Source organism: Diceros bicornis, unplaced genomic scaffold (genome assembly GCF_020826845.1).
Source record: "Diceros bicornis minor isolate mBicDic1 unplaced genomic scaffold, mDicBic1.mat.cur scaffold_546_ctg1, whole genome shotgun sequence".
In the NCBI taxonomy this organism is placed as follows: Eukaryota; Metazoa; Chordata; class Mammalia; order Perissodactyla; family Rhinocerotidae; genus Diceros; species Diceros bicornis.
In genome coordinates this window covers 29-72,117 of record NW_026691414.1, presented here as the reverse complement: position 1 = coordinate 72,117, position 72,089 = coordinate 29, and the positions used below count along the sequence as shown (strand labels likewise).

Sequence of the window (72,089 nt, the reverse complement as noted above, 5' to 3'; positions counted from 1 at the left end):
AGGGCCCAAGTGGAGAAGGAGTCGCTCGTCCCCGTCCACCCCTGCCCACCTCTGGGCTCTGAGCACGTTCGCCACACCATGGTCAAGGGCTCCACGCGTGGCGTGAACTGTTTCTTTGCAGACTCATTTTCCAAGCGCGGCCTTCGACGGGATTCGCTGGTGACGGGATGTTTGCCTCGCCACCTCCCACCTTCCCAGCCAAACCAGGGATCGGGGTGGCAGCGGGGTTCCCGGAAGTTCACAAAAGTGGAAACACGCCGCTCCTCTCTCAAAGGCAAGACGGAGGTGAGAAGAACCCCCTCCTCCCTCGGTCACTGACACCTAGGGAGCTTTCGAGGTTAGCGCCTTCAAAGATCTGTTTTCTTCACCAGGTACAGTTCTATACCCGTTTGGAATGTAAAAATTATATGCGTCTTCAGGAAGGGGAAAAAGTCACCGAAATGTCACCTCGAGAGGCCCATTTCAAGCCACTGTGGCAAGTATTCTTCCGCGTGTTAGGAAGTGAGCTCTTCCTTGAGCAGCCCTGGTTCTGAGGAGGAGCCTCACGACGCATCCACAAATGGCAACGTGTGAGGCCCTCGAGCCCGGAGCGACGTCTGGGCCTCTCGGCCCTTCCTCCTGGCTCTAAAAGGCAACCCCGCTTCCAGAGCGAGGAGCTGCCCTAAAACCTGAGAACCGGCATCACCCCCGGGCCCTCCCTGCCAAAAACAAAGAAAGAAATGGGGACAGGAGAAGTATCAAGAGGAAAGAAGAGAGGCCAGCTTCATCTCTGTCCCCTAGAAATGCCACCATAAAACCCACGCCAGCTACACACACCATCTTTTAGGGCCTCCCAGCCCCCTCGACCCGCCCCCACCACCCCCAACCCCACAAATGGATTCAGGCTCAGTGGACCTTCAAGACAGCTGCTTGAGGCTTCCTGTGCTCCCCTGGTCACCTGGCTCCCATGGGACACCTGGCTTCTGTTCTCTACTGTTTTCATCTGTGAGGCCTCCAAGCCCAGGACACCAGAGGCAGGCCTGGGCTGATTACTGACCCTTCCACTCCAGAGAAAGGAAGAGGTAAATATTCACTTCACTTCTCTGGGCCTCAGCTTCTGCATCTGTAAGATGGGCTCTCGCCGCAAACAGGCCCATGGAGTCTACCCTGTGGCATCTTCTCGGCCCTTGGACATCGTCTCTGCTACGGGAACTTCCCTCCCCGATGCCCCTGCGTACTTCTATCTGCAGCCGTGAACGCTCCTCTGAGCGCAGACACCTGTCTCCTCCGAACATTCGGTATTTCTACTCTGCTGGCTGAGGGGCCCTGAAACCTAACTCTCACAGAGACCCACTCTGATTTCCCGTCCAAAGGCACTCCTCTGCCATTCCCCCCATCTCGCTGAAGGACACCACCCCTCACCTGGGGCTCCCGTCCCCATGCCGACGCCTCTCTTTTCTCACACCCACAGGCATCAGCACGTCTCACGGTCTCTGCCTGCAGGACAGGTCCCGGATCCCACCCCATCTCTCCGTCTCCACCTCCACCGCTGCCCGGGGGCAGCCTTCACCATCCTCAGCCTCGAGTCCCTGCCATGCTCTCCCACAGGTTTCCCTCTGTTCTCCTCTTCCCCATGGCAGCTTCTGTCCTCTGAAAGGGAAACCAAACTCTTTACGGTGGATTCGACTCCCTCCACCTTCTGACCCCTGATGGCCTTGACCCCCTTCTCTCTGGCTTCACTCACTGCACTCGGGCCACTCTGGCTCCTGGTCGCTTCTCACACTCACCGTGCTCATGCCGCCTTCAGAGCCATGGCCCGTTCTGCCCCCCCTGCCTACAGAGCTCTCCTCCAGGGCTCCTCAGTGCTCAGGTGACCACTCCCACCGAGAGTGTGTGTCTAGGCAAGTGTGCCCCCCATTCCCACACCCATCACCCCTTACCCTGCCTTGTTTATTCTTCTCCAGAACATTCGTTATCACCTAATATGCCATGTCTTCTACTCAGTTTGATTCTTTAGCACCTGCCTGTCCTTCCTAAAATGTCAGCAACACAAGGGCAGGCTCTCGCATTCTAGTCTTCATTGCTCTGTTGCCAAGGCAAGCACAGGTTTTTGGTTTGTTGCTTTCTCTCGACTTAAGAGGAGAAATCCTTTCTGTGCCGCTGATGCTGTCTCTGCCATTTGTCTCATGTGACCCCTCCTATTTGCTCCAACTGCCACTTGCTGCTTTCCTGCCACTAGAGTCATCCGCAGCTGGTGCTCGTTGCCTAACTGGGGGACATTATCTGTGAGTGAAACTAGGAATGATCGAGACCCTCACTTCGTCACATGGGAGAGAAACCCCTGAGACTTCCCTCAGCTTTCCAGTGTGGAGCGTTAGCTGGTGAGTAGAGGGGGCCGAGGGCAGCAACGAGGAGGTTCCCCCCAGATGTCAAAGGTGATTTCCTCTTCATCAGTAAACTCTCCCTCGGCCTTCGTGTAGTGCAAGGACAAACCTCCACGTAGTTTATCATTTGTTTCTTGAAAATTGTTTAGCCGTTGCCACATTAGAATCAAGTCACAAAAGAAGGCAAACCTCTCTCTAACCAGGCAATCTAACTTGATCCCCAAAGAGATCGATCAGCTTTTTCTTTTTCTAACCACTACACACTTAGTCCAAGAAAGCTCCTTCGACTTGTGAGTCGCGACTGTTGGGAATACTACTCTGAAACAAGACTGCTGTCGATTGCTAAAAGTCTTGACTGCTACATGGCGCACATTTACAACTTTCAATGCAACACTGAGACAGACACCGTTAATAATTCACTGAAGTTTAATATATACATAATATTTACACAATATCGTCTAGAGAAAGGTAGTTTGATGAAGGTTCAATTTAAGGAAAAGATCAGGCTCTTCTTCACTACTAACGAGGGATAATCCAAACAGTCCGTGAAGTGAAACAAAGTCCCACTTTTCTTGGTGTGCTCTAGGAATTCCAAAAGTCTGTCGATTTGGAGGAACTGACCGCGAAGGAGCCGTCTGCGGTGTCCAGCAGGCGAAGGTAGAGGATCTCCAGCCCAGCGAAGGGGCTCCCCTGCATCCACTGGCCTCAGGAACGCTCCGATGGAGGTCCAGCTGGCTGGAGGCAGCCAGGCGGCTTGGGAGGCCTGCGTGGAGGGGGAGAGAACAGCCCCGCTTTAAGACCCAGGCCCACCGCCGGGGAAGGGACCAGCAGGGCTTGGCTCTCGGCCTCCGGGCAGCTTTGGCAAAGCTCCTCGTGACGTGCTGGATCTCACGACCGCTTCTATGGACGCGAGCGCTTTTAGCATCTCGGCCATCTCTCCTTCTTCTTTCGACCGTTTGGCTCTCTCTGCCTTCAGTTCTCGAACCAGGCCAGTTAATTCCTCCATCAGCACTGAGTTGGTCCTCGTCACCTTTCGGGAAGCGTCTGTGAGGCCGGGTATATTTAGCGACTCTCTCTCTAGCCTGGCGTTCTCTGAAGACGAGTCGATCCCCATATACTCCTCTTGAGCAGCGCTGAGCTTGTCAATGAGCTGGCATTTCTCCTCAATCGCTGCAGCCACTGCTTCTGCCAGCCGCTTTTCACGTCTCACGTAACGTCGACTTCTAACAGACTGAACAAGTCTGAAGAGAAATAAGAGACCCACCAGTAAACCGACGACAGGTGGGCGCATCACTGTCTCCCACTGGAGGCTGTGGCAAGTGAGGCGTGGACTCAGGCCATCGGGCAGCAGCGCCACCACCACCTCGCCCAGCTTGCCGAGGATCGGCCCAAAGCCCAGCTCCACAGAGGACGGCAGCCCCTCCATGGCACTGACCCACCACAGGGCTCTGCCCACTCACCGTGGCAACACCAGCCACAACAAATGTCGGCTCCCGACATTCCGCCTGGAACCCGACCGGCAACTGACAGTCTGGAAAGGTCACTTACATGGTGGGGCTGGGGGGAGATCTGGAAATAAACTATGCGTAGCTCCATGACGGTTCAGTGTTCCTTCTGATTTCCCTCTTTCTTTTCGCTTTTTAGTCAAATCAAATGAAAATAGAGTGAAACGTGTCAACATTAGCTGCATGACTTGACAAATCTTCGACACTTCACGAACCCCTAGAGTGTCCAAACCCCCTCCCCTATATGAATCATTCCCATGACTACAGAAAACAGCCCTCTGCAACGTTTCAATTGAGACCCAACCACCCTCGACATGCGCAGCCTCTGTTTTCATTTCTGTTGACATCCTTCAGTTGGGTCGTGGCAGAACTTCATGAAAAGGAAGTAAATCACGGCCTACGGTTCGATGTCTGTCTGTTTTGCTCAAAGCAATGTTTTTTGAGATCTATATATTTTTATTTGAATAAGCAGTACGCCCTCCTTTGAAGGCTGAGTATTTTGACCTCATGTAAATATATCCCAAAATGTCCAGCCCTTCACATAATAATGTACTTCTGCGTTAGTTCAAGCGTGGTATGTTATGAACAGAGATGCTGTGAAAATTCACGTATACGTCTGCCTTATAAGCACGTAGTTTCATTTACCTTGGGGGAAGAATACCCGGGAGCAGAAATGCTGGGTAGATACACGCTAAATGCCCTTTTATTTTGAAACCGTTTTCTTGAGGCACAATTTAGTGTCATCAATTCACACACCGAAATACGCCAATTCACTGATTTTTCTCTGTACAAGTGCAGAGTTGTGTAACTATCACAGTGCCGTTGTAGGAGAAGTCCATCACTCACCCTTGACTCTCTTGGCTGCATTCGACACAGTCGGTCCCTTCTCCTTGAAATGCTTCCATCACTTCGTTGCCGGTTCGGTCCATTCTACTCTTTCGAGGATTGTCTTGTCGTCGGCTGGCGTGTTTCTCTGACCTCAGTAGCCTTTCCTTCTCTGTCTCCATCGCTGACGTCTGTGTTTCTCCCAAACCTCTCAGCATCAGTGTTGACCCAGGACGTAGATCCTGGACCGCTTTTGAGCCCTTGCTGACCTCAGCCAGTCTCCGGACTTCAATGACATCTGTGCTGTCGTGACTTCCACGTTTATTTATCCTTTCCACACCTTGCCATCCAGTCCGGACTCACACCCACCCAGCTGCCTCCGTGACGTCCCCATGTGGACATCGAACGAGCCCACACCATACTCCAATTCTCCCCTGAACCCGCTCTCCCTCTTTTCCACGTGGGCAACTCCACCCCGACGGGGGTTCAGGCCCCAGCTTTGTGGTCTTTCTTGACCTCTCCCCTCTCTCCTCTTCACCTCCACCCCATCGGCAAAGCCTTCATTCCCAGCATCAGAGTAATGCCCTCATCCGGCCATTCCTTGCCTCCCGCTACCCTACCTGTTCAGAGTCGCCTTCACCTTTTGACAACATGAGCGTGGCTGCTCCTAACCAAGCTCCTTCTCCTGCCCTCAGCCGTGCAGTCGGTTCTCCACCCAGCTCCAGAGGATCCAGTCAGGTCCGTCCTCAGCTCACGCCCCCAGCAGCTTTCCACTCATCAGAGTGCAAGTCAAACACACCCATGCCCCAGGAGCCCTACGGGATCTGACCCCCGCTTACCTCCCCGGTCGAACTGCACAGCTGGGCCCTCACGCGCTCTGCCCCAGCCTCGCAGGCCTCCTTCCTGCTCCACGAGTGCGCCAAGATGCTCCTGCCCCAGGGCTTGACGTTTCCTCTTCTCTCCGCCTTGAATCCCTGTCCTGTGAGACCCACGTGCTGGTCTCCCTCCTTCCCTTCAGGTCTCTGCTCAAGCGTCTCCCTGTCAGTGTCACCGCTTAGTCTCCAATACCTATCACAGGACCTATCCAGTCCCTATCATGACACGTGCAGTGTGAAGGCAGAGAAAAGCATGACTGAGTTACGTGAGCACCAAAAGTCTACTTTAGTGGATTGTACTAAGCCTGCGACTTTTTCCAGATCTGCATGTGGACATACACGTCATCGTAGCGCAGTCCCTCCTTAGTCTTCAGATTTCCAATTAATTTCTTCAAGGTCGTCTCGGGAAATATTCCTCGGCTTGAGAAGACGTAACAGTAAAGAGCAGAAGAGCAGCTAAAGATATATACGAGTACTTAAATGTATCTCCCAGTCATGCAACTTCTCGTAACGGATGCTGTGGGAGGGGAGCCCATGAGAAGGGTAATCGCCTGACCTCGTGCGTCTGCCCTGTGGTTGTGAGGAATGGTGTGTGTCCACGGATGTGCGTGTGACCTGTGCGGGAAGTCACGGTTCTGGAAGGCTTATCAGTATCTGCTTCTGCTCCCTCCAGGCCCAGCCTCACGGGGAGCTCACAGTCAAGTTCAGTCCTTGGGAATTTTCTGGAAGCCTCTTTCTTTCCCCGGCACAGAACTGGGGGATAAGAGCCCCATGGCTCTTCCTCATGCTCAAGGCAGAGCCGGGGATGTGGGGTCCACTCCAGCACATTCCCCTGCACCCACGAAACTCCGATCATAAAAGAAGAACCACCGAGATCGAGCCAGCTCCTCCCTTTCCAGGACACTGCAGATCACCTCTCTGGGATTTGGAGCAGGACCCAAGGCTGGCTCTGGTCTCACAGGCCTGTGCTCCTTCCCTTGACTCGGCTGTACACTCCCAGCCATGCATTTGTTCCGAGGCTGTGGCATCTCTCCGTAGCGTTGGCTCTCCCTGGCTGTCACAGGAAGGGAGCTCAGCCAGGGCTTGCCTCTCCCTTTGTCGTCGGAGGCAAACCACAGGACATGTCCACTGTGGGTCGCATGAATTCCCCTTCCCTGCGTATCCCCTTGGAAGAACAGGCAGAAATTCTCAGATCCACATTCCCCATAGAGGACGCCTGGAGGCTGAGCTCCCTGCATCATGTCGCCGGGTCGGAAATTCCTTCACAGAAGGGAACAGCTTGACGGTGGCCTCCCAGGGCCATTGGCCCTCCTGGCCAAAGTCTCCCCAGAGCAGAAGGGGGGGTAGAGTCCACGGAAAGTTCTGCCCATACAAGGTGGTAGCAGTATTGTGTATGTGAAACTAAATCTGCAGATTTTAGGTTTCGTCTGGAGTGCAAAGAAAACAGACGATCACGGGATCAGATGTGAAAAGTCGTTTAGCCGACTGGTTTGCGAACAGCGGCACCAAGCGTTCTCGCGGATGGGGACAGCGGGGACGCAGCAACAAACTGGGGAGAGTGGGGCGGTGGCGGTTCTTCGCTGCTTACAGCCCACAAAACCCTCCACTCCCCGGGGGACGGTAGGATCAAGAGTGCCGTGAACACCCAGGGGACTGGATCTGGCTCTACCTTCCTGACCAGGGATCCCAGGCCTGAAGAGACAGCCCGAGGCAGAACAGAGCCCCATCACAGGTTGTGGAAGACTTAATCACCGTGCTAACGAATGGGCTTGAAAATGATTCTCAACTCTCTTCTATACTAACGGTGAACACCTCGAATTTAAAGTTACAAACACATCATTGATATCAGCATCAAAAATGACACACACAGGTGTAAATCTAAACACTTACGCACAAGATCGATGTGAGGAGGTCTACAACACGCTGACAGAAGAAATCACAGAAGACCAACAGCAATGCAGACTTCCTCCATGTTTCTTCATAGGTTGACTCGGTATTGTTCAGCAGATGTCAGCTCTTCCCAACAGGATCTACAGAGTCAAGACAATCCTAGTGAAGATCCCAGCGGCAGACTCAACACGCCTCCCCAGTATTGAAGCAGAACATAGTGAGAGGAAGGTACGGTACTACCATCTTCGGGACTGCCTCTAAAGCTACACTACTCGATAAAGGGTGTGTGTGGTGGTGGTGGGCCTCCTGGAAACAGTCAGTGAGGAGGGGGCACGTGATGGGGTAATTAGGAGGCGGGGAGGGCGGGGTGGCGGTGGCGGTGGCGGGGGGGGCGGGGGGGGGCGGCAGGGGGCGGCTTGTCCAGAGGGAGTGGCATCTGGACGAGGCCTTGAAGGACAGGGAGGACTTGAAGGTTGGAGGCAGGTGGGAAGAGAGGCCCCTGCAGCCTGAGGGAGGCGACAGCAGGAAGCACGGCACGGAGGAGGGGAGGGCACTGCTGTGTGAGTGTGGGGTGACAGAGCACCAGGAGCTGGCACTGCGGGCAGCCAGGCCCTTCCCTTCCTCCTGTAAATCTGACCTGTGAGCCGCCAAAGCCGCAGTCCCCGTTCCAGACAGTGGACATTCAGTCCAGCGCAGGACCGCAGCCTGCCTCCCGGGGCTGGACTTCTAGGTGGGGACAACAGGCGGGGCCCCATCCTCAGGGACCATCTGGGCACACATTTAATAAGAGGTGCCCACGGAAGTGGGGTGCACCGTGGCATGGCACAGGAGCCGCACTGAGCGGGGGCCCTTTGGGGGGGTTCCCCTAGAGCTGCAGGTGGTCAGGAGGGCCCAAGTGGAGAAGGAGTCGCTCGTCCCCGTCCACCCCTGCCCACCTCTGGGCTCTGAGCACGTTCGCCACACCATGGTCAAGGGCTCCACGCGTGGCGTGAACTGTTTCTTTGCAGACTCATTTTCCAAGCGCGGCCTTCGACGGGATTCGCTGGTGACGGGATGTTTGCCTCGCCACCTCCCACCTTCCCAGCCAAACCAGGGATCGGGGTGGCAGCGGGGTTCCCGGAAGTTCACAAAAGTGGAAACACGCCGCTCCTCTCTCAAAGGCAAGACGGAGGTGAGAAGAACCCCCTCCTCCCTCGGTCACTGACACCTAGGGAGCTTTCGAGGTTAGCGCCTTCAAAGATCTGTTTTCTTCACCAGGTACAGTTCTATACCCGTTTGGAATGTAAAAATTATATGCGTCTTCAGGAAGGGGAAAAAGTCACCGAAATGTCACCTCGAGAGGCCCATTTCAAGCCACTGTGGCAAGTATTCTTCCGCGTGTTAGGAAGTGAGCTCTTCCTTGAGCAGCCCTGGTTCTGAGGAGGAGCCTCACGACGCATCCACAAATGGCAACGTGTGAGGCCCTCGAGCCCGGAGCGACGTCTGGGCCTCTCGGCCCTTCCTCCTGGCTCTAAAAGGCAACCCCGCTTCCAGAGCGAGGAGCTGCCCTAAAACCTGAGAACTGGCATCACCCCCGGGCCCTCCCTGCCAAAAACAAAGAAAGAAATGGGGACAGGAGAAGTATCAAGAGGAAAGAAGAGAGGCCAGCTTCATCTCTGTCCCCTAGAAATGCCACCATAAAACCCACGCCAGCTACACACACCATCTTTTAGGGCCTCCCAGCCCCCTCGACCCGCCCCCACCACCCCCAACCCCACAAATGGATTCAGGCTCAGTGGACCTTCAAGACAGCTGCTTGAGGCTTCCTGTGCTCCCCTGGTCACCTGGCTCCCATGGGACACCTGGCTTCTGTTCTCTACTGTTTTCATCTGTGAGGCCTCCAAGCCCAGGACACCAGAGGCAGGCCTGGGCTGATTACTGACCCTTCCACTCCAGAGAAAGGAAGAGGTAAATATTCACTTCACTTCTCTGGGCCTCAGCTTCTGCATCTGTAAGATGGGCTCTCGCCGCAAACAGGCCCATGGAGTCTACCCTGTGGCATCTTCTCGGCCCTTGGACATCGTCTCTGCTACGGGAACTTCCCTCCCCGATGCCCCTGCGTACTTCTATCTGCAGCCGTGAACGCTCCTCTGAGCGCAGACACCTGTCTCCTCCGAACATTCGGTATTTCTACTCTGCTGGCTGAGGGGCCCTGAAACCTAACTCTCACAGAGACCCACTCTGATTTCCCGTCCAAAGGCACTCCTCTGCCATTCCCCCCATCTCGCTGAAGGACACCACCCCTCACCTGGGGCTCCCGTCCCCATGCCGACGCCTCTCTTTTCTCACACCCACAGGCATCAGCACGTCTCACGGTCTCTGCCTGCAGGACAGGTCCCGGATCCCACCCCATCTCTCCGTCTCCACCTCCACCGCTGCCCGGGGGCAGCCTTCACCATCCTCAGCCTCGAGTCCCTGCCATGCTCTCCCACAGGTTTCCCTCTGTTCTCCTCTTCCCCATGGCAGCTTCTGTCCTCTGAAAGGGAAACCAAACTCTTTACGGTGGATTCGACTCCCTCCACCTTCTGACCCCTGATGGCCTTGACCCCCTTCTCTCTGGCTTCACTCACTGCACTCGGGCCACTCTGGCTCCTGGTCGCTTCTCACACTCACCGTGCTCATGCCGCCTTCAGAGCCATGGCCCGTTCTGCCCCCCCTGCCTACAGAGCTCTCCTCCAGGGCTCCTCAGTGCTCAGGTGACCACTCCCACCGAGAGTGTGTGTCTAGGCAAGTGTGCCCCCCATTCCCACACCCATCACCCCTTACCCTGCCTTGTTTATTCTTCTCCAGAACATTCGTTATCACCTAATATGCCATGTCTTCTACTCAATTTGATTCTTTAGCACCTGCCTGTCCTTCCTAAAATGTCAGCAACACAAGGGCAGGCTCTCGCATTCTAGTCTTCATTGCTCTGTTGCCAAGGCAAGCACAGGTTTTTGGTTTGTTGCTTTCTCTCGACTTAAGAGGAGAAATCCTTTCTGTGCCGCTGATGCTGTCTCTGCCATTTGTCTCATGTGACCCCTCCTATTTGCTCCAACTGCCACTTGCTGCTTTCCTGCCACTAGAGTCATCCGCAGCTGGTGCTCGTTGCCTAACTGGGGGACATTATCTGTGAGTGAAACTAGGAATGATCGAGACCCTCACTTCGTCACATGGGAGAGAAACCCCTGAGACTTCCCTCAGCTTTCCAGTGTGGAGCGTTAGCTGGTGAGTAGAGGGGGCCGAGGGCAGCAACGAGGAGGTTCCCCCCAGATGTCAAAGGTGATTTCCTCTTCATCAGTAAACTCTCCCTCGGCCTTCGTGTAGTGCAAGGACAAACCTCCACGTAGTTTATCATTTGTTTCTTGAAAATTGTTTAGCCGTTGCCACATTAGAATCAAGTCACAAAAGAAGGCAAACCTCTCTCTAACCAGGCAATCTAACTTGATCCCCAAAGAGATCGATCAGCTTTTTCTTTTTCTAACCACTACATACTTAGTCCAAGAAAGCTCCTTCGACTTGTGAGTCGCGACTGTTGGGAATACTACTCTGAAACAAGACTGCTGTCGATTGCTAAAAGTCTTGACTGCTACATGGCGCACATTTACAACTTTCAATGCAACACTGAGACAGACACCGTTAATAATTCACTGAAGTTTAATATATACATAATATTTACACAATATCGTCTAGAGAAAGGTAGTTTGATGAAGGTTCAATTTAAGGAAAAGATCAGGCTCTTCTTCACTACTAACGAGGGATAATCCAAACAGTCCGTGAAGTGAAACAAAGTCCCACTTTTCTTGGTGTGTTCTAGGAATTCCAAAAGTCTGTCGATTTGGAGGAACTGACCGCGAAGGAGCCGTCTGCGGTGTCCAGCAGGCGAAGGTAGAGGATCTCCAGCCCAGCGAAGGGGCTCCCCTGCATCCACTGGCCTCAGGAACGCTCCGATGGAGGTCCAGCTGGCTGGAGGCAGCCAGGCGGCTTGGGAGGCCTGCGTGGAGGGGGAGAGAACAGCCCTGCTTTAAGACCCAGGCCCACCGCCGGGGAAGGGACCAGCAGGGCTTGGCTCTCGGCCTCCGGGCAGCTTTGGCAAAGCTCCTCGTGACGTGCTGGATCTCACGACCGCTTCTATGGACGCGAGCGCTTTTAGCATCTCGGCCATCTCTCCTTCTTCTTTCGACCGTTTGGCTCTCTCTGCCTTCAGTTCTCGAACCAGGCCAGTTAATTCCTCCATCAGCACTGAGTTGGTCCTCGTCACCTTTCGGGAAGCGTCTGTGAGGCCGGGTATATTTAGCGACTCTCTCTCTAGCCTGGCGTTCTCTGAAGACGAGTCGATCCCCATATACTCCTCTTGAGCAGCGCTGAGCTTGTCAATGAGCTGGCATTTCTCCTCAATCGCTGCAGCCACTGCTTCTGCCAGCCGCTTTTCACGTCTCACGTAACGTCGACTTCTAACAGACTGAACAAGTCTGAAGAGAAATAAGAGACCCACCAGTAAACCGACGACAGGTGGGCGCATCACTGTCTCCCACTGGAGGCTGTGGCAAGTGAGGCGTGGACTCAGGCCATCGGGCAGCAGCGCCACCACCACCTCGCCCAGCTTGCCGAGGATCGGCCCAAAGCCCAGCTCCACAGAGGACGGCAGCCCCTCCATGGCACTGACCCACCACAGGGCTCTGCCCACTCACCGTGGCAACACCAGCCACAACAAATGTCGGCTCCCGACATTCCGCCTGGAACCCGACCGGCAACTGACAGTCTGGAAAGGTCACTTACATGGTGGGGCTGGGGGGAGATCTGGAAATAAACTATGCGTAGCTCCATGACGGTTCAGTGTTCCTTCTGATTTCCCTCTTTCTTTTCGCTTTTTAGTCAAATCAAATGAAAATAGAGTGAAACGTGTCAACATTAGCTGCATGACTTGACAAATCTTCGACACTTCACGAACCCCTAGAGTGTCCAAACCCCCTCCCCTATATGAATCATTCCCATGACTACAGAAAACGGCCCTCTGCAACGTTTCAATTGAGACCCAACCACCCTCGACATGCGCAGCCTCTGTTTTCATTTCTGTTGACATCCTTCAGTTGGGTCGTGGCAGAACTTCATGAAAAGGAAGTAAATCACGGCCTACGGTTCGATGTCTGTCTGTTTTGCTCAAAGCAATGTTTTTTGAGATCTATATATTTTTCTTTGAATAAGCAGTACGCCCTCCTTTGAAGGCTGAGTATTTTGACCTCATGTAAATATATCCCAAAATGTCCAGCCCTTCACATAATAATGTACTTCTGCGTTAGTTCAAGCGTGGTATGTTATGAACAGAGATGCTGTGAAAATTCACGTATACGTCTGCCTTATAAGCACGTAGTTTCATTTACCTTGGGGGAAGAATACCCGGGAGCAGAAATGCTGGGTAGATACACGCTAAATGCCCTTTTATTTTGAAACCGTTTTCTTGAGGCACAATTTAGTGTCATCAATTCACACACCGAAATACGCCAATTCACTGATTTTTCTCTGTACAAGTGCAGAGTTGTGTAACTATCACAGTGCCGTTGTAGGAAAAGTCCATCACTCACCCTTGACTCTCTTGGCTGCATTCGACACAGTCGGTCCCTTCTCCTTGAAATGCTTCCATCACTTCGTTGCCGGTTCGGTCCATTCTACTCTTTCGAGGATTGTCTTGTCGTCGGCTGGCGTGTTTCTCTGACCTCAGTAGCCTTTCCTTCTCTGTCTCCATCGCTGACGTCTGTGTTTCTCCCAAACCTCTCAGCATCAGTGTTGACCCAGGACGTAGATCCTGGACCGCTTTTGAGCCCTTGCTGACCTCAGCCAGTCTCCGGACTTCAATGACATCTGTGCTGTCGTGACTTCCACGTTTATTTATCCTTTCCACACCTTGCCATCCAGTCCGGACTCACACCCACCCAGCTGCCTCCGTGACGTCCCCATGTGGACATCGAACGAGCCCACACCATACTCCAATTCTCCCCTGAACCCGCTCTCCCTCTTTTCCACGTGGGCAACTCCACCCCGACGGGGGTTCAGGCCCCAGCTTTGTGGTCTTTCTTGACCTCTCCCCTCTCTCCTCTTCACCTCCACCCCATCGGCAAAGCCTTCATTCCCAGCATCAGAGTAATGCCCTCATCCGGCCATTCCTTGCCTCCCGCTACCCTACCTGTTCAGAGTCGCCTTCACCTTTTGACAACATGAGCGTGGCTGCTCCTAACCAAGCTCGTTCTCCTGCCCTCAGCCGTGCAGTCGGTTCTCCACCCAGCTCCAGAGGATCCAGTCAGGTCCGTCCTCAGCTCACGCCCCCAGCAGCTTTCCACTCATCAGAGTGCAAGTCAAACACACCCATGCCCCAGGAGCCCTACGGGATCTGACCCCCGCTTACCTCCCCGGTCGAACTGCACAGCTGGGCCCTCACGCGCTCTGCCCCAGCCTCGCAGGCCTCCTTCCTGCTCCACGAGTGCGCCAAGATGCTCCTGCCCCAGGGCTTGACGTTTCCTCTTCTCTCCGCCTTGAATCCCTGTCCTGTGAGACCCACGTGCTGGTCTCCCTCCTTCCCTTCAGGTCTCTGCTCAAGCGTCTCCCTGTCAGTGTCACCGCTTAGTCTCCAATACCTATCACAGGACCTATCCAGTCCCTATCATGACACGTGCAGTGTGAAGGCAGAGAAAAGCATGACTGAGTTACGTGAGCACCAAAAGTCTACTTTAGTGGATTGTACTAAGCCTGCGACTTTTTCCAGATCTGCATGTGGACATACACGTCATCGTAGCGCAGTCCCTCCTTAGTCTTCAGATTTCCAATTAATTTCTTCAAGGTCGTCTCGGGAAATATTCCTCGGCTTGAGAAGACGTAACAGTAAAGAGCAGAAGAGCAGCTAAAGATATATACGAGTACTTAAATGTATCTCCCAGTCATGCAACTTCTCGTAACGGATGCTGTGGGAGGGGAGCCCATGAGAAGGGTAATCGCCTGACCTCGTGCGTCTGCCCTGTGGTTGTGAGGAATGGTGTGTGTCCACGGATGTGCGTGTGACCTGTGCGGGAAGTCACGGTTCTGGAAGGCTTATCAGTATCTGCTTCTGCTCCCTCCAGGCCCAGCCTCACGGGGAGCTCACAGTCAAGTTCAGTCCGTGGGAATTTTCTGGAAGCCTCTTTCTTTCCCCGGCACAGAACTGGGGGATAAGAGCCCCATGGCTCTTCCTCATGCTCAAGGCAGAGCCGGGGATGTGGGGTCCACTCCAGCACATTCCCCTGCACCCACAAAACTCCGATCATAAAAGAAGAACCACCGAGATCGAGCCAGCTCCTCCCTTTCCAGGACACTGCAGATCACCTCTCTGGGATTTGGAGCAGGACCCAAGGCTGGCTCTGGTCTCACAGGCCTGTGCTCCTTCCCTTGACTCGGCTGTACACTCCCAGCCATGCATTTGTTCCGAGGCTGTGGCATCTCTCCGTAGCGTTGGCTCTCCCTGGCTGTCACAGGAAGGGAGCTCAGCCAGGGCTTGCCTCTCCCTTTGTCGTCGGAGGCAAACCACAGGACATGTCCACCGTGGGTCGCATGAATTCCCCTTCCCTGCGTATCCCCTTGGAAGAACAGGCAGAAATTCTCAGATCCACATTCCCCATAGAGGACGCCTGGAGGCTGAGCTCCCTGCATCATGTCGCCGGGTCGGAAATTCCTTCACAGAAGGGAACAGCTTGACGGTGGCCTCCCAGGGCCATTGGCCCTCCTGGCCAAAGTCTCCCCAGAGCAGAAGGGGGGGTAGAGTCCACGGAAAGTTCTGCCCATACAAGGTGGTAGCAGTATTGTGTATGTGAAACTAAATCTGCAGATTTTAGGTTTCGTCTGGAGTGCAAAGAAAACAGACGATCACGGGATCAGATGTGAAAAGTCGTTTAGCCGACTGGTTTGCGAACAGCGGCACCAAGCGTTCTCGCGGATGGGGACAGCGGGGACGCAGCAACAAACTGGGGAGAGTGGGGCGGTGGCGGTTCTTCGCTGCTTACAGCCCACAAAACCCTCCACTCCCCGGGGGACGGTAGGATCAAGAGTGCCGTGAACACCCAGGGGACTGGATCTGGCTCTACCTTCCTGACCAGGGATCCCAGGCCTGAAGAGACAGCCCGAGGCAGAACAGAGCCTCATCACAGGTTGTGGAAGACTTAATCACCGTGCTAATGAATGGGCTTGAAAATGATTCTCAACTCTCTTCTATACTAACGGTGAACACCTCGAATTTAAAGTTACAAACACATCATTGATATCAGCATCAAAAATGACACACACAGGTGTAAATCTAAACACTTACGCACAAGATCGATGTGAGGAGGTCTACAACACGCTGACAGAAGAAATCACAGAAGACCAACAGCAATGCAGACTTCCTCCATGTTTCTTCATAGGTTGACTCGGTATTGTTCAGCAGATGTCAGCTCTTCCCAACAGGATCTACAGAGTCAAGACAATCCTAGTGAAGATCCCAGCGGCAGACTCAACACGCCTCCCCAGTATTGAAGCAGAACATAGTGAGAGGAAGGTACGGTACTACCATCTTCGGGACTGCCTCTAAAGCTACACTACTCGATAAAGGGTGTGTGTGGTGGTGGTGGGCCTCCTGGAAACAGTCAGTGAGGAGGGGGCACGTGATGGGGTAATTAGGAGGCGGGGAGGGCGGGGTGGCGGTGGCGGTGGCGGGGGGGCGGGGGGGGGCGGCAGGGGGCGGCTTGTCCAGAGGGAGTGGCATCTGGACGAGGCCTTGAAGGACAGGGAGGACTTGAAGGTTGGAGGCAGGTGGGAAGAGAGGCCCCTGCAGCCTGAGGGAGGCGACAGCAGGAAGCACGGCACGGAGGAGGGGAGGGCACTGCTGTGTGAGTGTGGGGTGACAGAGCACCAGGAGCTGGCACTGCGGGCAGCCAGGCCCTTCCCTTCCTCCTGTAAATCTGACCTGTGAGCCGCCAAAGCCGCAGTCCCCGTTCCAGACAGTGGACATTCAGTCCAGCGCAGGACCGCAGCCTGCCTCCCGGGGCTGGACTTCTAGGTGGGGACAACAGGCGGGGCCCCATCCTCAGGGACCATCTGGGCACACATTTAATAAGAGGTGCCCACGGAAGTGGGGTGCACCGTGGCATGGCACAGGAGCCGCACTGAGCGGGGGCCCTTTGGGGGGGTTCCCCTAGAGCTGCAGGTGGTCAGGAGGGCCCAAGTGGAGAAGGAGTCGCTCGTCCCCGTCCACCCCTGCCCACCTCTGGGCTCTGAGCACGTTCGCCACACCATGGTCAAGGGCTCCACGCGTGGCGTGAACTGTTTCTTTGCAGACTCATTTTCCAAGCGCGGCCTTCGACGGGATTCGCTGGTGACGGGATGTTTGCCTCGCCACCTCCCACCTTCCCAGCCAAACCAGGGATCGGGGTGGCAGCGGGGTTCCCGGAAGTTCACAAAAGTGGAAACACGCCGCTCCTCTCTCAAAGGCAAGACGGAGGTGAGAAGAACCCCCTCCTCCCTCGGTCACTGACACCTAGGGAGCTTTCGAGGTTAGCGCCTTCAAAGATCTGTTTTCTTCACCAGGTACAGTTCTATACCCGTTTGGAATGTAAAAATTATATGCGTCTTCAGGAAGGGGAAAAAGTCACCGAAATGTCACCTCGAGAGGCCCATTTCAAGCCACTGTGGCAAGTATTCTTCCGCGTGTTAGGAAGTGAGCTCTTCCTTGAGCAGCCCTGGTTCTGAGGAGGAGCCTCACGACGCATCCACAAATGGCAACGTGTGAGGCCCTCGAGCCCGGAGCGACGTCTGGGCCTCTCGGCCCTTCCTCCTGGCTCTAAAAGGCAACCCCGCTTCCAGAGCGAGGAGCTGCCCTAAAACCTGAGAACTGGCATCACCCCCGGGCCCTCCCTGCCAAAAACAAAGAAAGAAATGGGGACAGGAGAAGTATCAAGAGGAAAGAAGAGAGGCCAGCTTCATCTCTGTCCCCTAGAAATGCCACCATAAAACCCACGCCAGCTACACACACCATCTTTTAGGGCCTCCCAGCCCCCTCGACCCGCCCCCACCACCCCCAACCCCACAAATGGATTCAGGCTCAGTGGACCTTCAAGACAGCTGCTTGAGGCTTCCTGTGCTCCCCTGGTCACCTGGCTCCCATGGGACACCTGGCTTCTGTTCTCTACTGTTTTCATCTGTGAGGCCTCCAAGCCCAGGACACCAGAGGCAGGCCTGGGCTGATTACTGACCCTTCCACTCCAGAGAAAGGAAGAGGTAAATATTCACTTCACTTCTCTGGGCCTCAGCTTCTGCATCTGTAAGATGGGCTCTCGCCGCAAACAGGCCCATGGAGTCTACCCTGTGGCATCTTCTCGGCCCTTGGACATCGTCTCTGCTACGGGAACTTCCCTCCCCGATGCCCCTGCGTACTTCTATCTGCAGCCGTGAACGCTCCTCTGAGCGCAGACACCTGTCTCCTCCGAACATTCGGTATTTCTACTCTGCTGGCTGAGGGGCCCTGAAACCTAACTCTCACAGAGACCCACTCTGATTTCCCGTCCAAAGGCACTCCTCTGCCATTCCCCCCATCTCGCTGAAGGACACCACCCCTCACTTGGGGCTCCCGTCCCCATGCCGACGCCTCTCTTTTCTCACACCCACAGGCATCAGCACGTCTCACGGTCTCTGCCTGCAGGACAGGTCCCGGATCCCACCCCATCTCTCCGTCTCCACCTCCACCGCTGCCCGGGGGCAGCCTTCACCATCCTCAGCCTCGAGTCCCTGCCATGCTCTCCCACAGGTTTCCCTCTGTTCTCCTCTTCCCCATGGCAGCTTCTGTCCTCTGAAAGGGAAACCAAACTCTTTACGGTGGATTCGACTCCCTCCACCTTCTGACCCCTGATGGCCTTGACCCCCTTCTCTCTGGCTTCACTCACTGCACTCGGGCCACTCTGGCTCCTGGTCGCTTCTCACACTCACCGTGCTCATGCCGCCTTCAGAGCCATGGCCCGTTCTGCCCCCGCTGCCTACAGAGCTCTCCTCCAGGGCTCCTCAGTGCTCAGGTGACCACTCCCACCGAGAGTGTGTGTCTAGGCAAGTGTGCCCCCCATTCCCACACCCATCACCCCTTACCCTGCCTTGTTTATTCTTCTCCAGAACATTCGTTATCACCTAATATGCCATGTCTTCTACTCAATTTGATTCTTTAGCACCTGCCTGTCCTTCCTAAAATGTCAGCAACACAAGGGCAGGCTCTCGCATTCTAGTCTTCATTGCTCTGTTGCCAAGGCAAGCACAGGTTTTTGGTTTGTTGCTTTCTCTCGACTTAAGAGGAGAAATCCTTTCTGTGCTGCTGATGCTGTCTCTGCCATTTGTCTCATGTGACCCCTCCTATTTGCTCCAACTGCCACTTGCTGCTTTCCTGCCACTAGAGTCATCCGCAGCTGGTGCTCGTTGCCTAACTGGGGGACATTATCTGTGAGTGAAACTAGGAATGATCGAGACCCTCACTTCGTCACATGGGAGAGAAACCCCTGAGACTTCCCTCAGCTTTCCAGTGTGGAGCGTTAGCTGGTGAGTAGAGGGGGCCGAGGGCAGCAACGAGGAGGTTCCCCCCAGATGTCAAAGGTGATTTCCTCTTCATCAGTAAACTCTCCCTCGGCCTTCGTGTAGTGCAAGGACAAACCTCCACGTAGTTTATCATTTGTTTCTTGAAAATTGTTTAGCCGTTGCCACATTAGAATCAAGTCACAAAAGAAGGCAAACCTCTCTCTAACCAGGCAATCTAACTTGATCCCCAAAGAGATCGATCAGCTTTTTCTTTTTCTAACCACTACACACTTAGTCCAAGAAAGCTCCTTCGACTTGTGAGTCGCGACTGTTGGGAATACTACTCTGAAACAAGACTGCTGTCGATTGCTAAAAGTCTTGACTGCTACATGGCGCACATTTACAACTTTCAATGCAACACTGAGACAGACACCGTTAATAATTCACTGAAGTTTAATATATACATAATATTTACACAATATCGTCTAGAGAAAGGTAGTTTGATGAAGGTTCAATTTAAGGAAAAGATCAGGCTCTTCTTCACTACTAACGAGGGATAATCCAAACAGTCCGTGAAGTGAAACAAAGTCCCACTTTTCTTGGTGTGCTCTAGGAATTCCAAAAGTCTGTCGATTTGGAGGAACTGACCGCGAAGGAGCCGTCTGCGGTGTCCAGCAGGCGAAGGTAGAGGATCTCCAGCCCAGCGAAGGGGCTCCCCTGCATCCACTGGCCTCAGGAACGCTCCGATGGAGGTCCAGCTGGCTGGAGGCAGCCAGGCGGCTTGGGAGGCCTGCGTGGAGGGGGAGAGAACAGCCCCGCTTTAAGACCCAGGCCCACCGCCGGGGAAGGGACCAGCAGGGCTTGGCTCTCGGCCTCCGGGCAGCTTTGGCAAAGCTCCTCGTGACGTGCTGGATCTCACGACCGCTTCTATGGACGCGAGCGCTTTTAGCATCTCGGCCATCTCTCCTTCTTCTTTCGACCGTTTGGCTCTCTCTGCCTTCAGTTCTCGAACCAGGCCAGTTAATTCCTCCATCAGCACTGAGTTGGTCCTCGTCACCTTTCGGGAAGCGTCTGTGAGGCCGGGTATATTTAGCGACTCTCTCTCTAGCCTGGCGTTCTCTGAAGACGAGTCGATCCCCATATACTCCTCTTGAGCAGCGCTGAGCTTGTCAATGAGCTGGCATTTCTCCTCAATCGCTGCAGCCACTGCTTCTGCCAGCCGCTTTTCACGTCTCACGAAACGTCGACTTCTAACAGACTGAACAAGTCTGAAGAGAAATAAGAGACCCACCAGTAAACCGACGACAGGTGGGCGCATCACTGTCTCCCACTGGAGGCTGTGGCAAGTGAGGCGTGGACTCAGGCCATCGGGCAGCAGCGCCACCACCACCTCGCCCAGCTTGCCGAGGATCGGCCCAAAGCCCAGCTCCACAGAGGACGGCAGCCCCTCCATGGCACTGACCCACCACAGGGCTCTGCCCACTCACCGTGGCAACACCAGCCACAACAAATGTCGGCTCCCGACATTCCGCCTGGAACCCGACCGGCAACTGACAGTCTGGAAAGGTCACTTACATGGTGGGGCTGGGGGGAGATCTGTAAATAAACTATGCGTAGCTCCATGACGGTTCAGTGTTCCTTCTGATTTCCCTCTTTCTTTTCGCTTTTTAGTCAAATCAAATGAAAATAGAGTGAAACGTGTCAACATTAGCTGCATGACTTGACAAATCTTCGACACTTCACGAACCCCTAGAGTGTCCAAACCCCCTCCCCTATATGAATCATTCCCATGACTACAGAAAACAGCCCTCTGCAACGTTTCAATTGAGACCCAACCACCCTCGACATGCGCAGCCTCTGTTTTCATTTCTGTTGACATCCTTCAGTTGGGTCGTGGCAGAACTTCATGAAAAGGAAGTAAATCACGGCCTACGGTTCGATGTCTGTCTGTTTTGCTCAAAGCAATGTTTTTTGAGATCTATATATTTTTCTTTGAATAAGCAGTACGCCCTCCTTTGAAGGCTGAGTATTTTGACCTCATGTAAATATATCCCAAAATGTCCAGCCCTTCACATAATAATGTACTTCTGCGTTAGTTCAAGCGTGGTATGTTATGAACAGAGATGCTGTGAAAATTCACGTATACGTCTGCCTTATAAGCACGTAGTTTCATTTACCTTGGGGGAAGAATACCCGGGAGCAGAAATGCTGGGTAGATACACGCTAAATGCCCTTTTATTTTGAAACCGTTTTCTTGAGGCACAATTTAGTGTCATCAATTCACACACCGAAATACGCCAATTCACTGATTTTTCTCTGTACAAGTGCAGAGTTGTGTAACTATCACAGTGCCGTTGTAGGAGAAGTCCATCACTCACCCTTGACTCTCTTGGCTGCATTCGACACAGTCGGTCCCTTCTCCTTGAAATGCTTCCATCACTTCGTTGCCGGTTCGGTCCATTCTACTCTTTCGAGGATTGTCTTGTCGTCGGCTGGCGTGTTTCTCTGACCTCAGTAGCCTTTCCTTCTCTGTCTCCATCGCTGACGTCTGTGTTTCTCCCAAACCTCTCAGCATCAGTGTTGACCCAGGACGTAGATCCTGGACCGCTTTTGAGCCCTTGCTGACCTCAGCCAGTCTCCGGACTTCAATGACATCTGTGCTGTCGTGACTTCCACGTTTATTTATCCTTTCCACACCTTGCCATCCAGTCCGGACTCACACCCACCCAGCTGCCTCCGTGACGTCCCCATGTGGACATCGAACGAGCCCACACCATACTCCAATTCTCCCCTGAACCCGCTCTCCCTCTTTTCCACGTGGGCAACTCCACCCCGACGGGGGTTCAGGCCCCAGCTTTGTGGTCTTTCTTGACCTCTCCCCTCTCTCCTCTTCACCTCCACCCCATCGGCAAAGCCTTCATTCCCAGCATCAGAGTAATGCCCTCATCCGGCCATTCCTTGCCTCCCGCTACCCCACCTGTTCAGAGTCGCCTTCACCTTTTGACAACATGAGCGTGGCTGCTCCTAACCAAGCTCCTTCTCCTGCCCTCAGCCGTGCAGTCGGTTCTCCACCCAGCTCCAGAGGATCCAGTCAGGTCCGTCCTCAGCTCACGCCCCCAGCAGCTTTCCACTCATCAGAGTGCAAGTCAAACACACCCATGCCCCAGGAGCCCTACGGGATCTGACCCCCGCTTACCTCCCCGGTCGAACTGCACAGCTGGGCCCTCACGCGCTCTGCCCCAGCCTCGCAGGCCTCCTTCCTGCTCCACGAGTGCGCCAAGATGCTCCTGCCCCAGGGCTTGACGTTTCCTCTTCTCTCCGCCTTGAATCCCTGTCCTGTGAGACCCACGTGCTGGTCTCCCTCCTTCCCTTCAGGTCTCTGCTCAAGCGTCTCCCTGTCAGTGTCACCGCTTAGTCTCCAATACCTATCACAGGACCTATCCAGTCCCTATCATGACACGTGCAGTGTGAAGGCAGAGAAAAGCATGACTGAGTTACGTGAGCACCAAAAGTCTACTTTAGTGGATTGTACTAAGCCTGCGACTTTTTCCAGATCTGCATGTGGACATACACATCATCGTAGCGCAGTCCCTCCTTAGTCTTCAGATTTCCAATTAATTTCTTCAAGGTCGTCTCGGGAAATATTCCTCGGCTTGAGAAGACGTAACAGTAAAGAGCAGAAGAGCAGCTAAAGATATATACGAGTACTTAAATGTATCTCCCAGTCATGCAACTTCTCGTAACGGATGCTGTGGGAGGGGAGCCCATGAGAAGGGTAATCGCCTGACCTCGTGCGTCTGCCCTGTGGTTGTGAGGAATGGTGTGTGTCCACGGATGTGCGTGTGACCTGTGCGGGAAGTCACGGTTCTGGAAGGCTTATCAGTATCTGCTTCTGCTCCCTCCAGGCCCAGCCTCACGGGGAGCTCACAGTCAAGTTCAGTCCGTGGGAATTTTCTGGAAGCCTCTTTCTTTCCCCGGCACAGAACTGGGGGATAAGAGCCCCATGGCTCTTCCTCATGCTCAAGGCAGAGCCGGGGATGTGGGGTCCACTCCAGCACATTCCCCTGCACCCACGAAACTCCGATCATAAAAGAAGAACCACCGAGATCGAGCCAGCTCCTCCCTTTCCAGGACACTGCAGATCACCTCTCTGGGATTTGGAGCAGGACCCAAGGCTGGCTCTGGTCTCACAGGCCTGTGCTCCTTCCCTTGACTCGGCTGTACACTCCCAGCCATGCATTTGTTCCGAGGCTGTGGCATCTCTCCGTAGCGTTGGCTCTCCCTGGCTGTCACAGGAAGGGAGCTCAGCCAGGGCTTGCCTCTCCCTTTGTCGTCGGAGGCAAACCACAGGACATGTCCACCGTGGGTCGCATGAATTCCCCTTCCCTGCGTATCCCCTTGGAAGAACAGGCAGAAATTCTCAGATCCACATTCCCCATAGAGGACGCCTGGAGGCTGAGCTCCCTGCATCATGTCGCCGGGTCGGAAATTCCTTCACAGAAGGGAACAGCTTGACGGTGGCCTCCCAGGGCCATTGGCCCTCCTGGCCAAAGTCTCCCCAGAGCAGAAGGGGGGGTAGAGTCCACGGAAAGTTCTGCCCATACAAGGTGGTAGCAGTATTGTGTATGTGAAACTAAATCTGCAGATTTTAGGTTTCGTCTGGAGTGCAAAGAAAACAGACGATCACGGGATCAGATGTGAAAAGTCGTTTAGCCGACTGGTTTGCGAACAGCGGCACCAAGCGTTCTCGCGGATGGGGACAGCGGGGACGCAGCAACAAACTGGGGAGAGTGGGGCGGTGGCGGTTCTTCGCTGCTTACAGCCCACAAAACCCTCCACTCCCCGGGGGACGGTAGGATCAAGAGTGCCGTGAACACCCAGGGGACTGGATCTGGCTCTACCTTCCTGACCAGGGATCCCAGGCCTGAAGAGACAGCCCGAGGCAGAACAGAGCCTCATCACAGGTTGTGGAAGACTTAATCACCGTGCTAATGAATGGGCTTGAAAATGATTCTCAACTCTCTTCTATACTAACGGTGAACACCTCGAATTTAAAGTTACAAACACATCATTGATATCAGCATCAAAAATGACACACACAGGTGTAAATCTAAACACTTACGCACAAGATCGATGTGAGGAGGTCTACAACACGCTGACAGAAGAAATCACAGAAGACCAACAGCAATGCAGACTTCCTCCATGTTTCTTCATAGGTTGACTCGGTATTGTTCAGCAGATGTCAGCTCTTCCCAACAGGATCTACAGAGTCAAGACAATCCTAGTGAAGATCCCAGCGGCAGACTCAACACGCCTCCCCAGTATTGAAGCAGAACATAGTGAGAGGAAGGTACGGTACTACCATCTTCGGGACTGCCTCTAAAGCTACACTACTCGATAAAGGGTGTGTGTGGTGGTGGTGGGCCTCCTGGAAACAGTCAGTGAGGAGGGGGCACGTGATGGGGTAATTAGGAGGCGGGGAGGGCGGGGTGGCGGTGGCGGTGGCGGGGGGGCGGGGGGGGGCGGCAGGGGGCGGCTTGTCCAGAGGGAGTGGCATCTGGACGAGGCCTTGAAGGACAGGGAGGACTTGAAGGTTGGAGGCAGGTGGGAAGAGAGGCCCCTGCAGCCTGAGGGAGGCGACAGCAGGAAGCACGGCACGGAGGAGGGGAGGGCACTGCTGTGTGAGTGTGGGGTGACAGAGCACCAGGAGCTGGCACTGCGGGCAGCCAGGCCCTTCCCTTCCTCCTGTAAATCTGACCTGTGAGCCGCCAAAGCCGCAGTCCCCGTTCCAGACAGTGGACATTCAGTCCAGCGCAGGACCGCAGCCTGCCTCCCGGGGCTGGACTTCTAGGTGGGGACAACAGGCGGGGCCCCATCCTCAGGGACCATCTGGGCACACATTTAATAAGAGGTGCCCACGGAAGTGGGGTGCACCGTGGCATGGCACAGGAGCCACACTGAGCGGGGGCCCTTTGGGGGGGTTCCCCTAGAGCTGCAGGTGGTCAGGAGGGCCCAAGTGGAGAAGGAGTCGCTCGTCCCCGTCCACCCCTGCCCACCTCTGGGCTCTGAGCACGTTCGCCACACCATGGTCAAGGGCTCCACGCGTGGCGTGAACTGTTTCTTTGCAGACTCATTTTCCAAGCGCGGCCTTCGACGGGATTCGCTGGTGACGGGATGTTTGCCTCGCCACCTCCCACCTTCCCAGCCAAACCAGGGATCGGGGTGGCAGCGGGGTTCCCGGAAGTTCACAAAAGTGGAAACACGCCGCTCCTCTCTCAAAGGCAAGACGGAGGTGAGAAGAACCCCCTCCTCCCTCGGTCACTGACACCTAGGGAGCTTTCGAGGTTAGCGCCTTCAAAGATCTGTTTTCTTCACCAGGTACAGTTCTATACCCGTTTGGAATGTAAAAATTATATGCGTCTTCAGGAAGGGGAAAAAGTCACCGAAATGTCACCTCGAGAGGCCCATTTCAAGCCACTGTGGCAAGTATTCTTCCGCGTGTTAGGAAGTGAGCTCTTCCTTGAGCAGCCCTGGTTCTGAGGAGGAGCCTCACGACGCATCCACAAATGGCAACGTGTGAGGCCCTCGAGCCCGGAGCGACGTCTGGGCCTCTCGGCCCTTCCTCCTGGCTCTAAAAGGCAACCCCGCTTCCAGAGCGAGGAGCTGCCCTAAAAGCTGAGAACTGGCATCACCCCCGGGCCCTCCCTGCCAAAAACAAAGAAAGAAATGGGGACAGGAGAAGTATCAAGAGGAAAGAAGAGAGGCCAGCTTCATCTCTGTCCCCTAGAAATGCCACCATAAAACCCACGCCAGCTACACACACCATCTTTTAGGGCCTCCCAGCCCCCTCGACCCGCCCCCACCACCCCCAACCCCACAAATGGATTCAGGCTCAGTGGACCTTCAAGACAGCTGCTTGAGGCTTCCTGTGCTCCCCTGGTCACCTGGCTCCCATGGGACACCTGGCTTCTGTTCTCTACTGTTTTCATCTGTGAGGCCTCCAAGCCCAGGACACCAGAGGCAGGCCTGGGCTGATTACTGACCCTTCCACTCCAGAGAAAGGAAGAGGTAAATATTCACTTCACTTCTCTGGGCCTCAGCTTCTGCATCTGTAAGATGGGCTCTCGCCGCAAACAGGCCCATGGAGTCTACCCTGTGGCATCTTCTCGGCCCTTGGACATCGTCTCTGCTACGGGAACTTCCCTCCCCGATGCCCCTGCGTACTTCTATCTGCAGCCGTGAACGCTCCTCTGAGCGCAGACACCTGTCTCCTCCGAACATTCGGTATTTCTACTCTGCTGGCTGAGGGGCCCTGAAACCTAACTCTCACAGAGACCCACTCTGATTTCCCGTCCAAAGGCACTCCTCTGCCATTCCCCCCATCTCGCTGAAGGACACCACCCCTCACCTGGGGCTCCCGTCCCCATGCCGACGCCTCTCTTTTCTCACACCCACAGGCATCAGCACGTCTCACGGTCTCTGCCTGCAGGACAGGTCCCGGATCCCACCCCATCTCTCCGTCTCCACCTCCACCGCTGCCCGGGGGCAGCCTTCACCATCCTCAGCCTCGAGTCCCTGCCATGCTCTCCCACAGGTTTCCCTCTGTTCTCCTCTTCCCCATGGCAGCTTCTGTCCTCTGAAAGGGAAACCAAACTCTTTACGGTGGATTCGACTCCCTCCACCTTCTGACCCCTGATGGCCTTGACCCCCTTCTCTCTGGCTTCACTCACTGCACTCGGGCCACTCTGGCTCCTGGTCGCTTCTCACACTCACCGTGCTCATGCCGCCTTCAGAGCCATGGCCCGTTCTGCCCCCGCTGCCTACAGAGCTCTCCTCCAGGGCTCCTCAGTGCTCAGGTGACCACTCCCACCGAGAGTGTGTGTCTAGGCAAGTGTGCCCCCCATTCCCACACCCATCACCCCTTACCCTGCCTTGTTTATTCTTCTCCAGAACATTCGTTATCACCTAATATGCCATGTCTTCTACTCAATTTGATTCTTTAGCACCTGCCTGTCCTTCCTAAAATGTCAGCAACACAAGGGCAGGCTCTCGCATTCTAGTCTTCATTGCTCTGTTGCCAAGGCAAGCACAGGTTTTTGGTTTGTTGCTTTCTCTCGACTTAAGAGGAGAAATCCTTTCTGTGCTGCTGATGCTGTCTCTGCCATTTGTCTCATGTGACCCCTCCTATTTGCTCCAACTGCCACTTGCTGCTTTCCTGCCACTAGAGTCATCCGCAGCTGGTGCTCGTTGCCTAACTGGGGGACATTATCTGTGAGTGAAACTAGGAATGATCGAGACCCTCACTTCGTCACATGGGAGAGAAACCCCTGAGACTTCCCTCAGCTTTCCAGTGTGGAGCGTTAGCTGGTGAGTAGAGGGGGCCGAGGGCAGCAACGAGGAGGTTCCCCCCAGATGTCAAAGGTGATTTCCTCTTCATCAGTAAACTCTCCCTCGGCCTTCGTGTAGTGCAAGGACAAACCTCCACGTAGTTTATCATTTGTTTCTTGAAAATTGTTTAGCCGTTGCCACATTAGAATCAAGTCACAAAAGAAGGCAAACCTCTCTCTAACCAGGCAATCTAACTTGATCCCCAAAGAGATCGATCAGCTTTTTCTTTTTCTAACCACTACACACTTAGTCCAAGAAAGCTCCTTCGACTTGTGAGTCACGACTGTTGGGAATACTACTCTGAAACAAGACTGCTGTCGATTGCTAAAAGTCTTGACTGCTACATGGCGCACATTTACAACTTTCAATGCAACACTGAGACAGACACCGTTAATAATTCACTGAAGTTTAATATATACATAATATTTACACAATATCGTCTAGAGAAAGGTAGTTTGATGAAGGTTCAATTTAAGGAAAAGATCAGGCTCTTCTTCACTACTAACGAGGGATAATCCAAACAGTCCGTGAAGTGAAACAAAGTCCCACTTTTCTTGGTGTGCTCTAGGAATTCCAAAAGTCTGTCGATTTGGAGGAACTGACCGCGAAGGAGCCGTCTGCGGTGTCCAGCAGGCGAAGGTAGAGGATCTCCAGCCCAGCGAAGGGGCTCCCCTGCATCCACTGGCCTCAGGAACGCTCCGATGGAGGTCCAGCTGGCTGGAGGCAGCCAGGCGGCTTGGGAGGCCTGCGTGGAGGGGGAGAGAACAGCCCCGCTTTAAGACCCAGGCCCACCGCCGGGGAAGGGACCAGCAGGGCTTGGCTCTCGGCCTCCGGGCAGCTTTGGCAAAGCTCCTCGTGACGTGCTGGATCTCACGACCGCTTCTATGGACGCGAGCGCTTTTAGCATCTCGGCCATCTCTCCTTCTTCTTTCGACCGTTTGGCTCTCTCTGCCTTCAGTTCTCGAACCAGGCCAGTTAATTCCTCCATCAGCACTGAGTTGGTCCTCGTCACCTTTCGGGAAGCGTCTGTGAGGCCGGGTATATTTAGCGACTCTCTCTCTAGCCTGGCGTTCTCTGAAGACGAGTCGATCCCCATATACTCCTCTTGAGCAGCGCTGAGCTTGTCAATGAGCTGGCATTTCTCCTCAATCGCTGCAGCCACTGCTTCTGCCAGCCGCTTTTCACGTCTCACGAAACGTCGACTTCTAACAGACTGAACAAGTCTGAAGAGAAATAAGAGACCCACCAGTAAACCGACGACAGGTGGGCGCATCACTGTCTCCCACTGGAGGCTGTGGCAAGTGAGGCGTGGACTCAGGCCATCGGGCAGCAGCGCCACCACCACCTCGCCCAGCTTGCCGAGGATCGGCCCAAAGCCCAGCTCCACAGAGGACGGCAGCCCCTCCATGGCACTGACCCACCACAGGGCTCTGCCCACTCACCGTGGCAACACCAGCCACAACAAATGTCGGCTCCCGACATTCCGCCTGGAACCCGACCGGCAACTGACAGTCTGGAAAGGTCACTTACATGGTGGGGCTGGGGGGAGATCTGGAAATAAACTATGCGTAGCTCCATGACGGTTCAGTGTTCCTTCTGATTTCCCTCTTTCTTTTCGCTTTTTAGTCAAATCAAATGAAAATAGAGTGAAACGTGTCAACATTAGCTGCATGACTTGACAAATCTTCGACACTTCACGAACCCCTAGAGTGTCCAAACCCCCTCCCCTATATGAATCATTCCCATGACTACAGAAAACAGCCCTCTGCAACGTTTCAATTGAGACCCAACCACCCTCGACATGCGCAGCCTCTGTTTTCATTTCTGTTGACATCCTTCAGTTGGGTCGTGGCAGAACTTCATGAAAAGGAAGTAAATCACGGCCTACGGTTCGATGTCTGTCTGTTTTGCTCAAAGCAATGTTTTTTGAGATCTATATATTTTTCTTTGAATAAGCAGTACGCCCTCCTTTGAAGGCTGAGTATTTTGACCTCATGTAAATATATCCCAAAATGTCCAGCCCTTCACATAATAATGTACTTCTGCGTTAGTTCAAGCGTGGTATGTTATGAACAGAGATGCTGTGAAAATTCACGTATACGTCTGCCTTATAAGCACGTAGTTTCATTTACCTTGGGGGAAGAATACCCGGGAGCAGAAATGCTGGGTAGATACACGCTAAATGCCCTTTTATTTTGAAACCGTTTTCTTGAGGCACAATTTAGTGTCATCAATTCACACACCGAAATACGCCAATTCACTGATTTTTCTCTGTACAAGTGCAGAGTTGTGTAACTATCACAGTGCCGTTGTAGGAGAAGTCCATCACTCACCCTTGACTCTCTTGGCTGCATTCGACACAGTCGGTCCCTTCTCCTTGAAATGCTTCCATCACTTCGTTGCCGGTTCGGTCCATTCTACTCTTTCGAGGATTGTCTTGTCGTCGGCTGGCGTGTTTCTCTGACCTCAGTAGCCTTTCCTTCTCTGTCTCCATCGCTGACGTCTGTGTTTCTCCCAAACCTCTCAGCATCAGTGTTGACCCAGGACGTAGATCCTGGACCGCTTTTGAGCCCTTGCTGACCTCAGCCAGTCTCCGGACTTCAATGACATCTGTGCTGTCGTGACTTCCACGTTTATTTATCCTTTCCACACCTTGCCATCCAGTCCGGACTCACACCCACCCAGCTGCCTCCGTGACGTCCCCATGTGGACATCGAACGAGCCCACACCATACTCCAATTCTCCCCTGAACCCGCTCTCCCTCTTTTCCACGTGGGCAACTCCACCCCGACGGGGGTTCAGGCCCCAGCTTTGTGGTCTTTCTTGACCTCTCCCCTCTCTCCTCTTCACCTCCACCCCATCGGCAAAGCCTTCATTCCCAGCATCAGAGTAATGCCCTCATCCGGCCATTCCTTGCCTCCCGCTACCCTACCTGTTCAGAGTCGCCTTCACCTTTTGACAACATGAGCGTGGCTGCTCCTAACCAAGCTCCTTCTCCTGCCCTCAGCCGTGCAGTCGGTTCTCCACCCAGCTCCAGAGGATCCAGTCAGGTCCGTCCTCAGCTCACGCCCCCAGCAGCTTTCCACTCATCAGAGTGCAAGTCAAACACACCCATGCCCCAGGAGCCCTACGGGATCTGACCCCCGCTTACCTCCCCGGTCGAACTGCACAGCTGGGCCCTCACGCGCTCTGCCCCAGCCTCGCAGGCCTCCTTCCTGCTCCACGAGTGCGCCAAGATGCTCCTGCCCCAGGGCTTGACGTTTCCTCTTCTCTCCGCCTTGAATCCCTGTCCTGTGAGACCCACGTGCTGGTCTCCCTCCTTCCCTTCAGGTCTCTGCTCAAGCGTCTCCCTGTCAGTGTCACCGCTTAGTCTCCAATACCTATCACAGGACCTATCCAGTCCCTATCATGACACGTGCAGTGTGAAGGCAGAGAAAAGCATGACTGAGTTACGTGAGCACCAAAAGTCTACTTTAGTGGATTGTACTAAGCCTGCGACTTTTTCCAGATCTGCATGTGGACATACACGTCATCGTAGCGCAGTCCCTCCTTAGTCTTCAGATTTCCAATTAATTTCTTCAAGGTCGTCTCGGGAAATATTCCTCGGCTTGAGAAGACGTAACAGTAAAGAGCAGAAGAGCAGCTAAAGATATATACGAGTACTTAAATGTATCTCCCAGTCATGCAACTTCTCGTAACGGATGCTGTGGGAGGGGAGCCCATGAGAAGGGTAATCGCCTGACCTCGTGCGTCTGCCCTGTGGTTGTGAGGAATGGTGTGTGTCCACGGATGTGCGTGTGACCTGTGCGGGAAGTCACGGTTCTGGAAGGCTTATCAGTATCTGCTTCTGCTCCCTCCAGGCCCAGCCTCACGGGGAGCTCACAGTCAAGTTCAGTCCGTGGGAATTTTCTGGAAGCCTCTTTCTTTCCCCGGCACAGAACTGGGGGATAAGAGCCCCATGGCTCTTCCTCATGCTCAAGGCAGAGCCGGGGATGTGGGGTCCACTCCAGCACATTCCCCTGCACCCACGAAACTCCGATCATAAAAGAAGAACCACCGAGATCGAGCCAGCTCCTCCCTTTCCAGGACACTGCAGATCACCTCTCTGGGATTTGGAGCAGGACCCAAGGCTGGCTCTGGTCTCACAGGCCTGTGCTCCTTCCCTTGACTCGGCTGTACACTCCCAGCCATGCATTTGTTCCGAGGCTGTGGCATCTCTCCGTAGCGTTGGCTCTCCCTGGCTGTCACAGGAAGGGAGCTCAGCCAGGGCTTGCCTCTCCCTTTGTCGTCGGAGGCAAACCACAGGACATGTCCACCGTGGGTCGCATGAATTCCCCTTCCCTGCGTATCCCCTTGGAAGAACAGGCAGAAATTCTCAGATCCACATTCCCCATAGAGGACGCCTGGAGGCTGAGCTCCCTGCATCATGTCGCCGGGTCGGAAATTCCTTCACAGAAGGGAACAGCTTGACGGTGGCCTCCCAGGGCCATTGGCCCTCCTGGCCAAAGTCTCCCCAGAGCAGAAGGGGGGGTAGAGTCCACGGAAAGTTCTGCCCATACAAGGTGGTAGCAGTATTGTGTATGTGAAACTAAATCTGCAGATTTTAGGTTTCGTCTGGAGTGCAAAGAAAACAGACGATCACGGGATCAGATGTGAAAAGTCGTTTAGCCGACTGGTTTGCGAACAGCGGCACCAAGCGTTCTCGCGGATGGGGACAGCGGGGACGCAGCAACAAACTGGGGAGAGTGGGGCGGTGGCGGTTCTTCGCTGCTTACAGCCCACAAAACCCTCCACTCCCCGGGGGACGGTAGGATCAAGAGTGCCGTGAACACCCAGGGGACTGGATCTGGCTCTACCTTCCTGACCAGGGATCCCAGGCCTGAAGAGACAGCCCGAGGCAGAACAGAGCCTCATCACAGGTTGTGGAAGACTTAATCACCGTGCTAATGAATGGGCTTGAAAATGATTCTCAACTCTCTTCTATACTAACGGTGAACACCTCGAATTTAAAGTTACAAACACATCATTGATATCAGCATCAAAAATGACACACACAGGTGTAAATCTAAACACTTACGCACAAGATCGATGTGAGGAGGTCTACAACACGCTGACAGAAGAAATCACAGAAGACCAACAGCAATGCAGACTTCCTCCATGTTTCTTCATAGGTTGACTCGGTATTGTTCAGCAGATGTCAGCTCTTCCCAACAGGATCTACAGAGTCAAGACAATCCTAGTGAAGATCCCAGCGGCAGACTCAACACGCCTCCCCAGTATTGAAGCAGAACATAGTGAGAGGAAGGTACGGTACTACCATCTTCGGGACTGCCTCTAAAGCTACACTACTCGATAAAGGGTGTGTGTGGTGGTGGTGGGCCTCCTGGAAACAGTCAGTGAGGAGGGGGCACGTGATGGGGTAATTAGGAGGCGGGGAGGGCGGGGTGGCGGTGGCGGTGGCGGGGGGGCGGGGGGGGCGGCAGGGGGCGGCTTGTCCTGAGGGAGTGGCATCTGGACGAGGCCTTGAAGGACAGGGAGGACTTGAAGGTTGGAGGCAGGTGGGAAGAGAGGCCCCTGCAGCCTGAGGGAGGCGACAGCAGGAAGCACGGCACGGAGGAGGGGAGGGCACTGCTGTGTGAGTGTGGGGTGACAGAGCACCAGGAGCTGGCACTGCGGGCAGCCAGGCCCTTCCCTTCCTCCTGTAAATCTGACCTGTGAGCCGCCAAAGCCGCAGTCCCCGTTCCAGACAGTGGACATTCAGTCCAGCGCAGGACCGCAGCCTGCCTCCCGGGGCTGGACTTCTAGGTGGGGACAACAGGCGGGGCCCCATCCTCAGGGACCATCTGGGCACACATTTAATAAGAGGTGCCCACGGAAGTGGGGTGCACCGTGGCATGGCACAGGAGCCGCACTGAGCGGGGGCCCTTTGGGGGGGTTCCCCTAGAGCTGCAGGTGGTCAGGAGGGCCCAAGTGGAGAAGGAGTCGCTCGTCCCCGTCCACCCCTGCCCACCTCTGGGCTCTGAGCACGTTCGCGACACCATGGTCAAGGGCTCCACGCGTGGCGTGAACTGTTTCTTTGCAGACTCATTTTCCAAGCGCGGCCTTCGACGGGATTCGCTGGTGACGGGATGTTTGCCTCGCCACCTCCCACCTTCCCAGCCAAACCAGGGATCGGGGTGGCAGCGGGGTTCCCGGAAGTTCACAAAAGTGGAAACACGCCGCTCCTCTCTCAAAGGCAAGACGGAGGTGAGAAGAACCCCCTCCTCCCTCGGTCACTGACACCTAGGGAGCTTTCGAGGTTAGCGCCTTCAAAGATCTGTTTTCTTCACCAGGTACGGTTCTATACCCGTTTGGAATGTAAAAATTATATGCGTCTTCAGGAAGGGGAAAAAGTCACCGAAATGTCACCTCGAGAGGCCCATTTCAAGCCACTGTGGCAAGTATTCTTCCGCGTGTTAGGGAAGTGAGCTCTTCCTTGAGCAGCCCTGGTTCTGAGGAGGAGCCTCACGACGCATCCACAAATGGCAACGTGTGAGGCCCTCGAGCCCGGAGCGACGTCTGGGCCTCTCGGCCCTTCCTCCTGGCTCTAAAAGGCAACCCCGCTTCCAGAGCGAGGAGCTGCCCTAAAACCTGAGAACTGGCATCACCCCCGGGCCCTCCCTGCCAAAAACAAAGAAAGAAATGGGGACAGGAGAAGTATCAAGAGGAAAGAAGAGAGGCCAGCTTCATCTCTGTCCCCTAGAAATGCCACCATAAAACCCACGCCAGCTACACACACCATCTTTTAGGGCCTCCCAGCCCCCTCGACCCGCCCCCACCACCCCCAACCCCACAAATGGATTCAGGCTCAGTGGACCTTCAAGACAGCTGCTTGAGGCTTCCTGTGCTCCCCTGGTCACCTGGCTCCCATGGGACACCTGGCTTCTGTTCTCTACTGTTTTCATCTGTGAGGCCTCCAAGCCCAGGACACCAGAGGCAGGCCTGGGCTGATTACTGACCCTTCCACTCCAGAGAAAGGAAGAGGTAAATATTCACTTCACTTCTCTGGGCCTCAGCTTCTGCATCTGTAAGATGGGCTCTCGCCGCAAACAGGCCCATGGAGTCTACCCTGTGGCATCTTCTCGGCCCTTGGACATCGTCTCTGCTACGGGAACTTCCCTCCCCGATGCCCCTGCGTACTTCTATCTGCAGCCGTGAACGCTCCTCTGAGCGCAGACACCTGTCTCCTCCGAACATTCGGTATTTCTACTCTGCTGGCTGAGGGGCCCTGAAACCTAACTCTCACAGAGACCCACTCTGATTTCCCGTCCAAAGGCACTCCTCTGCCATTCCCCCCATCTCGCTGAAGGACACCACCCCTCACCTGGGGCTCCCGTCCCCATGCCGACGCCTCTCTTTTCTCACACCCACAGGCATCAGCACGTCTCACGGTCTCTGCCTGCAGGACAGGTCCCGGATCCCACCCCATCTCTCCGTCTCCACCTCCACCGCTGCCCGGGGGCAGCCTTCACCATCCTCAGCCTCGAGTCCCTGCCATGCTCTCCCACAGGTTTCCCTCTGTTCTCCTCTTCCCCATGGCAGCTTCTGTCCTCTGAAAGGGAAACCAAACTCTTTACGGTGGATTCGACTCCCTCCACCTTCTGACCCCTGATGGCCTTGACCCCCTTCTCTCTGGCTTCACTCACTGCACTCGGGCCACTCTGGCTCCTGGTCGCTTCTCACACTCACCGTGCTCATGCCGCCTTCAGAGCCATGGCCCGTTCTGCCCCCGCTGCCTACAGAGCTCTCCTCCAGGGCTCCTCAGTGCTCAGGTGACCACTCCCACCGAGAGTGTGTGTCTAGGCAAGTGTGCCCCCCATTCCCACACCCATCACCCCTTACCCTGCCTTGTTTATTCTTCTCCAGAACATTCGTTATCACCTAATATGCCATGTCTTCTACTCAATTTGATTCTTTAGCACCTGCCTGTCCTTCCTAAAATGTCAGCAACACAAGGGCAGGCTCTCGCATTCTAGTCTTCATTGCTCTGTTGCCAAGGCAAGCACAGGTTTTTGGTTTGTTGCTTTCTCTCGACTTAAGAGGAGAAATCCTTTCTGTGCTGCTGATGCTGTCTCTGCCATTTGTCTCATGTGACCCCTCCTATTTGCTCCAACTGCCACTTGCTGCTTTCCTGCCACTAGAGTCATCCGCAGCTGGTGCTCGTTGCCTAACTGGGGGACATTATCTGTGAGTGAAACTAGGAATGATCGAGACCCTCACTTCGTCACATGGGAGAGAAACCCCTGAGACTTCCCTCAGCTTTCCAGTGTGGAGCGTTAGCTGGTGAGTAGAGGGGGCCGAGGGCAGCAACGAGGAGGTTCCCCCCAGATGTCAAAGGTGATTTCCTCTTCATCAGTAAACTCTCCCTCGGCCTTCGTGTAGTGCAAGGACAAACCTCCACGTAGTTTATCATTTGTTTCTTGAAAATTGTTTAGCCGTTGCCACATTAGAATCAAGTCACAAAAGAAGGCAAACCTCTCTCTAACCAGGCAATCTAACTTGATCCCCAAAGAGATCGATCAGCTTTTTCTTTTTCTAACCACTACACACTTAGTCCAAGAAAGCTCCTTCGACTTGTGAGTCGCGACTGTTGGGAATACTACTCTGAAACAAGACTGCTGTCGATTGCTAAAAGTCTTGACTGCTACATGGCGCACATTTACAACTTTCAATGCAACACTGAGACAGACACCGTTAATAATTCACTGAAGTTTAATATATACATAATATTTACACAATATCGTCTAGAGAAAGGTAGTTTGATGAAGGTTCAATTTAAGGAAAAGATCAGGCTCTTCTTCACTACTAACGAGGGATAATCCAAACAGTCCGTGAAGTGAAACAAAGTCCCACTTTTCTTGGTGTGCTCTAGGAATTCCAAAAGTCTGTCGATTTGGAGGAACTGACCGCGAAGGAGCCGTCTGCGGTGTCCAGCAGGCGAAGGTAGAGGATCTCCAGCCCAGCGAAGGGGCTCCCCTGCATCCACTGGCCTCAGGAACGCTCCGATGGAGGTCCAGCTGGCTGGAGGCAGCCAGGCGGCTTGGGAGGCCTGCGTGGAGGGGGAGAGAACAGCCCCGCTTTAAGACCCAGGCCCACCGCCGGGGAAGGGACCAGCAGGGCTTGGCTCTCGGCCTCCGGGCAGCTTTGGCAAAGCTCCTCGTGACGTGCTGGATCTCACGACCGCTTCTATGGACGCGAGCGCTTTTAGCATCTCGGCCATCTCTCCTTCTTCTTTCGACCGTTTGGCTCTCTCTGCCTTCAGTTCTCGAACCAGGCCAGTTAATTCCTCCATCAGCACTGAGTTGGTCCTCGTCACCTTTCGGGAAGCGTCTGTGAGGCCGGGTATATTTAGCGACTCTCTCTCTAGCCTGGCGTTCTCTGAAGACGAGTCGATCCCCATATACTCCTCTTGAGCAGCGCTGAGCTTGTCAATGAGCTGGCATTTCTTCTCAATCGCTGCAGCCACTGCTTCTGCCAGCCGCTTTTCACGTCTCACGTAACGTCGACTTCTAACAGACTGAACAAGTCTGAAGAGAAATAAGAGACCCACCAGTAAACCGACGACAGGTGGGCGCATCACTGTCTCCCACTGGAGGCTGTGGCAAGTGAGGCGTGGACTCAGGCCATCGGGCAGCAGCGCCACCACCACCTCGCCCAGCTTGCCGAGGATCGGCCCAAAGCCCAGCTCCACAGAGGACGGCAGCCCCTCCATGGCACTGACCCACCACAGGGCTCTGCCCACTCACCGTGGCAACACCAGCCACAACAAATGTCGGCTCCCGACATTCCGCCTGGAACCCGACCGGCAACTGACAGTCTGGAAAGGTCACTTACATGGTGGGGCTGGGGGGAGATCTGGAAATAAACTATGCGTAGCTCCATGACGGTTCAGTGTTCCTTCTGATTTCCCTCTTTCTTTTCGCTTTTTAGTCAAATCAAATGAAAATAGAGTGAAACGTGTCAACATTAGCTGCATGACTTGACAAATCTTCGACACTTCACGAACCCCTAGAGTGTCCAAACCCCCTCCCCTATATGAATCATTCCCATGACTACAGAAAACAGCCCTCTGCAATGTTTCAATTGAGACCCAACCACCCTCGACATGCGCAGCCTCTGTTTTCATTTCTGTTGACATCCTTCAGTTGGGTCGTGGCAGAACTTCATGAAAAGGAAGTAAATCACGGCCTACGGTTCGATGTCTGTCTGTTTTGCTCAAAGCAATGTTTTTTGAGATCTATATATTTTTATTTGAATAAGCAGTACGCCCTCCTTTGAAGGCTGAGTATTTTGACCTCATGTAAATATATCCCAAAATGTCCAGCCCTTCACATAATAATGTACTTCTGCGTTAGTTCAAGCGTGGTATGTTATGAACAGAGATGCTGTGAAAATTCACGTATACGTCTGCCTTATAAGCACGTAGTTTCATTTACCTTGGGGGAAGAATACCCGGGAGCAGAAATGCTGGGTAGATACACGCTAAATGCCCTTTTATTTTGAAACCGTTTTCTTGAGGCACAATTTAGTGTCATCAATTCACACACCGAAATACGCCAATTCACTGATTTTTCTCTGTACAAGTGCAGAGTTGTGTAACTATCACAGTGCCGTTGTAGGAGAAGTCCATCACTCACCCTTGACTCTCTTGGCTGCATTCGACACAGTCGGTCCCTTCTCCTTGAAATGCTTCCATCACTTCGTTGCCGGTTCGGTCCATTCTACTCTTTCGAGGATTGTCTTGTCGTCGGCTGGCGTGTTTCTCTGACCTCAGTAGCCTTTCCTTCTCTGTCTCCATCGCTGACGTCTGTGTTTCTCCCAAACCTCTCAGCATCAGTGTTGACCCAGGACGTAGATCCTGGACCGCTTTTGAGCCCTTGCTGACCTCAGCCAGTCTCCGGACTTCAATGACATCTGTGCTGTCGTGACTTCCACGTTTATTTATCCTTTCCACACCTTGCCATCCAGTCCGGACTCACACCCACCCAGCTGCCTCCGTGACGTCCCCATGTGGACATCGAACGAGCCCACACCATACTCCAATTCTCCCCTGAACCCGCTCTCCCTCTTTTCCACGTGGGCAACTCCACCCCGACGGGGGTTCAGGCCCCAGCTTTGTGGTCTTTCTTGACCTCTCCCCTCTCTCCTCTTCACCTCCACCCCATCGGCAAAGCCTTCATTCCCAGCATCAGAGTAATGCCCTCATCCGGCCATTCCTTGCCTCCCGCTACCCTACCTGTTCAGAGTCGCCTTCACCTTTTGACAACATGAGCGTGGCTGCTCCTAACCAAGCTCCTTCTCCTGCCCTCAGCCGTGCAGTCGGTTCTCCACCCAGCTCCAGAGGATCCAGTCAGGTCCGTCCTCAGCTCACGCCCCCAGCAGCTTTCCACTCATCAGAGTGCAAGTCAAACACACCCATGCCCCAGGAGCCCTACGGGATCTGACCCCCGCTTACCTCCCCGGTCGAACTGCACAGCTGGGCCCTCACGCGCTCTGCCCCAGCCTCGCAGGCCTCCTTCCTGCTCCACGAGTGCGCCAAGATGCTCCTGCCCCAGGGCTTGACGTTTCCTCTTCTCTCCGCCTTGAATCCCTGTCCTGTGAGACCCACGTGCTGGTCTCCCTCCTTCCCTTCAGGTCTCTGCTCAAGCGTCTCCCTGTCAGTGTCACCGCTTAGTCTCCAATACCTATCACAGGACCTATCCAGTCCCTATCATGACACGTGCAGTGTGAAGGCAGAGAAAAGCATGACTGAGTTACGTGAGCACCAAAAGTCTACTTTAGTGGATTGTACTAAGCCTGCGACTTTTTCCAGATCTGCATGTGGACATACACGTCATCGTAGCGCAGTCCCTCCTTAGTCTTCAGATTTCCAATTAATTTCTTCAAGGTCGTCTCGGGAAATATTCCTCGGCTTGAGAAGACGTAACAGTAAAGAGCAGAAGAGCAGCTAAAGATATATACGAGTACTTAAATGTATCTCCCAGTCATGCAACTTCTCGTAACGGATGCTGTGGGAGGGGAGCCCATGAGAAGGGTAATCGCCTGACCTCGTGCGTCTGCCCTGTGGTTGTGAGGAATGGTGTGTGTCCACGGATGTGCGTGTGACCTGTGCGGGAAGTCACGGTTCTGGAAGGCTTATCAGTATCTGCTTCTGCTCCCTCCAGGCCCAGCCTCACGGGGAGCTCACAGTCAAGTTCAGTCCGTGGGAATTTTCTGGAAGCCTCTTTCTTTCCCCGGCACAGAACTGGGGGATAAGAGCCCCATGGCTCTTCCTCATGCTCAAGGCAGAGCCGGGGATGTGGGGTCCACTCCAGCACATTCCCCTGCACCCACGAAACTCCGATCATAAAAGAAGAACCACCGAGATCGAGCCAGCTCCTCCCTTTCCAGGACACTGCAGATCACCTCTCTGGGATTTGGAGCAGGACCCAAGGCTGGCTCTGGTCTCACAGGCCTGTGCTCCTTCCCTTGACTCGGCTGTACACTCCCAGCCATGCATTTGTTCCGAGGCTGTGGCATCTCTCCGTAGCGTTGGCTCTCCCTGGCTGTCACAGGAAGGGAGCTCAGCCAGGGCTTGCCTCTCCCTTTGTCGTCGGAGGCAAACCACAGGACATGTCCACCGTGGGTCGCATGAATTCCCCTTCCCTGCGTATCCCCTTGGAAGAACAGGCAGAAATTCTCAGATCCACATTCCCCATAGAGGACGCCTGGAGGCTGAGCTCCCTGCATCATGTCGCCGGGTCGGAAATTCCTTCACAGAAGGGAACAGCTTGACGGTGGCCTCCCAGGGCCATTGGCCCTCCTGGCCAAAGTCTCCCCAGAGCAGAAGGGGGGGTAGAGTCCACGGAAAGTTCTGCCCATACAAGGTGGTAGCAGTATTGTGTATGTGAAACTAAATCTGCAGATTTTAGGTTTCGTCTGGAGTGCAAAGAAAACAGACGATCACGGGATCAGATGTGAAAAGTCGTTTAGCCGACTGGTTTGCGAACAGCGGCACCAAGCGTTCTCGCGGATGGGGACAGCCGGGACGCAGCAACAAACTGGGGAGAGTGGGGCGGTGGCGGTTCTTCGCTGCTTACAGCCCACAAAACCCTCCACTCCCCGGGGGACGGTAGGATCAAGAGTGCCGTGAACACCCAGGGGACTGGATCTGGCTCTACCTTCCTGACCAGGGATCCCAGGCCTGAAGAGACAGCCCGAGGCAGAACAGAGCCTCATCACAGGTTGTGGAAGACTTAATCACCGTGCTAATGAATGGGCTTGAAAATGATTCTCAACTCTCTTCTATACTAACGGTGAACACCTCGAATTTAAAGTTACAAACACATCATTGATATCAGCATCAAAAATGACACACACAGGTGTAAATCTAAACACTTACGCACAAGATCGATGTGAGGAGGTCTACAACACGCTGACAGAAGAAATCACAGAAGACCAACAGCAGTGCAGACTTCCTCCATGTTTCTTCATAGGTTGACTCGGTATTGTTCAGCAGATGTCAGCTCTTCCCAACAGGATCTACAGAGTCAAGACAATCCTAGTGAAGATCCCAGCGGCAGACTCAACACGCCTCCCCAGTATTGAAGCAGAACATAGTGAGAGGAAGGTACGGTACTACCATCTTCGGGACTGCCTCTAAAGCTACACTACTCGATAAAGGGTGTGTGTGGTGGTGGTGGGCCTCCTGGAAACAGTCAGTGAGGAGGGGGCACGTGATGGGGTAATTAGGCGGGGAGGGCGGGGTGGCGGTGGCGTGGGGGCGGGGGGGGCGGCAGGGGGCGGCTTGTCCAGAGGGAGTGGCATCTGGACGAGGCCTTGGAGGACAGGGAGGACTTGAAGGTTGGAGGCAGGTGGGAAGAGAGGCCCCTGCAGCCTGAGGGAGGCGACAGCAGGAAGCACGGCACGGAGGAGGGGAGGGCACTGCTGTGTGAGTGTGGGGTGACAGAGCACCAGGAGCTGGCACTGCGGGCAGCCAGGCCCTTCCCTTCCTCCTGTAAATCTGACCTGTGAGCCGCCAAAGCCGCAGTCCCCGTTCCAGACAGTGGAGATTCAGTCCAGCGCAGGACCGCAGCCTGCCTCCCGGGGCTGGACTTCTAGGTGGGGACCACAGGCGGGGCCCCATCCTGAGGGACCATCTGGGCACACATTTAATAAGAGGTGCCCACGGAAGTGGGGTGCACCGTGGCATGGCACAGGAGCCGCACTGAGCGGGGGCCCTTTGGGGGGGTTCCCCTAGAGCTGCAGGGGGTCAGGAGGGCCCAAGTGGAGAAGGAGTCGCTCGTCCCCGTCCACCCCTGCCCACCTCTGGGCTCTGAGCACGTTCGCGACACCATGGTCAAGGGCTCCACGCGTGGCGTGAACTGTTTCTTTGCAGACTCATTTTCCAAGCGCGGCCTTCGACGGGATTCTCTGGTGACGGGATGTTTGCTTCGCCACCTCCCACCTTCCCAGCCAAACCAGGGATCGGGGTGGCAGCGGGGTTCCCGGAAGTTCACAAAAGTGGAAACATGCCGCTCCTCTCTCAAAGGCAAGACGGAGGTGAGAAGAACCCCCTCCTCCCTCGGTCACTGACATCTAGGGAGCTTTCGAGGTTAGCGCCTTCAAAGATGTGTTTTCTTCACCAGGTACAGTTCTATCCCCGGTTGGAATGTAGAAAATTACATGCGTCTTCAGGAAGGGGAAAATGTCACTGAAATGTCACCTCGAGAGGCCCATTTCAAGCCACTGTGGCAAGTATTCTTCCGCGCGTTAGGAAGTGAGCTCTTCCTTGAGCAGCCCTGGTTCTGAGGAGGAGCCTCACGACGCATCCACAAATGGCAACGTGTGAGGCCCTGGAGGCCGGAGTGACGTCTCGGCCTCTTTGTCCTGCCTCCTGACTCTGAAAGGAAACCACACTTTCATAGCTATGCAATACATTGAAGTATATCTTATATATCCTAAGATTCACCTATAAGTGTATAATTCAATGATTTTTATAATTCTACAGAATTCTACAATGATCACAATATTTCATTTTTAGTATATTTCCCTCACCTTAAGAGTTATCCCAAAATTTATAGTATTTGTTGCATTTGACACAGTTCGTCCCTCTCTTCTTGAAATACTTCTATCACCTATCTTACAATCCATCACACGGCACTATACCCTTTTCTTTTTGTACTCAATGGCCTTTCCTTCCCTGTCTATATTGCAGGTTTCTATTTTTTCCCTTATTTCTCGGCATTAGTTTTAACTGAAGGCTCAATTCCTAGCCTGATGTCAGCAAAATGGTGGAATAAGCTCTTCCACCACTTATCCCGTTGTGGAAACTTCAATTCGAATAATGATCCACTCATGAAAATATCTTCACAAGAGCCAAAGATTCCAGGTGAGTGATTAAAGCACCTTGGCGGACCACAGAAACAAGGAAAGACTCATTCAAGAGAGTAGAAAGAACAGTTTTACATTACCCTGCCCACTCCCCCCCGAAGCCTGAGCACTCCAGCCTAGGGAACATACTCTCCCTGTTGGGAGAGGAGAATGAAGTGAGCACCCAACTTCACCAGACCCCAGTACCTGCCCCCCCCCCCAGTGAACCCCAGAGCCAAGCCTGCCCCCACAGCCCCAGGCACCTGTAGACCCAGCCCCTATGTTCAACCCAGCACCAAGATAGACTTTGCATTCCCAGGCTCTGGTCTGGCCCAGTGCCTGGCCCGGCTCTGTAGACCCAGTCTCCAGGCTAGCACCTGCAGCCCCAGGCTCTAGACTGGCACCTGTGGACCCAGGCTCCAGACTTGCTCCTGCAGTCTTATGCTCTGGCACCCCACCCAGTGAAATATGGCCCCTGCAGCCCCAGGTTCCAGTAGAACAAGGCTCCTGGCCTACTCCAGTGGACACAAGGTCCCGGCCTGCCCCAGTAGAACCCAACATCAGGCTGGCCTCATACATCCAGGCTCTATGACTCTCCACATGTACTCTGGCTCCAGGCCCGTCTCTGCACAAAGCTGACCTTAGGAACCCAGGATCCATGGCTGCCCGCTTGGGTCCAGGCTTCAGACCCAATATTACATTCCCACCCATCAGGTCTGCCTCCATGAACCTAGGATCCAGGCCTGTCCGCAATGGACACCGGCACCATGCCACGCACCACAAACTCAGGTCCAGGACCATCCCTGTGAACCCAGGTGTCAGGCACACCCCAGCACCAGGTGAGCTCCTGTGAACTCAGGCTCAAGTTTCACACTAGCACCAGGTTGGCTCCTGGACCCAGAAGCCAGGCTGCCTTCGCAAACCCAGTCACCAGACGCACCCCAGTGGTCCCTGGTGCCTAGTCAGTTCTTGCTAACTCAACACCCAGGTCCACCCAAATAGACCCAGGCCCCAGACCAACCACTACGGACTTAGGTGCCACACCTGCTCCAGTGGACCCAGGTTCCAGACCTGCTTTTGTGAACCCAGGTACCAGACTGGCCCCTGGGAACCCAGGTGCATGGCCTGCCCACCTGCTGACCTAGGTACCAAAGAAGCCTGCTCAAGGACTCTAGCAGCAATCCTGTTCATACCCACCACCAGAATGCCCATCCAGAATCTCTACATAAACTGATTGGTGAAGGGCTTTCCCTTCATACATGCTGCAGCCCGTATGTAAAGACAGAAAGAGGTGCCTACTTCTTCAAATGCACAGTCACCAACAAAATGCCACAAGCATCAAGAATAATCAAGGAAACATGACAGTACCAAGGAACAAAATAAAGCACCAGTATCTGACCCAAAGGAAATGCAGATCTATTGACTGCCAACAAAAAAAATTGAAAATAACAGTCTGAACAAAGCTCAGTGAGCTAGAAGAGAACACAGACAACCAAGTAAAATGGAAAGAGAATACAGGAACAAAATAAGAAGTTCAAAACAGAGAAATCATAAAAAAAGAACTCAACAGAAATTCTGGAGCTGAAGTACACGAGGATTGACTGAAAAATTCACAGAGAGTTTCAAAAACAGAAATATAAAGGATCATAAGAGACTATTACAAACGATTATAGTCCAACAAAGTGGACAACCTAGAGGAAATATATAAATTCCTAGAAACACACAATCTACTAAGACTTAATCATGAAGAAATAAAAAAATCTGAAGAGACCATTAAGGAGTAAGGAGATTGAAACAGTCATCAAAAAAAACCTCCCAACAAAGAAAAGCCCAAGACCAGATGACTTCAGGGTGAATTCTACCAAACATTTAAAGAAGAATCAATGCCAATTCTTCTCAAACCCTTCCAAACAATTAAAGAGGAGGAAACATTCCCAAACTCATTTTACCAGGCCAACATGATGCTAATACCAAAGCAAGATAAGGACACTGCAAGAAAAGAAAACTACAGGTCAATATTCCTGATCAATACAGATGCTAAATTCTCATATTAGCAAACCAAATTCAGCAGCACATTAAAAGGATTATACATCACGATCAAGTAGGGATAATATCCCTAAGATACAAAGATGGTTCAACTTACGCATATCAATAAACATAATACGCAACATTAATAGAATAAAGATACAAATTGAATGATCCTCTCCATATGTAGAAAAACCATTTGACAAAACTCAACATTCTTTCCTGATAAAAACTCTTAACGATTTGGGTATAGATGAAATAAACGTCAACATAATAAAGGGCATATAGGACAAGCCCACAGCTACCATCATACTCAACAGAGAATGGTTGAAAGCTTATCCTCAAAGATCAGGAAAAAGACAAGAGTGCCCACTTTCACCACTTCTGTTCAACTTACTACTGGAAGTCCTAGCCAGAGCAATGAGGCAAGGAAGAGAAATAAGACATCTAAATCAGAAAGTAGAAGTAAAATTGTCTCTGTTTGCAGATGACACAATCTTCTATGTAGAAAATCCTAAAGACGCCACCAAAAAACTGTTAGAACTAATAAACAAATTTAGTAAAGGTACAGGATACAAAATAAACATAGAAATCTTAGTTGTATTTCTATACACTAATAATAAACTATTTGAAAAATAAATTCTTAAAAATCCCCATTTACAATAGCAACAAAAACAATAAATGACTTAGGAATAAATTTAACCAAAGTAATAAAAGATCTGTATACTGAAAACTATAAAACACTGATGGAAGAATTGAAGAAGACATAAATAAATGGAAAGATATCCTGTGATCATGGATCAGAAGAATTAATATTGTTAAAATGTCTGTACTATCCAAAGCCATCTCTAATGGCATTTTTTTACATAAATAGAAAAAAAACATAAGATTTTTATAGACCACACGAGAGCCCAAATAGCCAAAGCAATATTGAGAAAGAGGAACAAAGCCGGAGGCACTGTACTTCCTGAATCAAATTATTACACAAACTGTAATAATAAAAACAGTATGGTACTGGCATAAATCCAGACACATACACCAATGGAACAGAATCAAGTGCCCAGAAATAAACCCATGCATATACACTAATATTTGACAAGGGAGCCAAGAATACTCAATGGGGAAAGGATAGTCTAGTCAACAAATGGTGTTGGGGAAAGTACATATTCACTTGCAAAGGAATGAAATTGGACCCCTACCTTACTCCATCAACAAAAATTAACTCAAAATGGTTTATGGATTTAACATTAAGACTTGAAACCATAAAACTACTATAAGAAAACACAGGGGAAAAGACCCTTGATATCTGTTTGGCAACAATTTTTTTGGATATGACACCAAAAGCACAATCAACAAAAGCAAAAATCAACAAGTGGGACTACATCAATCTAACAAGCTTCTTTCTGCACAGCAAAAGAAATAATCAACAATACGAAAAGGGAACCCACAGAAAGGGAGAAAATATTTGCAAAACACATATTTGATATGGGATTAATATGCAAAATAAGAAGGAACTCATGTAACTCAACAGCAAAAACAAACAAAACATCCAATTAAAAAAATGGGCAGAGGACCTTAATAGACAAGTTTTTCCAAAAAAGACATACAAATGGCCAACAAGTACACGAAAAGTTGGTCAACATCACTAATCATCAGGGAAATGCAAACCAAAATCACACTGAGATATTATCTCACAACAGTTAGAATGGCTATTATCAAAATAAATAAGAGATAACAAATGCTAATAAGGATGTGGAGAAAAGGGAACTCTGGTGCACTGTTGATGAGAATGTAAACTGGCGCAGCCACTACGGAAAACAGTGTGCAGGTTCCTCAAAAAATTAAAGTGGAACTCCCATATGATCCAGATGTTGCACTTCTGGCTATACATATACGGAGGAGACAAAAGCATTATCTTGAAGAGTTATCTACACTTCCATGTTCCTTGCTCATTACTCACAACGCCCAAAACATGGAAACAACCAAAGTATCCATAGATGGATGAACTGATAAAGAAAATGTGATCATACACGTGCGTGTGTATATGTGTGTGTGCATATATATATAATGGAAAATTATTCAGCCATAAAAAAGAAGGAAATCCTGCAATTTGTGACAAAATGGATGAACCCTAAGGACATTATGTTAAGTGAAATAAGTCAGATACAGAAAGTCAAATACTAATCTAAAAACACTGAGCTCATAGAAACAGAGAGCAGAATGGTGGTTGCCAGGGCCCGAGGGGTAAGGGAAATGGGGAGATGTTGGTCAAAGGGTACAAACTTTCAGTTGTAAGAAGAATAAGTTCTGGGGATCTAATACACAGCATGGTGACTAGCATTATCAACACTGTATTTTATACTTGAATGTGAGCTATGTGTTGTGGTGGTCTCAGCCTATTCATAGTGATGCTATCAGCTAGGAATGCCTGAATAACTTGACTGAGACCTTACTACGTGTGGGAGCCCTCACAGACATTTCCCTGACCAGAGTCGATGTTGTGGCTAGTCTGGCCCTTGTGGTTCCTATTACGATTGCAACATGCACATAAGCCAAAAACCATCAGGGAACCTCGAAGACCAAGATTTATTACTCACAGGTTCTGGAGGGTACACAGCACTCCCGAGGGTGACACAGCCAAGTCTCAGGAAAGGAGAGAGGGAGGAGCAGGGACCTGGGGCTCTGCCTCTCTTGGGTCTGAAGGTTGGGGTGTTAGGTTATCATGGGTTCACCATTTATTGGCAAATTTAAAACATAGCAGCCAAAATTAAGCCATGGGAAAGGAAAAGCAGGGTAACTCAAGCAGTCAGATATCTAGGTTACTAAGGGCTTTCTAATAGGGTAACTTCAAGGGTAGGGTGGCCTGGTTTCTTATCTAGTTGTTTTACAAGTAGGTGTGTCATATAGCTGGCAATACATTTATGGGATGTGGAAACAGTTCCAACGGAAGTCTTGGCAATTAACGTCAGGCACTTCAGTACACTATGAGGGTAGAGCTTGAATGTTCTCACCATAACAACAACAAAATAGCAATTACATGACGTGGAAGATGTGTTAACTAATCCTATTGAGGTAAACATTTTGGAATACATACATGTATCAAATCATTAGATTCTACACCTCACACTCTCAATCATTAGATTCTACACCTTACACTCTCAATAGACCTGGAAAAAATAAAATAAAATGAATCATGTGACTCAGTTTCCTGGTTCTCCAGCTTGCAGATGGCAGATTGTGTGACTTCTCAGTCTTAATAACCATGTAAGCCAATTCCTATACTATATCTCTTCTTATATACATCTATACACAACCTATTGGTTCCATTTCTCTGGAGAACCCTGACTAACACACACACAGACCAGGCGACTGATGTTCTTCAGCATCACATCTCTGTACAGCCTTTCTCTGGGATGTGTCCAGCAGGGCCCACTTTTCCTGGTGAAGTCCACAGCCACATCCTTGAAGATCACTGATTTCTAAGACATGACTGACATTCTTCTATACCCAGAGCTGTCCCTAACAATGTCCAGAGGGTGATGGGCAAGGGTGACAGCACTGGGTAAGGGGTGCTGTATGTAGAGAAAGCTCAAACTGTGCCTGGAATTTTGGTCAGATCATCACAGTAGTGACCTGACACCCGTTCAAGGACTGGGATGATAAATGAATGGGGTGGAATTGTTGTGGGGGCCGTTCTGGATATGGAAGCCAAGTGACAGTAAGGTGTCCCAGACCTGGGTGTTATAAAGGTCTCCTGAGTGGAGCATCAGTGTTGATCTCCATATCAAGGCTGATGTGCCTGGAAACATTCTCTGAGTTTTAGGAAATGCACAGAGAAGCAGAATAATAATTTGGAGGCACTGACCACATCTGGCTGTTACTGAAATCATATTATCCATAGTCGTGTTCAAAAATCCCAAACATAAAGCATGAAACTCTTCTCCCCAACCCCTTTTTATCTGGAGAGATCACATTATGTGGTAAGAAGTACAGACCCTGTGTCTAGTTGGTATTCAATATAAATATATGGAATAAACGGCTGAAAGAGTGAAGTGGCCCAAATGTTATACCTCCCATTAGGTAGTGAGGAAGCAGAAGGTCAGGGAGACTATGGGATGTGCCCCAAATCAAAGTCTTAATTAGTAGCAGAGCAGCTACACAGGCTGGGAAAAACTTCAACCAAGAGACAGATCTAACTTGCCTCTCAGAGCCACCGTTTCCATCCTCAATCCCACTGCTGTTCTGGACTGTATACTGAGGTCTAACGAGGCATTGATACAGGGCCAGACCTTAGGTTCATCTCGTCAAGTTGGTTGGAGAAAATCTTGTCAAGACATTTCTTAAGGTAAACTGACTGTATATGGCAAATGTACATTTTATTTTATTTTATTTATTTATTATTTTTTTTTGTGAGGAAGATCAGCCCTGAGCTAACATCCATGTCAATCCTCCTCTTTTTGCTGAGGAAGAACGGCTCTGAGCTAACATCCGTGCCCATCTTCCTCCACTTTATGTGGGACGCCGCCTCAGCATGGCCTGACAAGTGGTGCGTCGGTGCGCGCCCGGGATCTGAACCTGGGCCGCCAGCAGCGGGGCGCGGGCACTTAACTGCTATGCCACGGGGCCGGCCCCATGGCACATGTACATTTTATTTTGGTATTAGAACCACCAATTGTAGAAATTTTACTCTAATGAAATCATAATCAGAGTCTGCAGGAATTCTTATGTTACTTAACATTAATCCTTAAGATAAATCAACTTAAGTACAAAATGCTTGAGTGTAAGCTGGAACCTAAGATCACTCAGCCACAGTTGATTCAGGATTTCTCTTCTCTCTAGTCTCATGCTGGGTGGATCTTCTCTGCAACATGGTCAGTCTGAAACGGAGACCGTATTTTTTCACTGTGCAGGAGAAGAGATCGTGTTTCTATCCTGAATCACCATCTACCTCACTTACCAGAGATAATGGAGAAAAACAAATTCATTCACAATTGGAAAGGGAAGTAAGTCCAACTTTTTACCCCTCACTATATGTTGTGAATTCTGAAGACATAAAAAATATTAAGACTTTCCAAAATCATAACACAGAGAAATTATTTCCATTTTTTTCCCTAAGATGGAAGATGGTACCCCTATTCTCTAAATATATTTGATTTAAATGAAGAAGATCCCTTTAATCACACTCACGGAGATGCGTAACATTAAAATTTGTTGTGGATAGCAGTGTCTGTCCATGTGTTACTGAATAAAGCACTACCGCACAACGAGTAAATTTCAGTATGGAAAAACAAAGAATGAGCTTTGTCTCCTGGAAGGAAATTCAACAGTTGAATGACTGCAAGTATGTTGTTTAACTTCTCTAACCTTCAAATGCCTTTGATTTAAAGCTGGTATAATAACAGTCAGCACATTACAAAGTTATCATGAGATTTAAATTAATTATGTGTACTACTTACCACTGCTTGAACATACTAAATACTCAATAATTATTTGGTACACTTTGAAGTACCGAAATGGCCTTTATCCTGCACATACAAAGCAATAGCACTCCACTTGTCTAATATTCAATTAAACTTGATGTCAGGCATTGGCTATTTAAACCCAAAATATCTTTAAGTAATTTTTGGAAACTTCTCCCTCACAGTTTATGTATTACCTAATATGCTCAATCTGAAATGAAATGAAAAACATTCCTCTTTGAAATGGCAGATTTCCCTCTATATTATAGTTTAATTAAGAAATTATAAAATTGGTATAAGACTATTATGTAATATGTAACTCCCTCCCCCAGACCAATCCACTGTTTGTTTTACTATTACATCTAGGTCATAGTTCCTTTAGCTCCTACATGTAATGATTTATGTTCATATTTATTTCATTCTATTAGACTGACAGCATCTTGAAGGGGGGGGGGCCTCTGTATCTCTCTGTGCTCAGTCTAGCACACAACTTGACACAGAGTAGGCAAAGAATATTTGTTGAATAAAAGATCAATGAGATATTTATAAAAAATAAATTTAATAGAATTATTTTATTGTTAGGAGGTCCCTAAAACACATTTGTCAGTGACAAGATACTGTAGATATATATGATTACGTCCTATATGCTGGTGATGAAATCTATCTACTACATTCACTCCTCGAGGTCTATATTTTTATGATGTCATATTCAGATTTCCATTTTATATTGGAAAATAAACTAGAAAACAACTGTTTTAACATGTTACATAACACATTATTCTGTCCAAAAGAAAGAAAATCTTCTCAGGTGTAGAGAAGTTCTAGACTGTCCTTTCAAGAAATAAAATCTAGGTTCTAAAGCATACTAATAAAACCTGATATAAAATTCAGATATTTTGATAACCAATGTTAGATTTCTAATTGCACGTTCATGTAATCTAAAGAGCTAAATTAAATTCATAAACAACTGATCAATCTATATATATCATGGAGGGTTTACTATGTGTCAGGGCTGTGGCTCTGTGGTTTACAAAGTTTTTCAATCATAAAATACCTAAAAAGCTTTTTCAAAAGTAATCCTTGGATATATTTACTCAGTGATGTGTGTGTGTGTATACCGATGTCGGATACAGGCAAGCAAAGAATATACGTACCGTGAAAGAGTGAGAAACCTACAGTAAAGTGTGACCTGAAGTGAGGAAATTAAGCCTAGTTATAATCCTTTTAAAATACTTGGGATTTTTTATATATGTGATAGCCTTGAACTTTCTTCACTGCCATCTCACATCTTAAGAGATATCATTAACAAACACACTTCCCAGTTATTTACCAGGCATCAGAGAACTGAATACATTTAAATAAAAGGAAAGCATAAAGTCTAAAAAGATTAGCTACAGCATTTACCAAAATTATGTAAGAAGAATTCCATTTGTGAAGGAAAATGATAATTTCATTTTTGATATTATGAATCTGAGGTGACAAAGATCCTGCATTAAAGATTTCCTATCATCACAAGTGAAAGTAAGACTTAAGGTTAATTATTAGTAGCAGCACATTCAGAAATTATTTCTATAAATGAAAGTCTGAAAGCATGAGAGAAGATTATCTCTCACAGGAAGTAAAACAGGAGATCAAGAGACCATACTTTGGTCTTATATGACATGCCCACGATTGGGATCAAGATGAAGGGGAGGAGATGGTGGAGACGGTGAAGAGATAAAGCAAGTGCTCAGGTGAGAGGAGAAACGAGACAGCACATTGTCAGTGAAATATTAATATATTAATATTTAGGTATTAAAATAGGGCTTAAATTTAGTTCAAAATTGTCTCAAGGAAGAAACATCTATATATATTTTATGGCACTTAAGACTTCTATCCTCATATTTCTATGAGATTAGACTAATCCCTGAAAAATGATCCACATTAGGAAACACAAGTTAAAGAACAGCAATCAAGCACTGAGCTTTGATAAAACATGCCCATTTCCCAAGCTTCTACAAATGTAGAAACTACAATAAAAGCCAGTGAGATAGAAGATGTTTATAGAAGGGTAGAAGGGTACACCAACGTGTAACAGAGAGAAAGAGTCAACTCTGGTATCAAATTTTCTCAGGAGCACAGGGAATTTCTAAACTGCCTGAAGAAAATGTGTTCTGGCTGAACTATCTGAACAAAAACCTGACATTCATATTGTATGTTTATATGAAAATGGAATATTTAAAATGAGGTAGAGTGGGAAAAAAGCTCATCGACTTTCTTCTCTAAGCCTGACCAAATTATTGACAAGCAATCAGGAAATCATTGGTCTAAAAATCATTTGCCAATAGAAGAGAAAGTGGTTTGAAACCAAAGCAGAATGAAAAGTGACAAAGTTGATAACGTCTACATAAAAGCTCTGCTCTAACAATTTGTTAATTCCCTGACTATATCAACTATCACTTCTTGGGCACTTACTGTATATAAGACACTTTGCTGGGCACTGGCATTTAATTTACAGTCTCTGCCACCAAGAAATTTACAGTCATGTTGAAAAATAAGTCAAAGGCATTTACAGATGTCACGATTTTAAAACTAGAAGGAAGCTTAGTGAACATCTATTAAAACTATTTTCTGGAGTCTCAAAAATGTTAAGTAGATCTTTAATTGCTAGCAGACATGGGCTTAATTTTTATATGCTCTAGTTTTTCATTAAGAGTACTGAAACATAAATTATGAGTTAACAATATTAATAATACTAAAAATAACAACAGACTATTCCAAGATGACACATAATTAATTCCTAATGCAATAATACAGAAAACCAGTACAATTAGTTTAGAAAAGAAAAACATAATAAAAAACAACTTCAGTGCACTGATGAAAATATAGGTTTGGGTCATTTTTGAGTTGAACGAAATATCACATTCTACCTTTCAAATTAATTACTCTCTGTTGTTAAATTATGAAACAAATGAAAAATTAAGTCAACTTATAAAGTGGAATTAAAGTAAAGAGTACATCATTAAATCAGTTATGCCAACCTTACATCGTGAATACAGATTTTTATGCAGATAAAACTTTTGTATAACAGTATTTGAAACTGTCTTTCACGCACACAAGCAAACACTCCCATTCAGGGACGCGTGCTTTCATCACAGAGAATTAGACAGCAAGCCTAGTTCGTCCACATGCCCTGTGCCTCTCCACACTTGCTACATCCCAACCGCTATCTGGTATGTAAGGAGCACATGAATGCGATGTGTTTATTAATCTTCATTAACTTTTAAGAAGTAGATTCCATTTCCGGAAGGTGTCTGCAAAGTTCACAATCTTGTTAGGCATAAGGAGAGACAGAATATGTTAGGCATAACTCAGGGAGAAATTGAAGACTATGATAGAAGTATTACTAAACATTCTGTCTCACTGTGGTCAGAACTTTTTTCTAATCTACACAGTACATACCAAACAGATGGAGCACTAAAACAAACCTTTGCTGTGGGTGGCCTTATCTTTTCAGACAAAACTTTCCACATACATCCACAAAGGATATGTATCCAATAAATCCTCTGAAAAAAATTCTCAGGGATCTTTCTCAAAATAGTTGTCCAATTTCTTTCTAAATGTTTAATCCCATTACAAAATAATCTAATTTCTACAAATTATCATTTTAAAAAAGAAATGACCATGTCAAAAAATTCAGCCTTATTTGTATTACTAAAAACATAGTCATCTCACTGTCCAACAATAGAAGAATAGTTAAGGAATTCATGTTTATGAAATTGATAGACTCTTACTCAGCCAACTATCAGAATAGGGTCATGTAGAAAAATGGAAAAGTGTTTGCCAAGTAACACTTGGTGAAGACAAGTAAATATATGATTCTATGTATATTGTGATTCTAACTGAAAAATGTGCATGGAATTATAGGAAGACTAGAACTAAATAAAAAAGGAAATTATGCCCTGTTGTTGGGTTCAGCATAACTTTTTTCTTTAAAAAACATGGTTTATGGGGGCCGGCCCAGTGGTGCAGCGGTTACGTGGGCGCACTCCACTTCAGCGGCCCAGGGTTCGCAGGTTCCCATCCCGGGCGCGCACCAACGCACCGCTTGTCAAGCCAGGCTGTGGCAGCGTCACATATAAAGTAGAGGAAGACGGGCACAGATGTTAGCCCAGGGCCAATCTTCCTCAGCAAAAAGAAGGATTGGCATCAGATGTTAGCTCAGGGCTGGTCTTTCTCACAAAAAAAAAAAGGGGCTGGCCCAGTGGCACAAGAGGTTAAGTGCGCGTGCTCCGCTGCAGCGGCCCGGGGTTCGCAGGTTCAGATTTTGGGCGCACACCGACACTGCTTGGCAAGCCATGCTGTGGCGGTGTCCCATATAAAGTGGAGGAAGATGAGCACAGATGTTAGCCCAGGGTCAGTCTTCCTCAGCAGAAAAAGAGGAGGATTGGCAGATGTTAGCACAGGGCTGGTCTCCTCACAAAAAAAACAAAAAAAAAAAAAAACACAGTTTATGTTGCCATTATCTTCTGTGTATTATAATCAAAACTATAGTGAAATTTTATTTTTTATTTTAGAAAATACTTGGTTTTTGTCTAAACTCCTCTGTTCTTCCTCGGGTCACAGATATTGTATCACAGTGAGCTGACCTAAGTAAAGTGAATAATACGTGAGTGGACTGTAAGTCTGTTAACAGTTGTCTTCCAACTTGACGTTTTGTTACTGAGTTATCTTTCTCAAGAGCGCTAGTTCATCACAGTGTTGACTAATTGTTACAAACAACTAAAAATATTTAATGCCTCCAAGAAATGCCCTTGTCACTTGCAAAAGACAGTTACTGGAAAGAGTAGATCTCATCTAAATTTTTAATTATAAGACTGATATAAAGTTCCAAACAAATGTTATCTACTATGTTGTTGACCTTTTATGGCCTTCAGATGTAGCAGCAATTCAATAATTTATTTAGTGAATGATGTTTGTAAAATTCTGCAATAGGCATTAGGAGGAATGTGAAATAATATAAAGTTTCTCTACAAATTTGATTTTGTACAGCATTAATAAATCAAGCCAAGTTTTTGGTGTTTTTTTCAAACAAAATCTTTTTTCAAATGTGTGAAGGAAAAACTTGGAGTACTTATATGTCTCATACGAATGGATCAGCATGCAGTTAAACTAAGATTAGAACATAAATCAGTGCATTCATTCTAGTTCGTCCATGCTTTCTCTCAAAAAAAAATACAGAACCTGTGGTAGTCCTGTGAACTTTGTCCACCGGTGTTACTCCCATGAATCCCATAAGTATGTTATGTGACATGGCAAGAGACTTTAGAGATGTAATTAAAATTACTAATCAGCTGATCATAAAATAGAGAGATTATGGATTATCCAGTGGACCTAATCAAATTTCATGGGCCCTTAAAAGTAGAGATTTTTCCCTCACTAGAAGCAGAAAGCAAATGAGAGATTAAAGGTATGGGAAGGACTTGATAGCCAATTGCTTATTTGAAGGTAAAGAGGACCACATGGAAAGCATGAGAAAGAAATGAATTCTGCCAACAATCAGTGAGTTTGGAGGTGGACTCCAAGCCCCAGCTGAAAGTGCAACGCTGGAGAGACCCTGAGCAGAGAGTCTAGTCATGCTTCTTCGGACTTCTGACCTACAGAAATGTGAGACAGTAAATGGGTGTTGTTTTAAGCCAGTTAGATTTGATAAATTGTAGTAATGGCAGGAATAGAAGTTAATACAGTATCTGTCCTCTTGACCTTGCATGAGGAAAACAGAAAGTCAGACAAAGTTTTATAGTTTGATTTAATTAATTTCTACCTTCTTTTTCTCTATGCAACTTCCTCTTTCTTTCTGAAGCCATTCAAAGACAACTGGCTATATTATATAGTCCCCTACTAGGGACCACTTTTCTTTCAAAATAAGTGCACATGTTGAAAATCAACCCCATCAAAACTTCCTTTTTCTTTCCATTTGGCTGATACGAGAGAGAGAGGTAGGAAGTGATTCTCAGATCTACCAGTGGTATTTCTATTTCAGATTTGGATAAATGAAGAAACAGTTCAAAAGTAATGAATCTGAAATGGCAGAATTTCCATCATTCTGATAGACAGATTGGGGAAGATACAAAGGGATGGGTGGGTCATTCCCAATATGCCTTAAAATGCCTATGGACCTGCAACATCAGCAGCATCTGGAAACACGTTAGAAATGCAGAATCGCAGTCTTTACCCGGAACTACAAAATCAGAATCTACATTTGAACAAGATCTCCAGGTCATGCAGATACAACAAAATTTGAGAAGCACTGCCTTAAATTGCACTATACGGGTGAAATATTCCTTCACAGTTTAGAAGAATATCCCTGCTAACAGCATCCTCTCACTGAAGCAAGGATATGCACAGAATTAGGAGATCCCCTAAGGTTCCATTTCAGAATCATTGTTGGCATATATTGAGCATTTATCTTGTGCTAGAGATTCTTTTAAGTGTTTATATTAATTATGCCATTTAAATGTCACAACTAACATGACGTAGATACGCTATTACCCATATTTAATATAGGAAGAAAGTAAACTTTTGAAGAGGATAATTCCTTTGTGTACAGCCACTTAGAGATTAGAATGAAGGCAGGCTGACATCCCAGCACCTGGATAACCGCAGTTAGTCACTACACCATGGCGCCTTTTATTTAGCTTTAAAGTAGATTCTAAATTGTCAAACTAGCAAATGTACCAAAACCTAAAATTCCGTCTCCCAATTACTATCCTATACCATCTGAAAAGCCAAACAAAAACAAAATCTTAATCAACATACAAAAATCAGTTGCATTTCTATACACCAACAATGAAGTAGCAGAAAGAGAAATTAAGAATACAATCCCATTTACAATTGCAACAAAAAGAATAAAATACCTAGGAATAAACTTAGTCAAAGAGGTGAAAGATCTGTACACTGAAAACTATAAAACATTGTTGAAAGAAAGTGAAGAAGACACAAAGAAATGGAAAGATATTCCACGCTCTTGGATTGGAAGAATTAACATAGTTAAGATGTCTTTACTTCCTAAAGCAATCTATAGATTCAATGCAATCCCTATCAAAGTTCTAACAACATTTTTCACAGAAATAGAACAAAGAATCCTAAAATTTATATGGAACAACAAAAGACCCTGAATAGCTAAAGGAATCCTGAGAAAAAAGAACAAAGCTGGAGGTATCACACTCCCTGATTTCAAAATATACTACAAAGCTATAGTAACCAAAACAGCATGGTACTGGCACAAAAACAGATACACAGATCAATGGAATAGAATCGAAAGCCCAGAAATAAACCCACACATCTATGGACAGCTAATCTTCAACAAAGGAGCCAAGAACATACAATGGAGAAAAGAAAGTCTCTTCAACAAATGGTGTTGGGAAAACTGGACAGCCGCATGCAAAAAAATGAAAGTAGACCCTTACCTTACACCATACACAAAAATTAACTCAAAATGGATTAAAGACTTGAATGTAAGACCTGAAACTATGAAACTTCTAGAAGAAAACATAGGCAGTACGCTCTCGGAAATCAGTCTTAGCAACATATTTTCAAGCACCATGTCTGACCGGGCAAGAGAAACAATAGAAAAAATAAACAAATGGGACTACATCAAACTAAAAAGCTTCTGCACAGCAAAGGAAATCATCAACAAAACGAAAAGACAACCTAACAAGTGGGAGAAGATATTTGCAAACCACACATCTGATAAGGGGTTAATCTCCAAAATAGATAAAGAACTGATGCATCTCAACAACAAAAAAACTAACAACCCAATTAAAAAACGGGCAAAAGACCTGAAGAGACACTTCTCCAAAGAAGATATACAGATGGCCAACAGGCACACGAAAAGATGTTCAACATCATTAACCATCAGGGAAATGCAAATCAAAACTACAATGAGATTATCACCTCACGCCCATCAGAATGGCTATAATTAACAAGACAGGAAACAACAAGTGTTGGAGAGGATGTGGAGAGAAGGGAACTCTCATACACTGCTGCTGGGAGTGCAAACTGGTGCAGCCACTATGGAAAACAGAATGGAGATTCCTCAAAAAAGCAAGGATAGAACTACCATATGATCCAGCTATTCCACTGCTGGGTATTTATCCAAAGAACTTGAAGACATCAATGCATAAAGATACATGCACCCCTGTGTTCACTGCAGCATTATTCACAATAGCTAAGACTTGGAAGCAACCTAAGTGCCCATCAAGGGACGAATGGATAAAGCAGATGTGGTATATATACACAATGGAATACTACTCAGCAATAAGAAACGATGAAATCCAGCCATTTGTGACAACATGGATGGACACCGAGGGTATTACGCAAAGTGAAATAAGTCAGAGGCAGAAGGTCAAATACCGTATGATCTCCCTCATTAAGTAGTAGATAATAACAACAACAAACAAACACATAGAGATAGAGATTGGATTGGTGGTTACCAGAGGGGAAGCAGGGAGGGAAGAGGGTGAAAGGGATAATTCGGCACATGTGTGGGGTGATGGGTTGTAAGTAGTATTTGGGTGGTGAACATGATGTAATCTATGCAGAAATAGAAGTATAATGATGTACACCTGAAATTTATACAATGTTATAAACCACTGTTACTGCAATAAACAAAAAATTAAAAAAAAAAATCTTAAAATAGTCCCAGATCCTTTACATATTATTTTACATAAATCATTAAAACAAAGAAAAGAGGGGCCGGCCCGGTGGCGCAAGCGGTTAGGTGCGCGCGCTCCGCTGCGGCGGCCCGGGGTTCGCTGGTTCGGATCCCGGGCGCGCACCGACGCACTGCTTGGTGGGCCATGCTGTGGCGGCGTCCCATATAAAGTGGAGGAAGATAGGCACCGATGTTAGCCCAGGGCCGTCTTCCTCAGCAAAAAAAAGGAGGAGGATTGGCGGATGTTAGCTCAGGGCTGATCTCCTCACAAAAAAAAAAAAAAAAAAAAAAAAAAAAACAAAGAAAAGAGTTTATGGTTTTATGTAATAACCCTGTTGTCTTGGTTTGAATTAACTCTTTTTGATGTTTCCATATTTCCTCTGAAGGAGAAGAAATATAGTCCATGAAACAATCTAAATTTATTAATTAAACCACATATTATAGTAAGAAAAATGTTGCTATATATAACAGAAAGGGGAGTGGTGTGCCTAAGGTCGCACAGTGAATTAGGGGCAGAGCCAGGATTTGAACTCAGGTCTCCCTTGCTCCAAGGCCTGTGTTCTTTCACCGGCTCCAGTGGCCCTCCTCAGCCCCAAGAGACCTCCATCTCACCCACTCTCCTTACCCTTTATTCTAGGTCACCAAGCTCTACAGAGGCAGCCAGCTATGAGACATATTCCGCTCCTGCCGGTCACCGGCTTGAGGTAAGTTGAGAAGACTGGAAGCACTGCCTGAGCTGGAAGCTGGTGGCTCTGAGCTCCCGTGTCAAATCCTTCATCTAAAAGTCACTGACACTTGGCCCACTCTCTCCCATATCCCTGCCAGCGAATCCTACCATCTCCTTCCATGGGTTTCAGGGGGTGGGAAAAGCATTAACCTCATGGGGCCACCAACCCCCAGCACCCACCTCCTTCTCCTCTTCTGGACACTTGCAACGAATATCAGCCCAATAATAACACTGACCACGGCCAAGCACCCTGCTGAGCACTTTCATGCATGATCATATCATTTAAATCTCACAGCAGCCTCCGTGAGGTAGATACAATGATCATCCCCATTGTTTAGATGGGAAAACTGAGGATCAGAAAAGTGAAGTGAACAGGCCAAGAATTGCCCATGGGTTTGAACCCAGGTCTCTGCGGGATGGGTGGAGGAACTAGGACATCTACACTGGGGAATAGGGGGATCATGGGACACAGTGCTGACTCTGAATATTTCCAAGCTTCAGTTCCTTTGTCTTTAACATGAGATAATTATAATAACATCTTCCACCATGGTGATGGTGAAGGAATGTGTAAGTCACTTCTTAGAGATACTCGATAGATGTTCACTGTTGTTACTGTTATTGCTTCTGTTTCCAACTCCTGAGGCAGTCAGGGTCTTGTTTAGAAACACCTGTTTCACCACACTGGGGTCCAGATTGGAGAACAGTGCCTTGACTGGTGACCGACATGGAGCCCAACCTAGAGACAGAACTCAGCCAGCACCCAGCACCAGCAGTGTCTCCCTAACCTGGGAGAAGAGGCAGCCAGATAATCCCCCACTGCTTGCCCCTAGGTCTCTGGCTGTGTAAAGCAGGAACTCAGGAGAGTGGTGAGTTCTCTGGCTGTGTAAAGCAGAAACTCAGGAGAGTTTCACCACACCCAGTGTGGTGAAACAGGTGTTTCTAAACAAGACCCTGACTGCCTCATCCCACTGGCTGGGTGCCATCTACAAGTTGGCAGACATGCATGTGACAGGTGCAAGATGGGGGGCTGGTTTCATGGCTTAAACAGATGGGGCTGTGAGGAAGGATGGGTCTTCTCAGTAGCAGTAGAACAGATGGAGGCTCTGGAGGGAAAAGCAGCGCTTTCTGGAGGCCCATGTTGATGACCCGTGGCAGTGTGTCATCCAACGGGAGGCAGGAAGAGAACATGCAGCAATTGCACCCAAAGGAACGGTTACTTATTTATGATTCACTTATTTTGCTGAGGAAGATCTGCCCTGAGCTAACATCTGTGCCAGTCTTCCTCCATTTTTTAGTATGTGGCCTGCCAGCACAGCACGGCCGCTAACAGAGCGTTGTAGGTTCGTGCCCGGGAACCGAACCCAGGCCACCAAAGTGGAGCGTCCTGAACTCAACCACTAGGCCACCGGGGCTGGCCCTGGAATGGCTACTTTTACATGTCAATTTTTCCAACCAAAATGTGAAGGGTTCTGAGTTGCCTACTTAGGCCCTCTAGTGATGAGTCACACTTTGATTGATTGATTCATTCATTCATTCATTCATTCACTCATTCAAGAAATACTTAATGAAAGTAAACAGGCACTGTTGACTGCAAACTGAGACACAGAGAGAGGCAGTGACATTCCCAAGACACACAGCTGGCAGTGGGCAGAGTCACCACTGTGCTGGGGCAGCGCAGGCACTCACCTAGTAAAGAGCTGGTCCAGGACCTGGTGGGATGTGTTGAAGGTCGAGTAGTTGAACATGAACGTAGTATTGTTGGAGATGTTTCTACCTTGGAAGGCTGGTACCATGGATTCTATCAGCTTCTCCATCATGCCTGCCTAGAGGGCACACACCCTGAAGGCCTCATTTAAATTCCCAGTTGACTCATCTTCACACTGGGTGGGACAAGGAGGGACATATAGTCAGTGGCATCACTGTGAACTGGGCATCCAGGCAGTGCACAACAGAATGAAGAAACCCATCTCCTAGATGCTACGAGGTCTGACTTTACAAGGTCTGACTTTACCCATTTGGACACCTGAGCACTGTTGTTTTGCAAAAGCCCCCAAGGGGACTCTCATGTGCAGTTAGGGTGGAGAAGCACTGCTCCAGGAGAAAGGAGCTGCTGAAATTCATTACAACTGGTATTTTTGCAGTAATGAGGTGGGTGTTTCTAAAACACAACACTGCTAATGTAATGGTGCAAGTGACTACTCAGTGACTGGGTGTCCTGAATGTGGGAGGGTCTCTAAGACAGATGGAAGGTCCTTTCCAAGACTGATGCTCATGATGATATAAATGCACACATACAAAAGCAATGGTCTGTCCAAACAGTAGACACTGTCTATGCCTCTCCCACCTCTAGGTGGACCAAATTAGTGAACCTAAGGCCAAGCGAACATTTATCTCTGCCTTCTGGGCTTATGGCAGGGGTTAGTAAACCACGGCCCACTGTCCGTTTTTGTATAGCCTATGAGCTAAAAATGGTTTTTGTGACTTTAAAAGGTTGAGGGAAAAAAAAAAGAATATAAGACAGAGACCACATGTGGCCCATATACGGAAAATATTTACTATCTGGACCTTTACAAAAAACATTTGCCTATTCCTGGCTTGTGGCAACCATAGGTGACCAGATGTTCCCAGTGTGGGTCCACACTGGTGGGCACTTTTGCTGCCAACCTCACAGCCAAGGAAAGATCTGAAATGCCTTGAAATGGTGAAACCAAGTGGAAACGTGCTCAGTCATCCTAAGAATCTCAAGAAAAAACACAGCCACTAACTGCCAAGCTCCCTAAGGAGCAGTGAGGAGCTCTTGTCTCTGTGTGCACAAGGGGACTGTCCAGCCGTGTGAGCTCAGGACGGGCAACACAAGTCTCTGTGTGACACCTCGGCTGGGGAGGAGCCCTGCCTGTTCTCGCCCTGGCGGGTCACCTACCCACTGTGCCGCCAGTCTGCCGCCCCTCTGTGCTGGGCTAACTGTGCTGTCACAGGAAAGCCCAAGACTCTTGCACAGAGGCGCTTGCCAAGGTGACCCACAAGTCGAAGACATTCCTGGGACTGAGTGCAAATAGCAACATCCCTGCTCTGCCCCAGGGACCAACATAACCATCTTCTCCAAAGTTAACCATGGCACTTGGCTGTTCATGAGAAGGACACCAGAACACATTACACACGAGAATGATTCACACTCAGGAAGAAAGTCCAGAATCATGCTGTACAGACAGCAAAAACCAGGTGCTAATGAGAAGCACCTGCATAGGCCTTCCTCCACACCCGGCCCAGGTGACCCCACTGACAGACTCTACAATCAGCTCACCAAAGCCACAACAAGAGGCACGCTTCCCTGAGACAGCCTCCATGGAGGCTGTCTAAGGAGCCTTAATCAGGCTCCCAGAAACCAATGGAAAGCAGTATTTGGTTATCTCCAGAATCAATTGGCATAATGTATTCAGCAGACAGGGGCGCTCTGTGTCACATAACTGCACTACGTCACATCCCTCTGTAGGTCATTTGGCTCACAAAATTGATTTAGGAGAGACTATTCAATTCCTTTTACATTTTCATGTTTTGGCACTCTGCCAGCAGCAAATTCTGTTCTTCCAGAGGTCAGGAAGCTATGCATAAGGCAATCTCCTGCTGTTGTACATGGAACTCCATATTCCCTTTATGAATTTCCTGTCAATCTTCAAATTACTTCAAATACGACTGCCCTTCCTTTAGACAGTGTTTTATGTCTCCATGTTTACCTTCTTCCCATATCCGATTACCTCATTGGTTGCAGACACTCTCCCTTGAAGCCCCTCTGGGTGCCTGTGTTGAAGGAAGTGTGGATGGACGGGGACAGGAGGGGCCGCTGCAGCCTCTGGTTCACAGCAAGATCACTGACCACAATGCACATAAGCGAGTACGTCTTGCATGTTCAAAATTCCTGCTCTTGGTCTCACTTCCTCCACCAGCCACCACCACATGCCCTTATTCTTTTTTGCAGGAAAACATGTGAACTGTCATTGCTGTCTTCTCCTCTCACTCCAGTCAGGCTTTGCCTGCCCTTTTCCGAGCCCCAGCCAGTCTACACTGCCCAGTCCTGCTGCCAGTGTTCCCTTGAGCGTCCCCCACGTCTGACACCCATTACCCCACCCACACAGTACTCCCTGGGCTTTCTGCCACCTGATCAGCTGCTCTTCTCAGTTGCTCCAAGAAAGACGGTCTTCTCTTCAACCTCTTCACATCAGAGGGCCCAGACTCAGTCCTAGGTCCTTGTCTCTCACTGTAGCCCCTTTCAGAAACCCCATCCAGAGCCAGCCCTGATGGTTCAAGTGATTCAAGTTCAGCGTGCTGCGCTTCAGTGGCCCATGTTCGCTTCCCGGGCATGCAACCACACCACTCGTCTATCAGTAGCCATGCTGTGGTGGTGGCTCACATAGAAGAACCAGAAGGACCTACAACTAGAACATACAACTATGTACTGGGGCTTTGGGGAGGGAAAAAAGAAAAAAGAGAGGGAGGAAGATTGGCAACAGATGTTACCTCAGGGTGACTCTTGCCCATAAAAAAAATAGTGATAAATAAAATTTTTTAAAAAATAGAAAAAAAAGAAAGCCCATTCATCCAACAAAATGCACAGCAGTCCCAAACCTCTATCTCCATGTCCTAGTCCCCTCTCCCAAACCCCGAGTCACATGCAGTACCTGTTTCTACCTCCAACGTGACATGTCCAAACCAGAAGTTCAGGCCTTTCACCCCTCTCAACCTGGGGACCTGAGGGCTTCCCCACCCCGGACCACTGCATGCCACCTTTCCAGACTACCCGGCCAAAAATCACCCATAGCACCCCTCCCTTTTCACCTCACACGTCTATGTTTGTGAGCTACCGTGAGGTCTACCATCCAGCCGTATGCAGAATCCAGCCACTTCACATCCCCACTAGCCTGGTGCACATCACCATCGCACCTTTCCTGAGTTAATGGAATGACCACCTAATGGGCTCCTTCTTACGTCCTTGCCCCCCGAAAGAGCAGGCGGAGTTGTCCAGTTAGAGCCGAAATCCATTCATGTCACTGCTCTGCTCAAAACCCTGCAATGGCTCCTTATTTCCCACAGAGTAGAAGCCAAATTCTCCCACTGCTTACACGGCTTGACCAGACCTGCCCACCCTCTCCCCGCCCACCACTGCCTCTTGGCCCAGCTGCCATCAGCTCTCAGCCACCATCTCCTCAGCCCTCCTCTCTGCTCCACCACACTAGCCTCTCCTGCTGTCCCCTTCCCTGGGATGCTCTTCCCCAGATACCCACTAACTCCCTCACCTGCTCCAAGCCTGTCCTCAGATGTCATCTGCTCAATGAGGGCAGCCCTGGCCTCCCATGGCCAGCACTGCAACCTCCCCTCCCCTGCCCTATCCTCAATCCCAACATGCCAGTGGCCCCTTTATTACCATTCCTGTTCCTGTCCCTATCTCCCTCTGACAGAATATAAGGTTCCTCAGGGCAGGGATCTCCACCTTTCCTGTTCACTGACATCACCCAAGCACCTAGCACAGGGCCTGGCACTTGATAGGGGCTTCATAAACTTGAATTTAAACATTGCTGGTCTCAAAATCTGAGTTTCCTGGAAGCCAAAGTAAAAAAGGAAATAGAATGAGTTTCAGTTTGGACTATGTGCTTGGTGTTTGAGGAACAGCAAGGATGCCAATGGGGTTAAACAAACTCAGCAGGGGTGAGTGGCAGGAAGTGAGACCAGGAGCAGGCAGAGGCCAGGTCATGTGAAGCTCAGAATCACTGTGCCTTATACTATGAGGGACATGAGGAGGAGCAGAGGAGGAACAGAGGGATGGCATGATCTAACGTATATTTTTTAATTAAACTTTAGATTTCAAGATTATTGTGGATTCACATGCAGTGGTAGAAATAATACAGAAATAATCTATGTATCCTTAACCCAGTTTCCCCCAATGGTAACATCTTACAAAACTATAGCACAATATCACAACCAAGACATTGACATTGATACAGTCAAGAATCAGAATATTTCCATACCCACAAGGATCCCTCACATTTCTCTTTTATAGCTACAACCACATCCCTCCCACCCCTAGGTCCTCTTTAACCCCTGGCAACCACTAATCTGTCCTCCTTTCTATAATTTTCTCATTTCAAGAATGTTATATACAAATGGAAACATATAGTGCGTAATCTTTTGGGACTGGCTGTTTTCACTCAGCATAATTCTCTGGGGATTCATCTGGGTTGCTGTATGTACCAGTAGTTCAGTCCTTTGTATGACTGAGTAGTATTCCATGGCATGGATGGGCCCCAGTTTGTGTGTTAACCATTCATCCACTGAAGAACATCTGGATTGTTTCTAGTTTTTGGCTATTTCAAATAAACGTACTACGAACACCTGTGAATAGGTTTTTGTGTGAACACAGTTTTCATTTCTCTGGGATAAATGCCTACTAGTTGAGTTTGCTGGTTGAGTGGCAGTTACAAGTTTGGTTTGATAAGACCATGCCAAACTGTTTTCCAGAGTAGCTGTGCCATTTTCCACTCCCACCAGCAATGGAGGGGAAAACTAGTTCCTCCACATCCTCACCATCATTTGCTATTATCATTCTTCTTTTACCTCAGCCATTCTGACAGGTGTGTAGTGATCTCTCATGTGGTTTTAATTTGCCTTTCCTGAATGACTAATGATGTTTAACATCATTTCATGTGCTTATCTGCCACTTGTATCTCCTCTTTGGTGAAATGTCTTTTGACGTCTTTTGTCCAGTTTCTAGTTGAATTAATTTTTTACTGTTGAGTTTTAATAGTTCTTCATATATTCCATTACCAGTCTTTCCTCAGATAGGTGATTTGCAAACATTACTCCCAGTGTGTAGCTTGTCTTTTCATCCTCTTGGGAGGTTCTTTTGCAGAGAAAAAGTTTTTAATTTTGATGAAGTCCCACTGATCAATTTTCCTCTTATGGATGACGTTTGGTGTCAAGTCCAAGAACTCTTTGCCCAGCCCTTCCCTAAACTGCAAAAATTTCTCCTTTTTTTCTGAGTCTTATAGTTTTGCATTTTAGATTTGAGCTTTGAGCTTGTGATCCATTCTGAGTTAATTTCTTTACAAGCCGTGAGATTTAGATTGAGGTTCATTTTTTGCTTACAGATGTCTGATTGCTCCAGCACCATTTGTTGGAAAGCCTATCATTCCTCCACTGAATTGCCTTTGCAATTCTCAAAATTCTTTGAGAAAATAATTGCTCAAAAATCATTTGGGCACATTTCTGTGGTTCTCTATACTATTTTCTATACTGGGTTCCCTAGACTGTTTCACTGATCTCTGTGTCTCTCTTTCCAACAATACCACATAGTCTCGTTACTGTGGCTATAAAATAAGTCTTGAAAATGGGCAGACTGATTCCTCTCACTTTATTCTTCTTTTTCAAAACTGTTTTAGTTATTCTAGTTCCTTTGTTTTCTGTATTTTAGAATGAACTTGTATGTGTATCTACAAAGATTTTTGCTATGATTTTAATAGAAATTACATTAAGCCTGCATAATAATTTGGGGAGAACTGACATCTTTACTATGTTGAATTTTCCAACACATGAAAATGGTATGTCTCTTCATTTATTTAGATATACTTTTATTTCTTTCATCAGGGTTTTATAGTTTTCACCATAAGTTCTACAAATGTCTTGTTAGATTTATACTTACGTATTTATTTTTCATGGATTAGACTGCATTTTTAATTTTGAGATCCACATGTTCATTGATAGTATAAAAAATAAAAGTCATTTTTGTGTGTTTATCTTGTATGATGCAACCTTGCTGAACTCACGTATTCTAGGAGTTTGTGGTGTGTTTTTTTTTGTAGATTCCTTGGGATTGTCTACATTGATAAAAATGTCATCTGCAGATAAGGACAATTTTATTCTATCCTTTCTGATCTGGAAGCCTTTTCTTGTCTTATTGCACAGGCTAGAACTTCCAACACCATGTGGAATAAGAACATGCATCCTTGTCCTATTGCTCATCTGAAAAAAAACTCACTCAGTCTTTCATTATGAAGCATACTGTTAGCTGTAGGTTTTTGTAGATGCTGTTTATCAAGTTGAGTAACTTCTCCTCTATTCCTAATTTTCTGAGTTTTAATCAGATGCTAGATTTTGTCACATGCTTCGTCACATCAAATGATATGATCATTCGGATTTTTCTTCTTTATCCTGTTCATATGGTGTATTACACTAATTGATCTTCAGATATTGAAACCAGGCTTGCATCCCTGAAATAAACTCTACTTGGTCACAGCACACAGTTCTTTGTACATATCGCTGAAATCTGTTTGCTAATATTTTGCTAAGGATTTCTGCATATATAGTCATGAAGGCTGGTGGTTTAATGTCTTTTTCTGGCTTTAATACCAGGTTAAAACTAACTTTATAAAATGAACTCGCCTCATCTATCTTCTGGAAAATACAGTAACTAAAATAAAAACTCAATGGATGGCTCCATAGCGGACAGGAGGGGTCAGAGGAAATAATCAGTGAAACGGAAGATAGAACAATAAAAAGTACACATTCTAAACAACAGAGAGAGAATAGTCAAAAAAAAAGAACAGAGGCTCAGAAATCTGTGGCAGTATGGCAAAAGAGCTAACAATCATGTCATCAGAGTCCCAGAAGAAGAGGAGAACAAGAGCTGAACTGAAAAGGTACTTGAAGAAAAAATGGCTAAAAAATTCTGTGCTCTTTGTCTGGAGTAGAACAGTTATTGTCCAAAAGTTTTCTGTCTTGCTAGGCTGTCTCTTTCCTGTCCTTTGGCTAGAGAGAGGAGGCTTCTGCTGCATTTTTTTGTCCTGCACCCATTGGTATTTATGGGTTGCCAGCTTCTCAGGTTCAAGTCTGTGATATGTAAGGCAAAAAGAACACTCAAGGAATTCACTGCCATGTCATTCCTTGGGTCCCAAGGTCCCTAGCTGGTCTGCCTTCTCACCATCTTCCAGAGTCTACGTTTATCTTATATATAATGTCCAGGATCTTTTGCTGTGCTTAGTGGAAGGAATACTTTTTCCCAGAAGTAGATGTTAACCCACACTTTTAGAAAGATCATTCTAGGGCTGGCCTGGTGGTGCAAGCAGTTACGTGCGTGCACTCTGCTTCGGCAGCCCGGGGTTCGCAGGTTTGGATCCTGGACGTGCACTGACGCACTGCTTCTCAAGCCATGCTGTGGTGGCGTCCCGTATAAAGCAGAGGAAGATGGGCACGGATGTTAGCTCAGGACCAATCTTCCTCAGCAAAAAAAAAAGTGGAGGATTGGCATCGGATGTTAGCTCAGGGCTGATCTTCCTCACAAAATAAAAAAAAAAGATCATTCTAAATACTGTGGGAATAATCACCTGTAACTGAGCAGAAGCTGAAGCAAGATCTGTTAGAAGGCTAATGAAATGATCCAGGTGAAATATAATGGTAGCTTAGGGCCAGGGTGATAGCAGTGGAGGTGGTAAGAAGTCGTTAGATCCTGAATATATACTGTGAAGAAAGTGCAGACCGAATTGTGAATATATTAGATATGGGCTCTGAGAACAAGAAAGGAGTCAAAGATGATTCCCAGGGTTTTAGCCTGAGGAGTAGAAGAATGGAGTTGCCATCAACTAAATTAAAGAAAGCTGAGGAAGGAGTAGTCAGGGAAAAAGAATGATAATTGAGTTGTTCGTTCAAATGTGAAATGAGAGATGTCCATCACACAGCCACATGGCAGCGTTAGGCAGGCAGATGAATATAATCCTGGAGTTCAGGGGATGGGGTTCAGGCTACAAAGATATATTTAAGATTCATCAGGACACAGGTGGTATTTAAAGCCATGAAACCAGGTGAGATCACTGAGAGAATGAGGTAGAAAGAGAACAGTACCAAGGATGTAGCCCTGGGCTCTCCAACAAGGATTGGCATATGGGAAGGAGCCAGCCAAGAGAGATTGAGAAGAAGCAGTCAGAGAGCTAGGAGAATAGCTAGGATAGAGGTGTCCTAGAAGCCAAGTAAAGAAAGAGTCCTGAGGAGAAAGCAATGACCTGGATTCAGATGCAGCTGACAGGGCAAGTAATATGAAGACTGAGAATTGATCACTGGATTTAGCAAAGCCAAAGAGGCCTTTGGTGATTCTGACAAAGCTGTTTTTGTGGTTTAACAGAGAAAATTCAGATGCAGTGGTTCAAGAAATGCAAAGGAATTAGAGACAATAAATGTAGACCTGAGATTCAGGTGATTCACTCACTTCACCTATAATTAAGTATAATGATACTTTTCTTCCTTAAATTAATCTTTACTGAGGACCTACTTTGGGTTAGACACAGCAAATAAGGAGATATAAATGGAATAGGACTTATAAGGAGAGACATAAACATAATAAGTATATCGGATTTGAGGAGGAGATCATAGACAAACATACGAAATACCACAAAGGAATGGCAAATTCTATCCTGAATGGGAAATCAGAACAGGAAAGGACTAGCATGAGAATCAATGAAGCTCTTCATGTGCAAGCTGTTTAAAAATAAGGGCCTGTAGAAGTATGAATCTTTGGCAGTTCTGATGGCATCACTGGCAGGTAAAGACCTAAGAGAGATGGAAAATTACTAATTTCAGTGAACATACAATGTCTTTTAAGCCAAAAGAAAATGAGTGGGCAGTGCTATAGATTAAGACTCCATCACTAACATATATAAAGTGTCTTACAGGAGGTTAAATACACGTCAAGCTATGGAATAAAAACACACAAAAGTCTATCCCCCCAACCAAGAAAATAAACAAAAAATACCAATGTAAATCCTTCCCACTCCACCATATCAGCTCATTGGCTTAAACATTCTGAGTATTGCAAACCGTCATTCTAACACTACAAGCAAAGACCAAATGATATATTTAAAAAAAAAAAAAGGCAGTGAAATAAGCCAGTCACTAAAGGACAAACCCCGTATGATTCCACTTATGTGAAGTACCTAGAGTAGGCAAATTCATAGAACAGAAAGTACAATAGTGGTTTCCAGGGGTTGGGTGTTAGGGGAGAATGGAGAATTACTGTTTAATGGATACAGAGTGTCGGCTTTTCAAGATGAAAAGAGTTCTAAAGATGGATGGCGGCGATGGTTGCACAACAACATGAATGCACTTAATATCACTGAACTGTACACTTAAAAATGGCAAAGATTGTAAATGCTATGGCATGTGTATTTTACCACAATTTTTAAAAAATCACAAGAAATTTAAAAAAACAAAGAGAGGAGTCTTTTGCTTCTGTCCACGATGAAGAAACAAGGGTACAATACCCTCTTGCTGTGACCTAGAAAACTGGAAAAAAAACGTATATGAAACAACCAATTTCAGACCTTGAACAACAGGCCGCACAAGATTATTATTGCTCTTTCTTAGTGAAAGCATTTTCCAGACAGCATCACAAGGAGAGGGAACCCAAGCAGAACACCCGACTACTGAGTGGGTGAAATACATCAGAGCTCAGGGAGGCTGAAGCAGTTGGAGATTATAAAGAGGAGATATGTGGGAAGGGTCTGAAGAGAAGAGAAGAGAAGAGAGCTACATAAAAAGAGCTCCAAAAATCTGCACAGGGGTCCCTTTCATCTGTTGCCAAATTCTAAGCAACATATGAAACTCAATGAGGTGAGGCAAAAAGTGACCAGGTAGTTTGAAGTTGAACAACTTCCACTGCTCAACAGAGGGCTGGGAGACTTGAGAGTTTTGATCAGTCAGAGGGGAGAGTTCCAGTTGAATTACCAAGGCAATAAATAGAGACAGCAAAAGGGTTGTACCTCAAGAGTGGGGCTAAATTAGCCCTAGAGTAATGATGCTCTACACATAACCTAAAAATCTGAAAAGCTTGAAAAATACCAAGCAGATCCACAAGTAACTTATCTTCCTGAAAAAACAAAGTCCAACACTCTTTTAAAAATAAATGACAGGGCCGGCCCCGTGGCTTAGCGCTTAAGTGCTCGCGCTCCGCTGCTGGCGGCCCGGGTTCAGATCCCGGGCGCGCACCGACGCACCACTTCTCCGGCCATGCTGAGGCCACGTCCCACATATAGCAACTAGAAGGATGTGCAGCTGTGACATACAACTATCTACCGGGGCTTTGGGGGGAAAAAAATAAATAATAAATAAAATCTTTAAAAAAAATAAATAAATGACAAAAACCAGACACTTACTGTAATAGTCACAATGTCTACCACCCAACTAAAAGTTACCAGACCCACAAAGAAGCAAGAAAATATGACCAAAAACAGGGGAAAAAGTAGTCAATAGGAACAGACCCTGAAAGGCAGAGACGATGAACTGTCCAAATAAGGATTTTAAGACAACTATTATAAACATGCACAAGTATTTAAAACACAACATGAATACA

At 48.8% G+C, this 72,089-nt stretch overlaps 2 long non-coding RNA genes across 3 annotated transcripts; one reads left to right on the top strand and one right to left on the bottom strand.

Moving 5' to 3' along the window:
* Positions 1 to 40,888: 40,888 nt before the first annotated feature.
* Positions 40,889 to 71,360, bottom strand: LOC131403027 (uncharacterized). Of its 2 annotated transcripts, none has more exons than XR_009219160.1 (3): positions 70,132 to 71,360; positions 61,394 to 61,587; positions 40,889 to 40,971 (listed from the first exon to the last, which is right to left on the bottom strand). It is a non-coding gene; the product is annotated as an uncharacterized LOC131403027 (long non-coding RNA). The 2 variants fall into 2 exon arrangements; XR_009219159.1 differs by lacking the exon at positions 70,132 to 71,360 and adding an exon at positions 63,460 to 63,849.
* Positions 49,756 to 59,952, top strand: LOC131403029 (uncharacterized). Its single transcript, XR_009219162.1, has 3 exons — positions 49,756 to 49,829; positions 49,943 to 50,167; positions 59,618 to 59,952. It is a non-coding gene; the product is annotated as an uncharacterized LOC131403029 (long non-coding RNA).
* Positions 71,361 to 72,089: the final 729 nt, after the last annotated feature.